This window comes from Rhinoderma darwinii, chromosome 2 (genome assembly GCF_050947455.1).
Source record: "Rhinoderma darwinii isolate aRhiDar2 chromosome 2, aRhiDar2.hap1, whole genome shotgun sequence".
Taxonomy (NCBI): Eukaryota; Metazoa; Chordata; class Amphibia; order Anura; family Rhinodermatidae; genus Rhinoderma; species Rhinoderma darwinii.
In genome coordinates, this window is record NC_134688.1 from 123,117,354 (window position 1) to 123,189,442 (window position 72,089).

Consider the following 72,089-nt stretch of genomic DNA (forward strand, 5'->3'; position numbering starts at 1 on the left):
TGCCCATCACTTGTAATAAATGCCGTCTCCCATTCGTCACACTGATGAATCCGGATTAGATTGTACGCCCCCCGCAGGTCTAGTTTGTAAAAATAATTTGTTCCCCATATTAAAGGCAATGGGTATCTGTTCTATACTGTGATCTGGTTGAGACCCCGGTAGTCAATCCAGGGTCGGAGGGATCCGTCTTTCTTTCCAACAAAGAAAAACCCGGCCCTTGCCGGGGATGGGGATTTGTGTGTGAAGCCCCTCTCTAAATTCCCATTGATATAGGCAGACATCGACTGGTTCTCAGGTTAGGAGAGAGGGTATACTCTACCGCAAGGAGGAGACGAATCAGGGACCAAGTCAATAGGACAATCATACGCTCGGTGTGGCGGCAACGTCTCTGGCTCCTTCTTGTTGAAGACATCCAAGAACTGAGAGTAGTAAGAGGGCAACCCTGCCAATGACTGATGCGGAAGAGGCTGAAGCGGATGGATATGCCCCAGACAGCAGTTGAGGCATTTGGGGTCCCACTGAAGAACCTCTCCGGAGTTCCAATCCAGGACTGGGGCATGTAGGCGGAGCCAAGGCAAACCCAGCAGCATGGGGTTGACGGCCTTGGGTAGGACAAAAAAGGAGATTAGCTCAGAATGAAAGGCTCCCACTTGAAGCCTCAGCGGTTTAGTCACAGACAATATTGGGTCAGGCAGTGGCAGTCCATCTACTGAGGCATCGATCAACGGCTTCTCCAGAAGGGTAGTGGGCAAGTGAAGAAGATCCACAAGGTCTCCGCATATAAAATTGGCTACAGAGCCTGAGTCCAGATTGGCTGAGGCCCGGTGGGACCTCTTGCCAGCGACAATAGTCACAGGGATGGACAGCTTGGAGGAGAGTTCTCTGTCAAATGCTGTGTCGCCCAGGGTTGTCTCTCCAACCAATCCTAGGCGGTTGAGTTTTTGGCTTCTGGGGACACAGACGCATGACATGGCCAGTGAGGCCGCAATATAGACAAAGTCCAGAAGTGCGCCTGTGCTGTTTCTCCTGGACAGATAGTCTAAGCCGTTCTACTTGCATTGGGACCTCGGGTGGAGCAACAGATGAGGACAAGAGGGGTTGCTGGAAGTTGGGAACCAACCTAGGAAGCCTTCTCTCTCGACTAACCTCTTGGGATTTTTCTCTGAGCCTCATGTGAACCCAGGTAGCAAATAAAATTAGGTTGTCCAAGGTAGGTGGTAGATCACGAGCAGCTAGTTTGTCCTTGATCTCGGATGACAGACCATGGCAGAAGGAAGCTACTAACGCCTCGTTGTTCCAGGACAGCTCTCCTGCCAGGTGTCCTCCAGCAGAGAGAGGCAGGTCAGAAGAGATTCTGGCCCAGAGTGCAGGTCCCGCAAGCCCCCCAGCCCCGGCTTCTGCAGTGGAGTCGGGGCCGGAAAGTGGGAAGATTGAAGCGAGGATGGGCAAAATGGCGCCGGGCGCTACTCACATGGCAGCCGGAGCGCAGCAGGGGGCGTGGTCCCAGACCCGGCTGACGGCGAGCCCCGGAGACCGGTGGGTGGTGTGAGCCGTGCATCGGAGGAGGGGACGGACCGGAAGTCGGCTGCAGCGCGGTCTCGTGGGTCGGGTGCCTCTAACGTGGCCGGTCCTGTCACACAGGGACCGGCCGGCGTGATAGGTCTGCAGGCACCCGATGCCTCGGATATGGGTGGAGTCAGAGCCTCTGCAAGGGGCAGAGCCAGCCACTCCAGAGCGGAGGAGGGGAGTGGCCTGGCAAGAATAAGTGCAGAACGGCCGCTGCAAAGCAGCCCTGCAAAAGAAAAAGCAAATGAACCGAAGGCAATAAAGTTAATAAAGAAAGTAAAAATAAAGATAAGAATAAAAATATTTCTGCAAGTAAAGAAATGTCTTTTCCTGCCCTGGCAAGCGATATGGACACCGATGATGCGGAGGGTCGCGTGGAGGTGCCACTTATGTCATCTGGCGGCCCCTCCATAGCTGCACCTGATGATGCAGAGGTGGGGGTTGGGGTCAGGGCAGGGAAAGCAACGGAAAAGCAAAAAAATAAAGAACCTGGCTTGGCCAAGAGAATGGTAGGATCGCGGGTGAATGTATCAGCCGATGATGTGGGGGGGCCTGGTGCTCCTCTTCCCAGTGCCGTAAGCAGGACTTATGCCGAGGTAGTGGGGGGGGGGACCACCGGCCCACCCATCCTCGTCCTCTGGCCCTGGGGAAGGTCACTTGCAACAGCGCCTCCTGCAGGCCTTAAGAGAGGGGAAGCAGTCCCTAATTGTAGGGGGTGTGCAGAGGGACCTATCTTTCTGGATAGATAGGTACGGGTTGGAGGCCTTCCGAGAGAAAAGAGGGGATCAGTGGTCACTCCCGACAACCGGGCAGGCTGTGGTCAGGAGGAATGTGGTCCGTCTCCGGTGGCGTGGCAATGAGATCTGTCCCCCCCAGAAAAACGGTGGTGGAGCTGCTGCTGGGGATGGGCTTCAGGGCACGTGACATCTTTGCCCTGATACACCCTCATGGCTCAGCTGAGTTTGACATCAGTTTTGTTCAACCAGGAGGCCTGGAGGTCTTCTGGGGGAATTATGAGCTGGTGAAGGACGAGTCCGGCTGGCGGGATTTTGCTGCACAAGCAATATCCCACCAGAATGGTCTCAAGAAGGTGACCGTTCTCACCCGTAACGAGTCACTTTCTTGTGTTGACATCATGACCCGGTTAAGTCGGTTTGGAGAGGTAGCGGAGATGCCCAGGAAAAATCTGGATGAGTTTGGCATCTGGTCGGGGGCCTGGACGTTTATGGTGAAACTTAAGCGTCTGGGGCAAACTGTGTCCCACATTCCATCCTCTGCTTTCCTTGGGAGGGATCGCATCCTGGTCTTCTACCAGGGACAGCCGAGGCTGTGCCACCGGTGTGGCGACCCCTCACACTTGAGTGCGGCCTGCACGGTGCAGAAATGCGCTCACTGTGGGGGGGTAGGTCATCTAGCTGCATCGTGTAACCAGATTAGGTGTCACCTGTGTGGTGACTTAGGTCACCCTTTCAGTAGGTGTCCTCGCTCCATGGTCAATACTGTCGCCAAGCCTGCAGGAGAAGAGAGTCGGGTGGCTCCTGTGGGTGAGGAGGCATGCAGAGATGGCGGGGCAAAAGGGCAAGTGAAGACATCAAGGAAAGGGCTCCAGCCTTCCTACCTTCGAAGGCTGGAGAAGAGGCAAAAGGAGAGGGAGCTGAGGGAACTGGGGGGACCTCTGGCCTGAACCCGGAGCCTGCCCTGGAGATGAATGCCCTTGGGGACGCTGAACTGGATGAGGAGGTCAGGAGGATCCAGAGGGAGCAAGTGACTGAGGACTCTCAATCCTCCCAATATGAAAGTGTTGGTGAGGAAGAGAGGGTACAGCCTAAAAAAACATCTGGGACACAGGATAAGATCTTGAGGGGGCCAAAGTCATCTGGCCAAGCCCCGGCCACGGAAGGTAAAATCTGCACCCCTCTGGTGCTCTCCCCCAACCGCTACCAAGCCCTCATGGATCTTCCAGCTCCTCAGCAAAGTGAGGAGGAGGGTGAGGTAGGGGTCTCAGGGGGTGCTGGGCCCCTTCCCCCGAGAGGTACAAAGGCCTCTGGGGCAGGGGTCAACCTGGGACAAGGGGACGAGGATGGGAGTGTGAGTGAGGGGGGGGGGAGGTCCGCCAGGAGGAGATGGACTCCACTACCTCCAAAAAAAGAACTAAAGAGAAAGGGTCTGGAGGGTCCTCTTCAGATCATGACAGGGGAGGGAAAAAGAAAGCCGTCTAATTTTATCATCCAGGATGGCGGTACCCGCACCGTTGACGCTGGCTTCCATTAATCTCGCCAGCATTAAGTCAGATATGGCTAAATTTGCAGCCTTTGATTTTCTCAGCCGAGTTGAAGCTGATGTTTTGTTTTTGCAAGAGACCAGACTGTCACTTTTGGCAGATGTCGTAAAAGCCAGGAGGGATTGGCGACGTGTACCCTCCTACTGGTCTCTTGCGGCTGAGCCATATAGCGGTGTGGCGGTTCTTTTCACTGCACCGGTAAAATGCAGACGGATGATAGAATTAGAAATGGGGAGGTGCCTGATTTTAGATGTTCTCATAAAGGGACAAGAATTAAGGCTAATTAACATCTATGGTCCCCAAACAAAGTGGGACCGAAAAAGTCTCTTTATGAGGATTATGCCTTTCCTTTTTTCTAGTCGACAGGTCATCTTTGGAGGGGATTTTAACACTGCGTTAGACCCCGTGATAGAGGAGGTTCCAAAGATAGACTGGGCTATGATAGCGTGGCCTTAAATAGCATAGCTAGCGAGGCTCGCCTGGTGGATATCCACATTAGGCATACCCCAGGTCACCCCGGGTTCACCTATCAAAGAGGTAGTTGTAGGTCTAGGATAGACAAGTTTTTTTTGAAGGAGGAAGCCATCTCTTCACCAGTGTCCGTTATTGAGGTGGAATTCTCCGACCACTGTATGATTTTGTTTTCTCTGGACATTGCAGAATCCCTCCGGATGGGACGAGGTATATGGAGGCTGAATTCCACTCTCCTGGAAGAAGCAGAGATAAGACAGGCCTTTGAGGCTTTTCTTCAGGACCAGGTACCTTTGTTGGATCTAGGTGGCACTAAGTCAGAGTGGTGGGAGTTGTTCAAATATCGGGTGGCAGGATTTTTCCGCCGGCTTTCAGGCCTCAGGTCCATGAGCAGGTACCGCCTGTATCAGGAACTGAGGAGGAAACTCGAACGTCTGGTCTCGGCCGGAGGTAGCCAGGTGGAGATCTCCGGGGTGAAAGCGTTGCTCAAAAGGTGTCAGTATGATAGGCACGCATCTTTGGTTCTTGAGAGGGATTTCGGGAGGTACCGCTCGCCTGACCCCTACAGGAACTGTAAGATGTCAGTGAGTCGTAAAATAGTGACTGGACTAATAGACAGTACAGGGTCCCTGAGGAGATCCAAGTCAGGGATTCTGGAGATCGTTAGATCCTTCTACTCTCACCTTTTGGGTAAGCAGGATCCAGACCGAGAGGAGATGTCGGCTTTCCTGGCTGAAACTGTTCCCGAGCCAGGAGAGGATTCCTCTCTTAATATTTTGATAGATCCAATCAAAGAAGAGGAAGTAATGCTGCCGATTGACGGGCTAGGTCTGAAAAAATCGCCAGGGCTGGATGGCTTAACATCCGAATTCTATAAGACCTTTAAAGGAACCCTAGTTCCCCTCTTGACATCAGTGTTTAATGAATGTCTATCCTCGGGCACTCTGCCGAGATCAATGAGGAGGTCAGCTTTGATTGTTCTATCAAAGGGTAAGGATTCGACTCGTATTGAGAATTGGCGTCCCATAGCGCTCCTCAATACGGACAGAAAGGTTCTCGCCAAGGTGCTGTTTAATCGGTTGGTGAAATTTGCACCCCGGCTCCTTACACCTGTCCAGCATTGTTCCATTCCAGGCCGCAGCACATTTAGTGCTGTTCTCAGTGTCAGAGAGGCAGTGGAGCGGGGAAATTCTGGCCAGTGGAAGGGGTACGTCCTGTCCTTGGACCAGGCCAAAGCGTTTGCCTGGGTGAATCATGAGTATCTATGGTCGGTCCTTCTGAGGTATGGCCTGCTGGGTGGGTTTGTCAATTGGCTCCAGACCTTATACGCTGGGGCAGAGACTTTTGCACTGGTTAACGGTTGAGTTGGAACCCCCTTTGAGGTTGCGTCTGGTGTCCACCAGGGCTGTCCTCTGAGACCCTTGCTATATGTGTTCGCGATTGACCCTTTTCTTAGAAGGGTTGACCGTGGACCATTGGCGGGTATCGGGATCGGCTTGGAAGGGCCAGAAGCCACTCAGAGTGTGGTTGCATACGCGGATGACGTCTCCATCTTCGTCTCCTCGCAAGGGAAGGCGGAGTCGGTGATGTCAGAAGTGGAATGTTACTTGCGGGCATCTGGGTCCAAGATTAACCGTGACAAGTGTGAGAGTCTCTGGCTGGGAGGAGGAGATCCTAGTTTCTCCTGGACACCCTTCCTGAGCCTGAGGGGTCTGCAAAGATCATAGGAGTGGAATTTGGCCCGTGTGATTATCCGAAGAAAAACTGGGATGGCAGGCTAAACTTAGTTGTCCAGAAGGTCGGCCAATGGAAGGGTTGGTCCTTAACCCTTAGAGAAAGGGTTCATTTGGCCAAAGCTTACCTGATGCCCATGTTGCTCTACCTTGGCAGTGTGTGCATCTTGCCAGAACCTCTCTGGGCTCGGGTCTATAGCCTGTTCTTCCAACTGTTGTGGGGGAGCAGGCGTAACCCAATTAAGAGAGAAGTCACGTATCTACCAAGGAGACTAGGAGGGTTAGGTATTGTTAACCCAGTGGTGTTCCTAGTGAACACTTTTATTAAGATTAATCTAGCAAACCTCGGACAAGAGAGGGCTCCTTGGTGGATTCTCTCCTGCAGGGAGTGGTTTCAGCCCTTCTTCCAGGAATGGGAGAGAGGAGGCCAAGTGAAAGACCTACGTACACCGCACGGGCATCTCCCGACTTAGGCCTCCCTGGTTTTGAAGATGGTGCGCCGGTGGGGTCTGGAGGTGTGGGAGATCGGGACCATGCCGAGAAGGGTTCTGATGACCCACTTCCAGAAGCCCCTGGCACTCAAAGACTGCCCAAGTAGTGACCTCGGGGAGGGATTAAAACTTTTAAATTCAGTGAGGATTCCCCAGAAGTTTTGGGATCTGGCTTGGCGCTGCTTCCACGGGAGACTGTACGTAAGGGGCAACCTGAAGTACAGAAACACTGATGACAGAGGATGTCCCCGGGAGGAGTGTAGCAATACACTGGAGAGTATGGAGCATTTCCTGCTTCATTGCCCCTTTAATGCAGAGGTATATAAAAGGGTGGGTACCTCCATCGGCTGGCCCGGCTTAGCCAACCTCTCCTATGCCGGGTGGGCTTATGAGATGTTCAGAGACCTAGATGGTAGGGACCGTAACACTTCCTTTTTAGTTAGCATAGTGGTTAGGCACTTTACTTGGAATGCACAGTGTTTAGTATCTACGCAGAGCAAAATCCTCTGGGTTGATGAGGTCGTAGGGAATATCATCGGAGACATGGTGAAGGTGCGTTCTTTGGAGGTCGATAGACTGGGAGCACCCAAAGCCTTTCGCTTATGGAGGGGCTTTTCATTTAGGGTGCCTTAGGGTATCGGCCTTCAGGGGGGGCTCATCCGCCTCGTCTGGGGGGGGGGTTCGCCCTCATTTCGGCACATAAAATGAAGCGATAGGGAGAATAATAGGGAAGGGAGGGTAAGTTTAGGGCTAGATTAAACATAGGGTAAGAGAAGGGACAGCAATAGGGGAAAGCGAAAGGGGAAGCGATAGGGTAAGTGTCGGCGTGGGTGGGACCTGGCCTTGGGGTGTCGGATGGGTCTCTTTTCTCCTTCTTTCTGGTGATAGGCTGGATTAGTGCACTTCAGGTTTTTGTTTTTTGATACGTAAAGGCAGTATAAAGGCTTACAGGAACCGAACTTGGTGCTTTCGGGTTGTGGTTTTGTTGTTTCGTTGCTATGAATATGTGAGGGATAGTGAAAGGGGTTTAGATAGGTTGGGTGGGGGAATTGGGGGGAGTGGGGAGAGGTGTGGTTAAAGTTTATTTTCCCGCTCAGGCCCGGACTATGCAGAACATGAGAGGACATGGGGCGAGGGTCTGAGTGGGAGGTTTAGGGTGAGGTGGTGGAGGCCAACGCCAGGACTAAGCGGACATGAGAGGACATGGGGCGGGGTGTTGGCCTGGTGTGGTGATGGGTTAGTTTAGATAGAGTTATGGTCAGTATATTAATATAAAATAAAAAATACAAATAAAAATATATATTAAAAAAAATGAAAAAAAATAAAAAAATATGTTAGGGTGTATATAATGTGTGCGGTGTATGGTGTTTCACCATGTATATAGGTATGTATGCCGAGGGTTTGACACATTTCCGGCTGATTGTTTCGAATGAGTACGGAAGGGAGTGAGTGGGGGTGAGTGGATTCTGGTGGGAGGAGGGGGGAATATGATAAAGGTTGAATGTGGATAAGTGCAAATGGATGAGGAAATTGGCCAAGACCAGGGATGGGAAAAAAATGCAGTAATGTATTTTGTGTATATATTGTATATATTGTTGTGATTTATGTTATGTATTAGTTATGTTGTTATGTTTTTCTATTTTTCTAATAAAACAAAGAGTTTCAGGCTAAGATGAGACTGCGAAAGTAGACAGACATCCGGCGTGGTGCGACACAAAAGATGCAGCGAAGGGCACAACTCGACTCCAACTCTTGAAGGCACAGAGGCACGGTAGCACGGGATACAGTGTACAGGCAGCAGGAACGGGAAACACTGGGGACTGGAAAATACTAGGAGACCATTTGCAAGGACAAACTTAACCCCTTCCCGCTCCTGGACGTACTATTAGGTCGTGGTAACTGTATCGTTTGCGCTCCATGACCTAATGGTACGTTACGGGAGGAACGGCCATTTCAGCCGTCTTCCCGACACATACAGGAGCCTTGACAGCTGCTGTCTCGTACAGCAGTTGCCGCAGCTCCTATAGCGGCGACCGATCGCTGTGACCCCGCTGATTAACCCCTAACAATGGTGTCCGGCTCTGCCATCTACGGAAGCCTAGTGGGTCCTGACAAATTCAGGAACGACTATGCTTGCTGTCAGTGATTAGCTGACAGCTCTAATGCACTGCACTATGCATGTAGTGCAGTGTATTAGAATTGCGATCAGGGCCTCCTGCCCTCAAGTCCCCTACTGGGACAAAGTAAAAAAGTAAAAAAAAGTTGTGTAAAAATAAGAAAATATAAGTTTTAAAAGTAATAAAAGTAAAAATCCCCCTTTTTTCCTTATCAGTCCTTTATTATTAATAAAAAGAAATAAACAAATAAACTATACATAATTCGTATCGCCGCGTCCGTAACGGCCTGAACTACAAAATTATTTTGTTATTTATCCCGCGCGGTGAACACCATAAAATAAATTAATAATAAACCATACCAGAATCACAATTGTTTGGTCACTTCACCTCACAAAAAATGGAATAAAAAGAGATCAAAAAGTCGCATGTACCTAAAAATGGTTCTGATCGAAACTACAGTTCGTTATGCAAAAAACAAATCCTCATATGGCTTTCTTGATGGAAAAATGAAAAAGTTATGGCTCTTAGAATAAGGCAACACAAAAAGTAAATGATTTTTTACAAAAAGTATTTTATTGTGCAAACACCATAAGACATAAAAAAAACTATAAACATATGGTATCGCCGTAATCCTATTGCCCCACAGAATAAAGTGAATGTCATTTATAGCGCACGGTGAACGCTTTAAAAAACAATACAATAAAAAACAATAGTAGAATTGCTGTTTTTCACCACGCCTCTTAAAAATAGAATAAAAACTGATCGAAAATTCGCATGCACCACATGAAAACTACAATGAATTCCTCAAGGGGTCTAGTTTCCAAAATAGGGTCACTTTTGGGGGGTTTCCACTGTTTTGGCACCACAAGACCTCTTAAAACCGGACATGGTGCATAATAAAAAGGAGGCCTCAAAATCCACTAGGTGCTCCTTTGCTTCGGAGGCCGGTGCTTCAGTCCTTTACCACACTAGGGCCACACATGGGATATTTCTCAAAACTGAAGAATCTGGGCAACAAGTATGGAGTTGTATTTCTCTTGTAAAAACTTCTGTTTTACAGAAAAAATGAGAAAAAAAGGATTTTCTGAAAAAAAAAAGAAATATGTAAATTTCGCCTCTACTTTGCTCTAAATTCCTGTGAAACACCTAAAAGGTTAATAAACTTTCTAAAAGCTGTTGTGAATACTTTGAGGGGTCTAGTTTCTAAAATGGGGTGTTTGATAGGGGTGTCTAATATATAGGCCCCTCAAAGCAACTTCAGAACTGAACTGGAACCTAAAAAAAACAAAATGAGGCAATACTTCGCTTCTTACATTATGCTGATAATGAGCAGTGCCCACCCCGAGATGACTCCAGTTTTGACCGTTTGTATAAATTGAGACCCCTATTAGACCATTTCAGTGCCCGGTTTTCCCAAGCATACCCCCCCGAGAAGTGTATTTCTATTGAAGAGTCCCTGGTACATTTTGAAGGGAGGCTTCAATTCTGCCAGTAACTGCCGAGTAAGAGGGCTCGGTATGGCGTGAAGATGTATAAGCTGTGCGAGAGTGCATCAGGGTATACCTAAAAATTTAGGATGTATGAAGGGAAGGATACCAGTATTCAGTCCCCAGATTGCCCTCCCTTACTGGGAGTTAATGCAAAAATTGTGCGGGATTTGGTGCACCCACTGCTGGACCAGGGTTACCACCTCTACCTGGATAATTTTTATACCAGTGTCCCACTCTTCAAGTGCCTCGCTTCCAGAAGTAGTGCGGCATGCGGCACTGCTAGAAGAAATCTGAGAGGCCTCACTAAGACACTGCTTGGGCAAACACTTAGAAGGGGTGAGAGGAGGGCACATTCTAGCAGCAACATATTGTGTGTCAAGTACAAGGACGTGAGAGATGTCCTTGTATTGACAACAATACATGGCCACACCAGTACCAATGTACCAGGTCATGGTACCAGTACAGAGACCCCCAAACCAGACTGCATCCTGGACTACAATAGGTACATGGGAGGGGTGGACTTGTCAGATTAAGTCCTGAAGCCCTACAGCACCATGCGAAAATCGAGGGTGTGGTATAAGAAGCTGGCCGTGCACATCATACAGATGGCATTGTACAATGCGTACGCGCCACGTCGATGTGCAGGCCAGAGGGGAACTTTCCTGGAATTTCAAGAGGTGGTTATCAAGAAATTAATCTTTAGGGACCAAGAAGGAGGGGCACCCAGTACTTCTGGAAGCAAGGCCACACGCATCGTACCAGGGCAACACTTTCCAGGAGAATTTCCCCAAACTGGCTAGAAGGGAAAAAGTCAAAAGAGGTGCAAAGTCTGCTATAAGAGGGGGATAAGGAAGGACACAATATTTCAATGTGACACGTGTCCCGAAAAACCAGGGCTCTGTATGAATTTTTTTTTAAATTTATCATACATCCCTTGATTTTTAATCTACCCAAGTTTTACTTACCCTGATGCACTCCGCACAGCTTATCCCCCTCATCTTTCCCTTCTGAGCCCTGCTGTGTGCCCAGGCAGCTGTTAACAGCCACATTGACGGTATTGCCATACCCGTGAGAAGCCACATTACAGTTTATGGGGGGTATGTCTCTGGTCAAAATGATCACTACACCTCTAGATGAATGCCTTAAGGGGTGTAGTTGTTAAAATGGGGTTTCAACTGTACTGGTACTCAGGGGCTTCTGCATTCCCAACTTAGCACCAGAAAAGCTCCAGTAGGCCAAATGGTGGTCCTTCCCTTCTAAGCCCTGCCGTGTGCCCAAGCAGCAGATAACAGCCACATGTAGGGTATTGCCGCACCCAGGAGAACCCACATTACAATTTATAGGTTGTATATCTCTGGTGGCGCATGCTGAACACAATATATTGGACATTGAAATGGCATACATATATAGAAAATTCCAAATCTCACACTGCACCATCTGCTGCGCATTACCTTTTAGACAATACCTCTGGGGTCAAAATGCTGACTACACCTCTAGATGAATGCCTTAAGGGGTGTCGATTTTTAAATGGGGTCGCTTCTTGGGGGTTTCCATTGCTTTGATACCTCTGGGGCTCCGCAAATGCGACATGGCACCCAAAAACCAATCCAGCAAAATCTGGACTCCAAATTTTGAGCCAAAACGACATATTATTGGAAAAAATTATTCTTTTTTTTTTAATTCACAGCCCAATTCAAATAAGTTCTGTGAAAAAACTGTGGGGTCAAAATGGTAACAACAACCATAAATGAATTCCTTGACGGGTGTAGTTTCCAAAATCTCACTTTTGGGGGATACCTACTGTTTTGGCACCTCTCCAAACCTGGCATGCTGCCTAAAATATATTCTAATAAAAAAAGAGGCCCCAAAATACACTAGGTGCTTCTTTGCTTCTGAGGCCTGTGTTTAGTCTACTTGCACACTAGGTCCACATGTGGGACAATTCTAAAAACTGCAGAATCTGGACAATACATATTTAGTAGAGTTTCTCTGGTAAAACCTTCTGTGTTACAGAATTTTTTTTTTAATAAAATTGAAATTCAGCAAGAAAAATGAAATTTACAAATTTCACCTCCACTTTGCTTCAATTCCTGTGAAATGCCTAAAGGGTTAAAATAAAACTTGCTAAATGCTGTTTTCAATACTTTGAGGGGTCTAGTTTTTATAATGGGGTGTTTTATGGGGGTTTGTAATACATAGGCCCCTCAAAGCCACTTTAGAACGGAACAGGTACCTTAAAAAAAAAAGGCTTTTGAAATTTTCTTAAAAATATGAGAAATTGCTGTTTATGTTCTAAGCCTTGTAATGTCCAAGAAAAATAAAAGAATGTTCAAAAAACGATGCCAATCTAAAGTAGATATATGAGAAATGTGATCTAATAACTATTTTGGGTGGTATAACCATCTGTTTTACAAACAGATGCATTTAAATTCAGGAAAATGCTATTTTCTCTACATTTTCTCTAAATTTTGCAATTTTTTACAAATAAACACTGAATATATCGACCAAATTTTACCACCAACATAAAGCCCAATGTGTCACGAGAAAAAAATCTCAGAATCGCTTGGATAAGTTTAAGCATTCCCAAGTTATTACCACATAAATTGAAATATGTCAGATTTGAAAAATGGGCTCTGAGCCTTAAGGTCCAAACTAGGCTGCGTCCTTAAGGGGTTAAGGTAACACAACAACACTCAGGCAATGCTCGAGAGTGCAGAGTCCCTTTATTAGTCCAGAAGCATTCTGGGCTAATTGCAGCTATTCTGCAAATGTGTGCATACTGGCCCTTTAAGGCCGTGCACGGGCGGGCGCGCCCACCCTCCGGGACACAGTGTCCGGACCAGGAAGTGAGATGCCTCCGGGAACTCGTTCATCCATGGCCGCAGCCATCAGAGGGTAAGTCAGGACGACGGTCCACGGCCATAGGCCTTACAGATAGTGTACATAGCGCAACAGTGTCCCCTGTAGATAGTGCCCCTATATAGTGCAACAGTGTCCATGTAGATAGTGCCACACACCCTTAAAAATAGCGCCACTTTCCTGTAGATAGCGCCATTGGGACTCCCTCTAGGAGCAAAATCCCCAGCCAGTCAGAGCATAGGCCGGGGACTCCACTCCTAGAGGGAAGCCCTGATGTCACTGTCTATATATGATTTTTCCAGGCAGAATTTTCTGCCTGCAAAAAACTTGGTGTGAACAGGGCCTTAGGCCTTATTCTTATTGTTTAATTTGCATCCACATTTACGTTTTTGTTCCATATGAATGTCTGTGTCTGCAAGCACTTCCTGGTTTCACTTTTCAATTTTTTCAGCATTTCTTTAGCAACTGTATGCTGTTCGGTTTTTCACGCAACCATAGACTTTAATGGACGAGTCTGGTCCACAAAAAAAGGACCAGAAAAGGGGATGCTTTGAGTATCTCGTAATGGACACACGCTTCGTTAAAAAAAATGGAAGTGTGAATAGCCCCATTGACTTATACGAGTCAGTGTGCTAGTGGTGTAAATTAGCTATGTGTCAAAGATGCTTTAGCAATATTTCCAGGCCATTGCTAAATTCCACATAGAGGATTTTTTGCAGGTTTTCCATCCACACTTGAGGGCAAAAAATTTGCAGCAGAAAACTGTTGCAGGCAAGAGAATGAAATGTAAAAAATCTTATACGCATGCTGCTTAATATTACAATGGTAGCACGGGATACAGGATACTGGTAGCAGGTACGGGCACACTGGGAACAGGATAACACTAAGGGACCATTTGCAAGACCAACACGGGTAAACACAACAATGCTCAGGCAAGGAGTGTGTAACGTCTGTAGTTGCTGACCACGAACTCCTACCATCCGGTCGACGCCCTTCTCTCCAGAGATGTCTGCACATGCGGCCATCCTGTTCCACATTGACTACCATGGTGCGCTCACGAGCTCAGTCAGTCTTGGAGCGCACACTGGTGTGAGATTGAGCTGATTGCTTCCAGAGCACCCTGGACTATAAGAAGGGCTCTGCCCCTTCCTATCTTGCCTGAGCCTTGTTGTCATTATCCTAGTATGTCTATGCAAATCGTCTCTTAAGTGTTTTCCAGTTCCCAGTGTTTCACGTTCCTGCTACCTGTAACCTGTGTTCCGCGCTATCCTGGTCAAGTGCCGTGTAGAGCTGAAGTCGTGCTGTGCTGTGTTTCACGCCTGGCGACTGTCTGCTGCCTAGTCCCGGCCGAGCCTGTCTTGCTGCTGTCTGAGCTACCACAGTTACACTATACGAACTATAGACTGTGACCTGTGTCCTGTTGACCAGCTGCCATACCGTCAAGGCGGTACGGCCCAGTGGGTCCACATACCCACCGTGACAGAAGGCTCAGGCCATGGACCCCACTGGTCAATCCAAGACCATGACGACGTCACAGGAGATGCGGGCGGATATGCTAGACCGCTGGTCTCGACAGGACCATCTCCTCCAGGCATTAAACATTATTTTCCGTTTCTCCTACTACACCTCCTGGCAGTACTGATCCTCCAACTACAGCTCCTGGCAGTGCTGATCCCCGATTTTCTTTGCCGCTTCCTTACCGCTATGATGGAGAAGCGAGGACCTGCCGTGGATTTTTGAACCAGTGCCAGATCCACTTTAGCCTGTATGCAAGGGCATTCTCGTCTGATGGCGCAAGGGTCGCTTTCATCGTCTCTCTCCTCACTGACAGGGCCCTTGATTGGGCGAACTCTATCTGGGAGAGACAAGGACTTAGAGACCCGTGACTTCCAGGGTTTCCTACGGACATTTCGCACAGTGTTTGAGAAGCCTGGACGAGTCTCGTCTGCAGCCGCCTCCTTGCTGAACCTACCCCAGGGAGACACCTCCGTGGGTGTGTACGCCATCCACTTCCGCACACTGGCGGGAGAACTGTTGTGGAACAATGAGGCCCTGGTGGCTACATTCTGGCAGGGACAGTCTCCTAGTATTAAGGACGAGCTTGCCGCCCGAGATCTACCGTCTACCCTGGACGACCTCATCCTTCTGGCCGCACGGATCGATATAAGGATCCGAGAACGGTTCCAAGAAGCTCGTCGGGAGGGAGCTCTCCCTAGTCCGGTTCCTACTTTGCAACAACCCCTGCTGTCCTCAGATGCTGATCTTCCTAAGGAGTCTGTGATGGCGGACCAGTTTAAGCTGTCTACCCAGGAGATACAACGCAGACGCACCTCGGGACTCTGTCTATATTGTGGCCTCGGAGGCCATCTTGTGCGTCTGTGTCCCCAAAAGCCCCAGAGCCTAGGGTCGGTGGGAGAAACAACCCTGGGTAAAGAAGGACTTTCGTCTAATTTGTCCATTCCCGTGACAATAGTGTCCGTCGAGAAAACGCATTGGGTCTCTGCGTATCATGACTATGGATACGCTGATAATTTCATTTGTAGAGACCTGGTGGATCTTCTCCAATTGCCCACAACCCCTCTGGAGAGGCCGTTACTGGTTGCATCTGTGAATGGACTACCTCTGCGAGACCGAATTGTAGCTGTGACCAAGCCGCTGAGGCTCCAAGTAGGAGCCCTCCATTATGAGCTCCTCTCGTTCTTTGTCCTGGTTAAAGCTGTCAATCCTGTGCTGCTGGGTCTGCCCTGGCTCCGACTACATGCCCCAGTCCTGGACCGGAATTCTGGAGAGGTTATCCAGTGGGGTCCCGGGTGTCTCAACCGTTGCTTGGTACAGATTAGTTCGGCTCAGCCTCCTCTGCCTCAGTCCTTGGCAGGATTGCCTGGTCATTATTCTGCATTTTCGGATGTCTTCAGCAAGAAAGAGGCAGAGTCGCTGCCCCCACACTGGGTGTATGCCTGTCCTATCTACCTAGTTCCTGGTGCATCCCTTCCCTGTGGTAGGGTATATCCTCTCTACTTGCCAGAGACTCTGTCCATGTCTGCCTATGTTAAGGAGAACTTGGAGAGGGGCTTCATACGGAAGTCTTCCTCCCCGGCAGGAGCCTGGTTCTTCTTCGCCAAGAAAAAGGATGGTTCTCTGCATCCTTGCATCGACTATCTGGGTCTCAATCAGATCATGGTAAAAAATAGGTATCCGTTGCCTTTGATTTCTGAACTGTTTGATCGCATATGCGGAGCCAAGATTTTTTTAAAGCTAGATCTGCGTGGGGCTTACAACCTAATCCGGATTCGCCTGGGTGATGAATGGAAGACGGCATTTAACACCCGTGACGGACACAATGAATACCTAGTAATGCCCTTCGGCCTGTGTAATGCTTCTGCGGTCTTCCAAGAGTTCGTTAAGGACATCTTCCATGACCTCCTCTATGTATGTGCTGAGGTCTATCTTGATGACATCTTGATTTTTTCTCCAGATCCAATGACTCATCAGAGACATGTCCATCAAGTGTTGCTACGGTTAAGGGAGAATCGTCTGTACGCCAAGTTGGAGAAGTGCGTATTTGAGAAAGATGCTCTACCCTTCCTGGGCTACATCATCTCGAATCAAGGTCTCAAGATGGATCCCGAAAAGGTAAAGGCCGTTCTGGAATGGCCACGCCCTCAAGGCTTGAGGTCCATACAGCGCTTCCTGGGATTCGCCAATTTTTTTATTTATTTTTTTATTTACATTTTTTATTGAATTTTTCAACAAACAAAAAGACACATGTCTTAACAAGTAAGTATACATAATAATTCATCACATATCATGTTATACAATCAGAAAGGGAAAATAAAAGAAGGGTAACAGAGAGGGGTAACGACGTTGGCACATTATAATCATGAATCACTGTAGTCATATCAAACAAATTTGCGGTAAACCCTCCAAGGGTGCCACACCTTAAGAAATTTGTCCCTAGATTGAGAGTCCCAATGAGACAGCTCCTTGAATCTATAAATCTGATCCACCTGCGCAATCCAGTGATCAATAGAGGGAACTGAATCTGAGAGCCAGTGGAGGGGAATTAACAGTCGGGCCGCAACTATAAGTAACTTAAATAAGGCAGAAGGGACAACTAGGACCGAAGGGGCCGCTATAGAGGGTACACCAGTATTGAACAGTTGCATATGGAGTTACATAATGAGAAGATCTTTTCCCACCATGCTAACACCAAGCCACATTCCCACCAAACATGATAAAAAGTGCCTCTGTCCGTCTTGCAGCGGCAGCAGGTGTCTGGATGAGATGAGACAAACAAACTAGTCTTATCTGGCGTCCTATACCAACGGGATATTATTTTATAACTATTTTCCTGTATTTTAATGCATCTAGACATTTTGTGGGGGGCAATCAAAATCCTAGAGATTTCAGCATCACTGAATTTCCTCCCCAGATCCCTTTCCCATAACCCAATAAAATATGGAGGCCTAGCTGGAAGAGGTATAGAGATTTTCTTATAAATCCGAGAAATAATCTTAAGCGGTGTACGGCTTTGAGAGAACAGAGTTTCGAACCAATTAACCTCCCTATGAAACGAAGTAGACCTGCAACACGACAAAGTAACAGATTTCACATACGCAAGGAACAAAAAGTGACTATCAATCAGTAACAGATAGTGCCGACATAAGATCAGAGTGGGAGACCAAACTACCATCACCGTCCAGTAATTGCGTCAAAGGAGTCTGAGAGCAACTGACATTCAATGGGGCACTGTCCCGCACAGCCTTAGGGTCCGCGCCAATCAAGGGAGAAGGCACAGCATGCGCTCCCAAGCTAGCCTGAAAACCACTTCCAAACTGAAACAGTTGCCAGCGTGGGTTAGAGGGAGCACTACCAGAGATAAGGGAGGGGTCCAATAAAATGAGTGTACGAAGCGGTGTCGGGGACAGGCCATTCTCTAAAGCCACCCACAACTTATGTCCAGGGGCACGCATCCAATCAATCAACCTAGCTAAATGGGTCAGGTAAGCCAATACCTCCTGAGATTTTCTGCCGAGTCAAAATAGATCTCGCAATACGAGCCCTCTTCCCCCTCCAAATAAACTATTCATGCGTAAAAAGTATGACCTTGGAATATCTACAGGTAAGGTCTGCATCAAATAAGTAAGCTTAGGTAGAACATAAGAAATAACAATGTTTTTCCGACCAAACCACGACAAATAAGGCAGATCCAGACGATGCAACAAATCAGGAAACGAAGACAAAAGTGGGGAGAAGTTTAAAGAGAACAACTCATTGCAGTCTACACATATTTTAATCCCCAAGTATGTTATATGCGATGACGACCAATAAAAGGCCGAATTAGCCATTAACCGTGTTCTACCATCTGATGGTAGTGCTATTCCAAGGGCCTTAGATTTACTCGCATTAATCAAAAAATTAGAAATATAGCCAAAGGAGTCCAATACTTCCTTCACTTTTGAGAGTGCCGTGGCAGGGTTTGTGACAATTAAAAGAAGATCGTCTGCATAGGTCGCTAATTTCTGTTCTACCCCCCCCAAACAAAAACCTGCGATATCTGGATTTAATCGTATAGATTGCATAAGTGTCTCCATAACCATTACAAACAGCAGGGGGGGAAGAGGACACCCCTGTCGTGTACCGTTACTAATTGCAATGGGGGAGGACAAGACACCATTCACGGCAGCCGAAGGAGACGCATAGATCTAAAAAAAACAGCGTTAATGAAGGGGGCAGGAAGATGAAAGGATAACATAATTTGCTTTATAAAATTCCAACTCACCCTATCAAAGGCCTTCTCAGCGTCAGTGCTAAGAAGGACCGTCGGAATCCCATATTTTGGGGAATGATGTAGTATGTGCAATACCCTAGTAGAGTTATCCCTGCCCTCTCTTTGCATCACAAACCCAACCTGGTCAGGTGAGATAACATCTGGGAGAATACATTTTAAACGAGACGCCAACATCTTTGCTATCAGCTTCAGATCCAAGTTCAGAAGCGAAATGGGTCTGAAGTTGGCACAAATCGTGTGGTCTTTCCCTTCTTCGGTATTAAGGGAAATGTAGGCCCTTGACATATCCTCAGATAAAGGCAAACCTTCAGTAGTGAGATTCGCAATATGTAATAAAAGGGGGAAGGGAACATCTCCAAAAGTACCATAGTAATCTATCGATAGGCCATCTGGACCGGGACATTTGCATGATGGAGACTGTTTAACCGCTAACTCCAGTTCCGAAATGGTAAAGGATTTAGCCAAGTCTTCACCTTGCTCCTCGGAAATGACTGGGAGAGAGACAGAGTCTAAAAAGGAAGATATGAGCCCAGGTCTCTCCCCCAGACATTCCATGAAAGCGAGGTTTCCAGGTTATAAAGAATGTGGTAGAAGTCCCTAAACAAATTAGCGATGCAAGGAGACGAATAGGTAAAGCTGCCATCTGGTGCTTTCAACATTTGGACATAATTGTTAACCTGCCGTTGCTTGACCCTCATCGACAAAAATTTAGAAGCCTTATTGCCATGGGCATAAAAATTATGTTGGGACCGTAAAAAATATTTAGCAGAATATTCATTAAGTAAGTTTTTAAGCTGAGTTCTGAGGTCATTAAGTTCCTTCAAGTGTCGACTAGCCAGAGATTTTTTTATGAAGTCTTTCCAATTTCTGAATCTGAGACAAAAGAGTATAAGCAAATGCTCATCAGCTGCCCTCTCACAAAGGCTTTATGTGCATCCCAAACTACTTGGGCAGAAGTCTCCGGTATAGAATTGAGCACAAAATATTCCTCCAGCTTCTCACGAATAGTGTCTCTGACGTCCCGTAATCCCAGAATAGAGTCATTAAGTCTCCATCTAGGCGATCTACCCAGTGGATTAGCAAACTGCAAAGTTAGAAAAATGGGTGCATGATCTGAATGTAATCGGGTACCTATAACCGTATTCACACAAAATTGGAGGCTTGTTTTATGCAGAAAAAAGTAGTCTAAACGTTGGTAAGAGTCATGCATAGAAGAATAAAAGGTGTAGTCCACCTCCGTCGGGTGAAAACACATCCATACATCAACCAGGCCCTGATCCTTCATATATGTCTTAACTTTCCTCAAAGCTCTATAAGATAAAGCCGATTTTTTAGCAGACGAGTCCACTAAAGGATCCATAACCAGGTTGATGTCACCACCCATAATAATCAGACCCTCCGCCACTGAATCCACCAAGTCCATAACATTGCACAACCATAGAACCTGACCAACATTGGGAGCATACAAGTTGACAAGGGTAAGAATTTGAGTGCCTATCTTACCCTTCAGAATAATATACCTGCCCTCCGGATCTTGAGTAATAGAGAGACATACAAACGGTACAGACTTTTTAAAACCCACACTTACCCCCCTAGATGCAGAGATGTTGCACCCACAATGGTACCATACTGGGAAATGGGAGAAAGAGAGATTGGGATAATGATCTTTTTTAAAATGCGTCTCTTGTAGCATCACTACATCACATTGTGACTTTTTCAGAAAGGAGAAAATTTGACATCGCTTTGAAGGAGAATGAAGGCCCTTCACATTATATGACACAACTTTCAAGGCAGCCATAATATAGTACAAAAGAAAGAAACATCATCATATAGCTGAAACCTGCCGGCAAAAGAATGACAGTAGGTCAAGCCAGACACCCAATTTAACCCCCAGCGAACTATGACGTTATAGCGCTCTCCTGTAATATTTGAAATTGGATTATGAGACAGAATATCGTTAATCCACAGTGCAAAAAAGAAAAAGACAGAGGACATGGACAGAACATATAGTACCAACAACACGAAGGAGAGGGGGAGAACAAACATAAGTAACAGAGATAGGGAGCAATACCCCAAAATAGAAAACATAAACAATAGCGGTTCATACAGAACCTTCCAAAAGGGGGAATCTGGTAAATTAACCATATTATATCACAATAAGCCCATTAGGCCATAGCAATCCACTCAATGGCAAAAAAGGATATTTAGCAGTATCTACAACTAAGCAATTTAAGGCAAGTCATCACTCTCTCCCACTAATCTGCGTGGGGTCAAGCGTCCGGATTTTTTCCTACTGCGTTGTCGTTTTGGTGCTGGAACATTTTCCCAGGGTGTCAGATGAGCCGTAGCAGGAAGGGAGGTCAAATCCAGAACTGGGTGCCGGTCTTCTATATCCGAAGGTTCAATATCCAGGGCAGCGTATACGGAATCCAAGTCTGTAACTGAAGAGACGAACATGCGACGACCATCATGAAAGAAGGATAATCCAAAGGGGAATGTCCAGCGATACAGGATGTTTTTATTCCTCAAGTAAGCAGCGGTTTCAGATTACGTCGTTTTTGAAGGGTACTAGACGACAGATCCTGATAAATTGAAATAGCAGAGCCTTGTAAAGTGAGAGCAGCAGAATTTCTTGCCTTTGTCAGCACAGCGTCCTTATCCGTGTAGTTAAAAAAACGGCAAATTACATCCCTCGGTGGTTCAGAGGCTTTAGGTTTAGGGCGCAAAGCCCTATGAGCCCTCTCAAGAACAAGGTCTCCAGGCGTATTAGGACCGATAAGAGAGCGACAGAGGCCCTTAATCGTGTCCATCAGAGCTTCGGCAGGGACGGATTCAGGCACACCTCTAAAACGCAGCCCGAATAAGCCCGAAAAACAGAGTTAAAGTGAGTCTGGCATGAGGAGAAACACTGCGTGACAGCAGTATTAAAATCTAACATGGTGGCCTGGGTCGATTCAAGCGTCTACACACGCTGACCAACATGCCTCACATCCTGTTTAATGTCCGACAGGTCTTTAACTATAGGATCCAGAGCCTTATTTAGTACCTTAGTGAAGAAATCCCTGGTGAGCGGTAAGTCAGTCGAGGTGCTTCCTGCATCGCTCCCTCCGTCTAATGCCTCAGATCTCCCGTCTTCACGAGAGCGAGATGAAGTCGACGCCATCTTGGCCTCATGTCCTCCTGCACCCACCGGCTTCCTCTTCACAAATTTCTCTATGTCTCCCTGTGCCACAGCAGCCCTTGAGGGATCCTGGTCGTCTCTGGGCTTAATGCCTCCGATCTTAACCATGGTGAGTGGATACAAGCTGTCTTAAGCTGCTAATGAGCTATCGGTGGTCATGGAGCAGTTCATTCCAAACATTTCCTCACTGACATCTCCTATCTCTAACCTCACAAAGAAAGGCATGAATGCCAAGGTGTGGACTCCAGAAGCGGAAGCCGCATTTAATAGCCTGAAGAGTGCCTTCACGCCAGCATCTATCCTCCATCATCCAGATGTTTCTCGACAGTTCTCGTTGGAGGTGGACGCCTCCTCTGTCGGTGCTGGTGCACTCCTGTTACAGAGAGGTTCCAAGAGCAAGTCAATGGTATGTGGCTATTACTCCAAGCTCTTCTCTTCCACAGAACGCAACTACTCCATTGGGGATCGAGAGTTACTGCCCATCAAATTGGCTCTGGAAGAGTGGAGACATCTTTTAGAGGGTGCAGTTCATCCCATCTTGATATTCATGGACCACAAGAACCTCACTTATCTTCAGACGGCCCAACGGCTGAATCCCCGTCAGGCCCGGTGGTCGCTGTTCTTTGCCCGGTTCCAGTTTGAGCTCCACTACTGTCCGGCCGACAAGAATGTGAGGAACGATGCCTTGTCCAGGTAGTTCGAGAGAGAGGACACTATGGAGTCTCAACAGAATATTATTAATCTGTCCTGTATCATCCCTGTCGACCCTCTGCAAGTTAGAGATATTCCCCCGGGGAGGACTTTTGTGCGTCTGGTAGACAGAAGAAGAATCCTCCACTGGGAACACAGTTCCAAACTGGCAGGTCACGCGGGTGTCCGTAAGACCTGAGACTTGATCGCTCGTCAGTTCTGGTGGCCCACACTGCCCAAAGACATCACGGACTTTGTCTCCCCCTGCACGGTGTGCGCAGCAAATAAAGTTGCCCACTCCAAACCGGCGGGCCTGCTCTAGCCACTGCCTGTGCCCAATGCCCCCTAGCAACATATTGCTATGGGGATGCAGTATGGTTTCGAAGATGGCTCACTTCGTTCCGCTGACCGGTCTACCTTCTGCATCTCGACTGGCTACCTTATTCATATTCATCCAACACATCTTCCGCCTGCATGGCTTGCCTAGGCATATTGTGTGTGATCGGGGGGTTCAGTTCACCTCGAAATTCTGGAGAGCCCTCTGCAGACTCCTCGGTGTGAAGTGTGAAGTTGGACTTTTCCTCAGCCTACCATCCTCAGTCCAATGGTCAAGTCGAGAGGATCAACCAAATCATGGAGGACTACCTACGACACTTCATCTCCAAGCAGCATGATGACTGGGTGCAGCTTCTTCCTTGGGCCGAGTTCTCGTATAATAATCCTACTAGCGAGTCTACAAGTAATACACCATTCTTCATAGTTTATGGCCAACACCCACCACTCCCTCTTCCAGTGTCCGTTATGTCCGAAGTGCCCACAGCTGATTCTGCTTTTAGGGACTTCCTGCGGATCTGGCAGCAGACCTGATCCTCCATTCTGCTGGCGGTGGACCGCATGAAATCTAAGGCAGACACAAGGAGAAGAGAACCTCCCCAGTTTTCTCCACGTACCAAGGTCTGGCTGTCCTCCAGAAATATCCATCTGAGGGTGCCATCTTACAAGTTTGCTCCCAGGTTCCTCAGACCCTTCGAGATCTTGCAATGTATTAACCCGGTCTCCTACAAGCTTTGGCTGTCTCCTACCCTCCGGATCCCCAACTCCTTTCACATTTATCTCCTGAAACCTGTGGTCCTGAACTGCTACTCTAAGACTCTTAGCCCTGCAGTTGCCCCCAGAGGTTCTTCCGAGATATTTGAGGTTAAGGAGATCCTGGACGCCAAAAAAGTAAGAGGAAGAACCTTTTATTTAGTAGATTGGAGAGAGTTTGGTCCAGAAGAGAGGTCCTGGGAGCCAGAAGAGAATCTCAATGCACCTACCCTCATTAAGAAGTTTCTCTCTCATTCTGGTCCCAAGAGGTCCTTCCATCCGGTCGACGCCCTTCTCTCCAGAGATGTCTGCACATGCGGCCGTCCTGTTCCACAGTGACCACCAGGGTGCGCTCGCGAGCTCAGTCAGCCTTGGAGCGCACACTGATGTGAGTTTGAGCTGATTGCTTCCAGAGCACCCTGAACTATAAGAAGGGCTCTGCCCCTTCCTATCTTGCCTGAGCCTTGCTGTCGTTATCCTAGTATGTCTATGAAAATGGTCTCCTAAGTGTTTTCCAGTTCCCATTGTTTTCCATTCCTGCTACCTGTAACCTGTATCCCACGCTAACCTAGTCAAGTGCCGTGTTGAGCTGAAGTCGTGCTGTGTTCCACGCCTGTCGCCTGCCTGCTGCATAGTCCCAGCCGAGCCTGTCTTGCTGCTGTCTGAGCTACCACAGGTACACTATACGAACTATAGACTGTGACCTGTGTCCTGTTGGCCGGCTGCCATTCCATTCAGGAGGTATGGCCCAGTGGGTCTACATAACAGAGTGAAAGGGCAGAGCCCATTTTATAGTCCAGGGTGATCATGGGTTAATTGATGATTATTTTCGTGTGCGCTTGGCCGGGAACGAGCGTAAGCCCGCACCCTACGGGACAGCAGAACTGAGTGGAAGTGAGCTGGCGTCTCCTGGGGAGGAGATGCGGGCCAGCACTCACAGATCCATGGCTGCAGCCATCGGGGGATGAGTAATCGCAATGGTCCGCGGCCGTGGACGCTACAGAGAATAGTGAAAGACGGAGCCAGATAGCCATAAGGGGGGCCAACTAGACCTGAAGCAAAGCAGCCAACAGCCACCATATTGAGGCCTACTAGGCCTGAAGCAGACAGTCCCTTGCATCAAGAGGCTTCTGATCTGCCAGAATTTATAGCAACAAGCCAGGCATCTTAGCTGCCTAAGCCGCACTTAAACAGTGTATCTCCCACATTGGGAAGAGTGTAAATATTAAGTTACCATAATCACTGGCCTGAAGTAAAGTTTCAGGTTTTGTAACTCTATTCTTCTGTCTTCATTCCATCTATATTACGACACAACCTGCACCAGGCCCTATACTACTCTTCGCCAGGGTCCCGCAAATCTTACAGCCCAGCAGGCGCTGAATGCAGAAATTGTTAAAGGGGTACAATCCCTTTAATATTGCATTACAGTGCTACTCCAGGAGGGCCCTTTATGTTTCAGCTATAGATGCAGCATTGCTTACCAATAATAATCATGATTTGATTCAAAAATATTGTTCTAGGGTAGGCTTAGATGCAGCAGAAACTTTCTGTCGTAGAATTTTTAGTAAATCTGTATCAACCCATTTGACTAGCTTATAAAACCATATAACATTGCAAAAATAAAATTTCTTTGTTGCCCCATCCCACTTCAACATTCTTTGTCCAGCCACACTAGCAGTATTTGTATGCTGTATCAGTAGTCCCAAACCACCGGGCCGCTGACCAATATAAGGCAGTGGATCATTTGGTACCAGGCCGTGGATCATTTGGTACCAGGCCATGGTATCCAGTATCTGCCCCGGTGACCGCAGGGAATTCTGGGTGAAAAACTGCACCAATCTTGTGGTGCAGTTTTTCACCCCGGAATGTCTGCTACGGAAAACTGCATCATTTAGCCGGCCTGCTAGCATGTTTCATCCCAGGAGAGTGCTGCAGACTGTGATTGGCTGCAGCAGTCACATGAGATGGGATGAAACATCATTAAATGAGGCCGGCCTGGAGGAAGAAACACAGACTTCTGGGTAAGTATAAGAATTATTTTTTTCTGAGGTGCGGTTTTTGTGATGGAATCGCTGCGATTCTGCTGTAATAAATGCAACAACTGCTATTTGTTTTTGGTTTTAGCTCCCCATTGAATCCAATGGGGAGAACCCGCAACAAATAAGCAACGTTTACGCAAATACAATTGACATGCTGCTGAATAAAACTGCACTGCAGGTCAATTTCTGAGCATTTTTTCCACTAACAATTTATGCAGCGTGTGGATGAGTTTTGTTCTCTCTCATCCACTTTGCTGCTATTGTATTATGCTGCAGATTTTATGCAATGTGTGAACTGACCCTAAAAACTTTTCATTTTTATATTATTTTATTTCCTCCCCCCGCTAGTCCGTGGAAAAATTGTCTTGAATGAAAGTGGTCCTTGGTGCAAAAAAGGTTGGGAACTGCTGTGCTACACAACAACATGATCATTGCCAAAGACTTATTATACTGTATATATGACTCTGGTTCCAGGAGTGACCCATATTCTTGTAAATAATAAGGAATTATCTAAGTTTATGGTTAATTTGATTCCGAATTATGGGAACTTCATTTAGCAATATACTCTCTGCAGACCACAAAACAAACTAATGACTGTAAATTTTCACAAGTACAGTATGCTTGCTTAATCTGATTACAATATGCCATATACTTTCACAAAGGCTTATCTGCCTTCAACATGACTCAGTAGTATTCTAAAAGTTTTGCTAAGAAACTGCCTGTCCTATATATTACCCGGTTTTGAAAGTCAGAAATATTACGTAAATCAGGCAGAATTCTTGTCTGTTTTAGGAACGGCATGATACGGCTGGATACATACCTCCAAACTTTCAATGATCGCAAAGTGGGACGACGCTAATTTTTTTAACATTAAGCAAGGCCTCAAACCCCACCCAATCCCTGTCCATACAAACCCAGTTTCCTTTGTGCCCCCACACAGTAACAGTGCCCTCCTTTGGGTAACGAATAGTAATAGCTCTCCTTTCATCATGCCTATATGCGCCAAGCTGCTAACGACAGGTGTTACAGTGTGAATGGTGGAACAGGGAGCCGTGTGCTGTGTACGCAGATACAGTCGAAACCGGGACATGCCGCAGGTCTCCCACGACAGCGGGACATCACCCAGAATCTGGGACTGTCCTTCTGAATCCTGGACAGTTGGAATGCATGCTACATGAACTGGACAGGAAAGATGGTAACTAATGACATGGTACAGAAATGAAAATACTATGAATTAGGCAACTATTGTTTGTAAACCAACTTTATTAAAGTATATCTGGACCCAAGTTTGGGTGTCTTCAGTTTTAGTTTACGATATATCCTCTTGTGGACATTCAAATAAATTATATATTTTACTTTTTTGTCGCTCTGTGCCATTTTACAGTAACCTACACCTTAGTATCTCCTGTAGTAACAGATGGTTATCCAACCCTTGGGGTTCAGTTTGAGACCCTAGATTGGTATCTGAGATATCCGCAATAGTAGTCGAGACCACTTCTTATAGGTGTAGTACCTTTATCGCCTTGCTTGGGTGTTAAAGCAGGTAAAGTTTTACATGTTTTTATGCCAGATGACAAAGGGAACATAAGAAATGTATCAAAATTTTGGAAGTTTTTCCCTTTCTGGATTCTGGTAGACAGTTCCCGATCTGCTTTGAGAATTGCACTTTTCGGGCTGTTTTAAGCCGGCATATTCAGGGCATTTATCTATCGTATATAAAGGATCTGCAACTCCGGAGCAACTTAGCAGCAATGAAGGAACTCAGCAGCAGTGGAAAACTTCAGCAGAAGTGGGAGAACTCAGCAGCAGTGGAAAACTTCAGCAGAAGTGGGAGAACTCAGCAGCAGTGGAAAACTTCAGCAGAAGTGGGAGAACTCAGCAACAATGAAGAGATTCGGCAGGAAAGGAGTAACTCAGCAGCAACGGAGTAACTCAGCAGCAACGGAAGAGCTAAGCAGCAACGGAAGAGCTCAGCAGCAACGGAAGAGCTCAGCAGCAATGGAAGAGCTCAGCAGCAAAGGAAGAACTCAGCAGCAACGGAAGAACTCAGCAGCAACGGAAGAACTCAGCAGCAACGGAAGAACTCAGCAGCAACGGAAGAACTCAGCAGCAACGGAAGAACTCAGCAGCAACGGAAGAACTCAGCAGCAACGGAAGAACTCAGCAGCAACGGAGGAACTCAGCAGCAACGGAGGAACTCAGCAGCAACGGAGGAACTCAGCAGCAACGGAGGAACTCAGCAGCAACGGAGGAACTCAGCAGCAATAAAGGAACCTAGCAACAATGGAAAAAAAACAGCAAACATGGAGAAACTCAATAACAATAAAGGATCTCAGCAAATAGAGGCTTCCAGCGGAGATGGAAAAAAAACAACCTGCAGTAATGGAGGTGCTCAGCAGCCGTGGAGGACCTCAACAACAATAGAGTATCTCAACAGTAATGGAGGAGATTAACAGCAATAGAGGAACTCAACATCAACTCAGCAACAATAGAGGACCTCAGCAGGAATGGAGGACCTAAGCGGTAATGGAGGAACATAGCTGCAATGGAGGAACATAGCAGCAACGGAGGAACATAGCAGCAACGGAGGAGCTCAGCAGCAAAGTTTCTGTGGGACTTACTCACACAGCACAGCGTGATCTCGCAAGATCACGCTGTGCTGTCATTCACAGAAACTTTACCAAAGTGTCGGGAGTGTGAATAGACATCACATCCTGGCTGAAAGCGATGTCTATTCCCTCTCAAGACACTTCGGTAAAGTTAATGTGGGAGTATATGACAGCACAGCGTTGTCTCGCGAGATCATGCTATGCTGTGATTACAGCTAAAAATGAATGGAGAGAAGTGTATGATGCTGATTGGTCAGCGTCATACACTTCTCCTTACAACGCCCAGTTGGTAAAAAGGTAAAAAACGCCCAGTTGTCTATAAAGAAACTAATTAGAATAAATCTAAAATTGCTCATAACTTGCTCAAAATGGATAGTTTTTCAAAATAAAAAGCTTCTGTATGTTGGAAATAGGGCATTTATAATCTGGTGACAGAGTCTTTTTAATTAGGAAGCAGGTAGATCTCAGTAGTGTCCCACTTGGCATACACTTCCAGCATACTCCTCCAGCCCCCGGACTCCCACAGAAGACTTTTCCCAGCGATGTCAGGTGGGTCCAGCTTCCCCGAATCAAGAGTGACGGCGAGAGCCCAGTTCCCCCCTCAATGACTCCAGTGGAGCATCTGGCACCCCAGAGACCTGACCAACAGCTGACCGCCTGTCACGTTGGGTATGTGGACCCACTGGGGCGTACCGCCTTGATAGTATGGCAGCTGGCCAACAGGACACAAGTCACCGTCTATAGTTCGTATAGTGTACCTGCGGTAGCTCAGACAGTAGCAAGACAGGCTCGGCTGGGACTAGGCAGCAGGCAGGCGCCAGGCGTGGTGTAGCAGGACAGGCGTGGAACACAGCACAGCACGACTTCAGCTCAACACGGCACTTGACCAGGATAGCATGGGACACAGGTTTCAGGTAGCAGGAACTGGAAAACACTTAGGAGACCATTTGCATAGACATACTAGGATAACGACAACAAGGCTCAGGCAAGCCAGGAAGGGGCAGAGCCCTTCTTATAGTCCAGGGTGCTCTCAGGGCAATCAACGCTAAATCTCACACCTGTGTGCGCTCTGGCTCCAAGGCTGGACTGAGCACGCAAGCGCACCCTGCTGGTCACTGTGGAACCGCACGGCCGCATGTGCAGACATCTCTGGAGAGAAGGGCGTCGACCAGATGGAAGGAGTTCGTGGACAACGACCACAGACGTTACACCGCCTCACCGATTCTCCCAATATCTGCCTGTGTTTACTCATGCTCTGAACAGGTGAGGAGGGGAGAGACGAGAGAGAGAGCTCACAGATCACGCCTGCTCACATGATCACCCAGCCCAGTGAACTTTCTAGAAAGTTGACATGTGTCTAAATGAGTTTAAAGGGAACTGGTCACCAGAATTTCACCTATTGAACTCTACTCACCTCTCGCTGGCCGCTGCTGTCAGAAGTTCATTGCAATTATCCCCTCTCCTAAACTCCTCCTCCAACCGTAATTAACGGTCTGCAAATATTTTGCGCCTTTTATGGTAATAATCCGTCAGTCTCGTTCGCTCCTCTTCTTATGCCTGCCTACCACCAAAGACTGGCCCGCCCTGAATGTCGAAATCTCATCTGAGGTAGCACGCATGCGCCCATCAAGTATGGTCAGACACCCTTCCCTGTTTGGTCCGGGCCTCAAATCTACTGCGCATGCACCGCTATGGTGTCCCGTTGTGTGCACATACCAGAACAGGACATCGATGCACAAACGTGGGATTTTGTGTGTGTTGGGGGGAAGAAAGGAGCCGTCAAGGAGGCAGGGTTAACTCGGAAAGGCTTAAAGGCAATGTGTTGCCAGAAAAACATGTTGTTTTTTTTTAAATTAAACATTTAGTGTGTGGGTGATTAAACATTGTTCAAATTTTTTTTATTTTTTTCACGAGTCAGGAAATATTATAAATTAATTCTAATTTATAATACTACCCATTTTTGGTCACTAGATGGAGCTATTCCCAAAATTGCAGCTTTGCAAAATTGGGTAAAAAGCCCTCGCTCTAGTGAGCTCTCAGCATCCCCCCCTCCTTTATCCTGGCTAGTGCCGGGATAAACGAGGGGTTTGAACGGTGTAACCTCCTACACTGTGTGTCGCCATTTTTTGAGCTAACACACAGTGTAGTAGGTTTACATACAGTAGTAAACACACACAAACACGAACATACATTGAAATCTCTTACCTGCTCCTGCCGCCGCGGCTCCCTCCGGCCCGTCCGCTCCGTTTGCTGCCGCTGGTCCAAGTGCACAAATCCGGAAGCCGCGACCGGAAGTAGTAATATTACTGTCCGGCCGCGACTTCCGGTCCACAGGAAAATGGCGCCGGATGGCGCCAATTTCGAATTGGACTGTGTGGGAGCGGCGCATGCGCAGTTCCCACACAGACGCCGTACACTGAAGTCAATGGGACGGGAGCCGTTCGCAGTCCCTATGGGACTGTGGCTGCCGTATTCCATGTCTGTATGTGTCGTTAATCGACACATACAGAAATGGAACAAAAAATGGCAGCCCCCATAGGGAAGAAAAAGTGTAAAAATAAGAAAAAGTAAAACACAAACACACAAATGAATATAAACGTTTTTAATAAAGCACTAACATCTTTAACATATAAAAAAATAATTTGTGATGACACTGTTCCTTTAAGGAATGAAGATATGACTCTTTTCAAATGAAGATATGACTCTTTTATGCTCATTAGCATATGGCACAGGCACACAAAAAAAGGAATACTAAAGATACAGAGCCTTCTAAGAAGATTATACGTTACACAAAACTGATTTTTTTACCAAGTATTTATGGTTTAATAGGTGAAATGCTGGTGACAGGTTCCCTTTAAAGGTTGGAGCTGCAGTGAGGGCTCTGACCAAAAAGATTTAGTATAGTATAATGGGTAAACAGGATTGACCAATCAGCTACTTCAAGTCCCCTAGTGGGACTAAAAATTAAAATTAAGATGAATAAAGTTTAATTTAAACCCCCACCTCAAAACAAATGAAAACTGTGGCAGCTTTATAGTGCCCCCATCCTAAGCGATTAATAATTAGAAGTTAATCAATAAATGATATGTACCCCAAAATGGTGCCATTGAAATACACAACTTGTCTCGCGAAAAAAAAAAAAGCCCTCATACAGCTCGATGGGAAAATACAAACGTTATGGCTCTAGGAATGGGATGATTAAAAAACAAAAAAAAATTGCTAGGTCCATTAGGCATAAAATAGGCCAGTCACTAAATGGGTTGTCCAAGATTAGAAAATATGGCTACTTTCCTCCAGAAAAAGCGCCACACCTGTCCATGGGTTGTCTCTATTATTACAGCTCAGATCTATTGAAGTGAATGGTGCTGAGCCTTAAAGGGAATGTGTTGCTAGAAATTTTTTTTATTTTTTTTTAGTTAAACAATTATTATTTAAGTGATTACACATTGTTTTCATTTTTATTAATTTTTTCACAAGTCAGGAAATATTATAAATTAGATTCTAATTTATAACATTTTCATGTGCTGGCCAGTAGAGGGAGCAGTTACCAAAATTGCAGCATGGTCAATGTGGTAAAGCAACCTAATTGCTTTATGCTGCAAATTTGGGGTAGACACACTCTCTAGTGTCCTCACACAAACCCCCTCCCTTATTCTGGCTAGTGCCAGTAGAAGGAGGGGTTTGAATCTTCAAACCTCCGATACTGTGTGCCGCCATTTTCTAAGCGACTGCACAGTGTAGGAGGATTAGATACAGTGCTCAGCAGACAGTATAACACGAACATACATGAACATAATACATCACATACACAAACATAAATTACCTGCTCCTGCCGCCGCTGCCGCCTCCACTCCTATTCCTTGCTCCTTCTCTTCCTTAAACATATGGCCGGAAGCCGCGGCCGGAAGTCGTCATCTTACTGTCCGGCAGCGGCTTCCGGTCCACATGAAAATGGGGCTGGATTTTGCTCTGCGAACGAGCTTAGTGTTGGTCTGTGTGGGAGCGGCGCATGCGCTGTTCCCACACAGACGGCGCACGCTGCAGTGAATGGTACGGCTGCCGTTCGCATTCTCTATGGGGTTGTATGTGCCGTATTCCATCTCTGTATGTGTCGTTAATCGACACATACAGAGATGAAAAAAAATGGCAGCCCCCATAAGAAGTAGGACAAAGTAAAAAGTAGAACACGAGAATACAAATAAATAAAATGTATGTTATTATCATATTAAAAGCAATATGATAAAAAAATAAAAATTCATGACACCTTCCCTTTAATACCACGCACAACAGGTGGATTGGCGTGGCACTGTTTTTGGAAGAAAGCCGTCATGTTTTTCTAATTTTTGAAAACCCTTATAAGGGGTTAAGGGTGTATCCACACTTTCTATTTTTGTAAAACCTTCACATGTGGCTACACTCTACGTTTGTCAAATCAGTAACAATTTTTAAGTTTTATCAACAACTGAGTGTTCCAAGAATAAAGCTAGTTTTCATGTTTATAAGAATGATTGCGAACAGGGTCAGACTGGTCCGCCAATGTACTAGAGGATCCTCCAGTAGGCCCATGCTCAGACAAAATAATGGATCTCCAATATAACAGGGCGCCAAAAGTCCAACAGAAGACAACCCCATTTGGGGCTGACTTTGAAGCCAATCATTTGCCAATAGGGTCTATTACTTATGGTTTGATTTACAAATAACCCAATAGATGATGATATGTCCTGTTTGTTATGATTACAAAGATTATGATGAAATTAAAAGTGGACATGCACAGGTTCTGTATAGTTGGAGGGTGGGTCTCCAGAATAATTCCCTTTGGTGGGCCCAAGGAACCCCTGTCCTATTCTGATTGTGAACATTCTTGGTTATTGAGCCAACAATCAGTATATTCAGTATGTACCACAGTGAAATATGGTCAACTCACCCAAAGACTAGGGATAGTCAGGGCTGATTCTATCTTTTATGCTGCCTGAGGCGAAAATTGAAATGGAGCCCCTCAGAACTTGATTGACATCCCCATGGCTGTGCTACATCACTAGCAGCCTCACAAAAAAAATCATACCACCCATTATCTCACTGCAGATCATACAGTGACTACAGTACTGATTAGAGGCAGAATAAACATTTACATCAAGTGACTCACAGGTCACGTCTCCATCCGGTCCAGACATCTATGATGTCTTCTCCCGGCCATGGCCCATTTCTGCAGTTTTCCACTCAGATGTCTTCAGCTTCTCACTTTTCAAACATTTCTGCACATATAAACGAAGATAAAATGCTCATGGTGCCACACACAACGCCCCTACATATAATAGTACCATACACTGCACCTCTAATTATAATAGAACTATACACTGTGTCCCTGATTATAATAGCACCATACACTGTGTCCCAGATTATAATAGCACCATACACTGTGTCCACCCCCCCCCCACACACACACACACACACACACACACACACAGTGCCCCTGTATATAGTGCCCCCATAGAGCCCCCTGTATATAGTGCTCCCCATAGAGCCCCCTGTAGACAGTGCCCACATACATAGTGCCCCCTATAGAGCCTCCTGTAGATTGTGCTCCCATAGATAGTGCCCTACATAGATCCCGCCCCACATACAGCCCCCCTCAGATAGTGTCCCACTTGTAGCCCCCGTGTTGATATTGCCACACATATAGCCCCCTGTAGATAGTGCCCCACATATATAGCACCCCCTGTAGATAGTGCTCCACATATGGCCCCCCTGTAGATAGTGCTACACATAGAGCTTCCCCTTTAGATAGTGCTCAAACATATAGCCCCCACCCCCTGTAGATAGTGCTTCACATATAGCCCCCACATACAGCCCCCTGTAGATAGTGCGCCACATATAGCCCCTCAAACTTTTAACAGAAAAAAACAACTTTACATACTCACCTAAACCCGTTCCTGTGCCGTCCTCTTGCAATGTAAGCCTGCTCTCTTATGAGCGGGTCGTCTGGGGCTGAACGACACAAGCGACGCAATGACATCATCGTGCCGCTTGCTTCGTTAAAAGGCGCTGAGTGGCAGGGCAAGTCATTCTGCCTAGCCAATCAGCGCCTTACAACGTGAAAGGCACTGATTGGCAGGCTACCTTGCCCTGTCATTCAACTACACAATCGGCGCAATGACGACATCACCCCGCTTACGTCATAGAAAGGCGCTGAATAGCGGGGCACGTCTCTTTCCCGGGCCATTCAGCACTTATGCATGCAATTGTATCTCGCCTCATGAACGGTGCGTCCTAGGGGATAGTACAAAAATTATCAATGCAAATTCGAAAACTAAAGCGATAATACTCGAATTGGAAATTGATTGATCATTAATGATTGTTTTAGGGTATATTCTCATGTGCTGGTAGTTACATGTAAAACACGTGTTTTTAACATGTTTTACCGGTAATTACTATGCAGACAGAAACTACTTTGAAAAACCTTAGTGAGGCCACTTTCACACAGCAGTATTTTGCTCAGTATTGTGCTTCAGTATTTGGAAGCCAAAATCAGGAGTTAATCATGAACAGGGAAAAGTATAATGGAAAGATTTGCACCTCTTTCCGTATTTTTAAACCACTCCTGGTTTTGGCTAACAAATATTGACGCAAAATACTGCCGTGTGAGAGGTCTTATTCCCACAAGCATGTCTGATTTGCTTCCTCAAAAAAAAAGGACAGTTATTTATTCATATGAATGTCCGCGTGGTTTTCGTGAGTCATCCGTTTTTCTCCTCTGCAAGCACTTCCTGGTTTCACTTTTTTTTCTGCCTTTTTTAGCAACTGATCTCTAAAAAAACTGACAGCGCACAGATGTCGCCTGTGTGCTGCCCGTTTTTGGTTTTTTTTGCACCCATAAACTTCAATGAGGGAGTCTATTCCACAAAAACTGACCAAAATAGGGCTTAATACAGCTTGAAAATGACTCTAGATAATAACTTGGATTATTTGGATTGAGCCTACATTTGGAGTGCCGCTCTCTGCTATATTCTTTTACGATCCAGGCTTGGAGGTCAACCTGGTGAGCTGAGCACACTACTTTGATATAAAATCCCTTGCACAGTGCCGCCCCCTGCATTCTTCTCTGTATGTATGTATGTATGTATGTATGTATGTATGTATGTATGTATGTATATATATATATATATATATATATATATATATATATATATATATATATATATAGTAGGAATGAAGAGCGAGTAACGGCACCAGGACTTCAGTGTTGGGGAGATGTTGGTTTATTCACCACCAGGTGGAAAGAATGAGCGACGTTTCGGTTCACACCTGAACCTTTCTCAAGCTCAGGTGTGAACCGAAACGTCGCTCATTCTTTCCACCTGGTGGTGAATAAACCAACATCTCCCCAACACTGAAGTCCTGGTGCCGTTACTCGCTCTTCATTCCTACTATTTTATTCCAAGGAGTTGATTCATCCTTACTATGGTAACGTGCACATGGCCTGATTTCCAGCCTGCATTGAGTGCTGTGTTTTTTGCATCTATTTGAACTATATATATATATATATATATATATATATATATATACACACACACACTAGTATATAGGCTTTTTCTAGCCAACACAAAAGTAGTTAGTTCCAGCATGTTTTACAGTGTGAACAGATTAGTCGAAGTAAGCAATTGCAATTTAAAATAGCTGTGTACTTTTAGCAAGTTAGAAAAAAAAGAAGCTAAAAGTATATAATGAGCTTGATTTACCAATTGGGTCTCTCAGCTGAGATCTCAGGGTCCATTGCTATATGGATCAGTGGCAGATCCTCATTAGGGCAATTTGGGCGGTCGCCTGGGGCCCAAGGCTCCCAGGGGGCCCATGGCCACCCAAAATGCACATGGCCCCCTCATGCCCAGTTGTATCGCTAACAGCCAGAGGGGGCCTTGGTGCTAGCAACAGCTACATCCACTTGCATCTGCGTCCTCACGATACAAATGAATACTATAGGCTGCAGGCCACGTTAGGCCTGCAGCCTATAAGGCGCTGTAAAAGCTCCCTTCGCAGGTCAGCGTAATAATGTCACTGCATCACGCTGGTCTTCGCATTCATCCTAACCGGAGCCTGTGAAGTGCTCCGTCTGTCGTGGGAACGGGGCAAGGTAAGTACAATATATTTTTTGGGGGTCTGTGTAGCACAATATACAAGGGGGGATGCGCTGTGTGACACTATAAACAAGGGGGAATTGCTGTGTAGCACTATATACAAGTGGGGGGAGCGCTGTGTAGCACTATATACAAGTGCGGGAGTGCTGTGTAGCACTATATACAAGTGGGGGGAGCACTGTGTAGCACTATATACAAGTGGGGGGAGCACTGTGTAGCTGTAATGACCGGGGGGTAGGGAAACGGACAAGTGAGCCCTAATCTACCCGCCACTCTGTCCCTGCCTACTTGCAACGACCCGCCCTAGGCGACGGGGTACAACAGGGCGGCGGTCCCTGCACTCAGTAAGTGCACGACAAACACGACAAACATACAAGGGAATACAAGCAAGGGAAAGGGGCAGTTGCCCACGGCCACACCGTGAGCAACCAGAGTGGTGAACGAGCCGAGTCAAGCCAGGAGTGTGCGAGGTACCAAACGAAGAGCAGAAGAGTAGTCAGTAAGCCAGGGTCTGTATGGAGCAGGAACAAAATAGAAGGAGCTGTAGCTGGGCCAGGAAACCACACGAAAAAGAATAACAAGCAAGGAGGAACAGGAAATGCAGGTATAAATAGACAGAGGGCGGGAGCTAGCTGAGTCTGGCCAGGCTACGATAGGCTCTCCCACTCCTAAGCCTGCCAGCCTGAGTGGTGGAAGCTGGAGTCAGTCTCAGGGATGTAGATTCAGGTGCTGACTGATTAATTAAGGGAGTTAACCCCGAAGCTGTGTCTGGCAGATCCTTTACAGTACCCCCCCCTTTTATGAGGGGCCACCGGACCCTTTCTAAGTGGACCTGGCTTACTGGGGAAACGCAGGTGGAACCTCCTGACCAATACCCCAGCGTGAACATCCCGGGCGGGTACCCAAGTCCTCTCCTCGGGCCCGTAACCTCTCCAATGGACCAGGTACTGGAGGGAGCCTTGGACCATCTTGCTGTCCACAATCCTGGCCACCTCGAATTCCACCCCCTCAGGGGTGAGGACGGGAACAGGAGGTCTCCTCGAGGGAGCCAAGGACGGGGAGCAGCGTTTAAGGAGGGAGGCATGAAACACGTCGTGTATACGAAAAGACGGGGGTAACTCCAGCCGGAAGGAGACAGGATTGAGGACCTCAATGACCTTATACGGCCCAATAAACCGGGGAGCAAACTTCTTGGACGGAACCTTGAGACGCAAGTTCCTAGACGACAACCACACCAGATCCCCGACCATAAACAGGGGGTTAGCAGAACGTTTTCTATCAGCCTGAGTTTTTTGTACGCTCTGGGACGCCTCTAGGTTCTTCTGAACCTGGGCCCAGACTGTGCACAGTTCCCGATGAACGACCTCTACCTCGGGATTGTTTGAACTACCAGGTGAAACGGAGGAGAACCGTGGATTAAACCCAAAATTACAGAAAAAGGGGGAGACCCCTAACGAGTTACTGACCCGGTTATTAAGGGAAAATTCGGCGAGGGGAATGAATGAGACCCAATCATATTGACAGTCAGAGACAAAACACCTTAAGTATTGTTCTAGAGATTGATTAGTCCTCTCCGTTTGACCATTGGTTTCAGGATGGAAGGCAGAGGAGAAGGACAGATCAATCCCCAACTTCATACAGAAGGCTCTCCAAAACAATGAAACAAATTGTACCCCTCTGTCAGAAACAATATTGACAGGGACCCCATGGAGACGCAGGATGTGTTTGACAAACAAGGTAGCCAACGTCTTGGCGTTGGGTAGTTTCTTGAGGGGCACAAAGTGGCACATCTTACTGAAGCGGTCTACCACCACCCACACCACCGACTTGCCTTGAGATGGAGGCAAATCGGTGATAAAATCCATGGAGTAATGTGTCCAAGGTCTCTGGGGAATAGGCAACGAACGCAGTAAGCCCGCTGGTCGGGACCTGGGAGTCTTGGACCTAGCACAAACCTCACAAGCGGCGACGTAGGCCTTAACGTCTTTAGGCAACCCAGGCCACCAATAATTTCTGGTAATGAGGTGTTTGGTACCCAGGATGCCTGGATGACCAGATAGTGCGGAGTCATGATTTTCCCTAAGTACCCTTAGCCGGAATTGCAGGGGAACAAACAGCTTGTTCTCAGGAAGGTTCCCGGGAGCTGAACCTTGATCAGCAGCAATTTCAGAGACTAAATCAGAATTGATCGAGGAAATGATTATACCTGGAGGCAAAATACAAGCAGGATCTTCCTCCGAAGGAGGGCTGGCCATGAAGCTACGCGACAGTGCATCAGCCTTAATATTTTTAGACCCAGCCCTATAGGTAACCAAAAAATTGAATCTGGTAAAAAATAACGCCCATCGAGCTTGTCTCGGGTTTAGCCTCCGGGCAGATTCTAGGAAAACCAGATTCTTGTGGTCGGTAAGGACCGTTACCTGGTGTCTAGCCCCCTCCAGGAAGTGGCGCCACTCTTCAAATGCCCATTTAATGGCTAAGAGTTCGCGGTTGCCAATATCATAGTTACTCTCAGTTGGCGAAAACTTCCTGGAGAAGTAGGCACAGGGGCGGAGATGGGTGAGGGACCTGGTACCCTGGGACAAGACAGCCCCCACTCCCACCTCAGATGCGTCAACTTCCACGATAAATGGCTCCTTTTGGTTGGGCTGAACCAGCACCGGGGCCGAGATAAAGCACTTCTTAAGGACCTCAAAAGCCTGGACAGCCTCAGGAGGCCAGTGAGGTCCGTAAGAGGCTTAGCGATGACCGAGAAGTTAGCAATAAATCTCCTGTAATAATTAGCGAACCCCAAAAAACACTGTAACGCCTTCAGGGAGGCAGGTTGGACCCATTCCGCCACAGCCTGAACCTTGGCGGGGTCCATGCGGAATTCATGAGGAGTGAGGATTTGACCCAAAAATGGTATCTCCTGTACCCCAAACACACATTTTTCGGTTTTGGCAAACAGTTTGTTTTCCCGAAGGACCTGGAGCACCTTCCTGACATGCTCAATGTGGGAGGACCAGTCCTTGGAAAACACCAGTATGTCATCAAGGTACACTACAAGAAATATCCCCAGGTAATTTCTCAAAATCTCATTTATGAAATTCTGGAAGACCGCAGGGGCATTACACAACCCAAAGGGCATGACGAGGTATTCGAAATGGCCTTCGGGCGTGTTAAACGCAGTCTTCCACTCATCCCCCTCTTTGATGCGAATAAGGTTATACGCCCCCCGTAGATCCAATTTAGAGAACCATTGGGCCCCCTGAACCTGATTAAAGAGATCAGGAATCAAAGGAAGGGGATACTGGTTCCTTACCGTGACCTTATTCAGGCTACGGTAGTCAATGCATGGCCTAAGACCACCATCCTTCTTCCCCACGAAGAAGAAGCCAGCACCTACCGGAGAAGAAGATGGACGAATGTAACCCTTGGCCAGGGATTCCTGGATATACTCTCTCATGGCTTCACGTTCGGGACAAGAAAGATTAAATATCCTACCCTTAGGAAGCTTAGCTCCTGGTACCAATTCGATAGCGCAATCGTATTCTCTATGAGGAGGTAACACTTCGGAGGCCTCCCTAGAGAAAACATCAGCGAAGTCCTGAACAAACTCGGGTAGCGTATTCGCCTCCTCAGGGGGAGAAATAGAATTAACAGAAAAACATGACGTACAACATTCATTACCCCATTTGGTTAGCTCCCCAGTATTCCAGTCAAACGTGGGATTATGCAACTGCAACCAGGGAAGGCCTAGAACCAAATCGTACGATAATCCCTGCATCAACAGTACAGAGCATTGTTCCAAATGCATGGAGCCAACAAGGAGTTCAAAAACAGGGGTATGCTGTGTAAAATAACCATTAGCAAGAGGAGTGGAGTCGATACCCACTACCGGGACAAGTTTAGGCAAATCAATCAGAGGCATAGCAAGAGACATAGCAAATTCCACAGACATAATATTAGTAGAGGACCCTGAATCCACGAAGGCACTGCCGGTAGCAGACCTACCACCAAAAGAGACCTGAAAGGGAAGCAAGATCTTAGTACGTTTCCTATTTACTGGAAATACCTGTGCGCCCAAGTGACCTCCCCGATGATCACTTAGGCGCGGAAGTTCTCTGGCTGCATTCTTACGCTTAGGACAGTTGTTCACTTGATGCTTGTCATCCCCACAGTAGAAGCAGAGACCATTCTTCCTGCGGAATTCTCTACGTTGTTGGGGGGACACGGAGGCCCCGAGTTGCATAGGTATCTCTGAGTCTTTCCTGGAGGAACGAAGCAACGGAACTTCGGGAGGCATCATGGGGGAGTCAGAGGAGAAAACACATAAACGTTCATGTTGTCGTTCCCTGAGACGTCGGTCAAGTCGTACCGCTAAAGCCATAGCCTGGTCTAGGGAGTCAGAAGAGGGATAGCTAACTAGCAGGTCTTTCAGGGCATTCGACAGACCCAACCTAAACTGGCACCTTAAGGCAGGGTCATTCCACCGAGAAGCTACGCACCACTTCCTAAAGTCAGAGCAATACTCCTCAACAGGTCTCTTACCCTGACGTAAGGTCACCAGCTGACTCTCGGCAAAGGCAGTCCTGTCAGTCTCGTCATAAATAAGTCAGAGAGCGGAAAAGAAACAATCAACGGAGGAAAGTTCAGGGGCGTCAGGAGCCAAGGAGAAGGCCCACTCTTGGGGCCCTTCCTGGAGCCGGGACATAATTATACCCACCCGCTGGCTCTCAGAACCTGAGGAATGAGGCTTTAAACGAAAGTAAAGCCTACAACTCTCCCGAAAGGAGAGAAAAGCCCTCCGGTCCCCTGAGAACCGGTCGGGCAACTTGAGGTGGGGTTCAAGAGGTGCGGTGAGGGGAACTACCAAGGTAGCATCAGGCTGGTTGACCCTCTGAGCCAGGGCCTGGACCTGTAGGGAGAGACCCTGCATTTGCTGAGCCAGGGTCTCACGGGGGTCCATAGTGGTGTCAGGGACCAGGGTAGACTAGGTATGGGCTTGTTATTATGTAATGACCGGGGGGTAGGGAAACGGACAAGTGAGCCCTAATCTACCCGCCACTCTGTCCCTGCCTACTTGCAACGACCCGCCCTAGACGACGGGGTACAACTGGGCGGCGGTCCCTGCACTCAGTAAGTGCACGACAAACACGACAAACATACAAGGGAATACAAGCAAGGGAAAGGGGCAGTTGCCCACGGCCACACCGTGAGCAACCAGAGTGGTGAACGAGCCGAGTCAAGCCAGGAGTGTGCGAGGTACCAAACGAAGAGCAGAAGAGTAGTCAGTAAGCCAGGGTCTGTATGGAGCAGGAACAAAATAGAAGGAGCTGTAGCTGGGCCAGGAAACCACACGAAAAAGAATAACAAGCAAGGAGGAACAGGAAATGCAGGTATAAATAGACAGAGGGCGGGAGCTAGCTGAGTCTGGCCAGGCTACGATAGGCTCTCCCACTCCTAAGCCTGCCAGCCTGAGTGGTGGAAGCTGGAGTCAGTCTCAGGGATGTAGATTCAGGTGCTGACTGATTAATTAAGGGAGTTAACCCCGAAGCTGTGTCTGGCAGATCCTTTACAGTAGCACTATATACAAGGGGGATGCCATGTGTTGCACTGTATACAACGGGGGGAAGGGGGGGGGGAGTGTTGTTTGGCAATATATACAAGGGAGGCAGGGCTGTGTGGCACTATATTTAAAGAGGCTCTGTCACCAGTTTATAAGTGCGCTATCTCCTACATAATCTGATGGGCGCTATAATGTAGATAACAGTGGTTTTTATTTGGAAAAACGATAACTTTTTAGCAAGTTATGAGCAATTTTAGATTTATGCTAATTCATTTCTTAATGACCAACTGGGCGTGTTTTTACTTTTTACCAACTGGGCATTGTACAGAGGAGTGTATGAGGCTGACCAATCAGTGTCATACACTTCTCATTGTTCCAGCCCAGCTTATTTCACTGCACAATCACACTGCGCTGTGGATCATGCTGGGCTGGAACAATGAGTAGTGTATGAGGCTCATTGGTCACTGATTGGTCAGCCTCATACACTCCTCTGTACAACGCCCACTTGGTCAAAAGTAAAAGCATGCCCAGTTGTTCATTAAGAAACGAATTAGCATAAATCTAAAATTGCTCATAACTTGCTCAAAAATGATCATTTTTCAAAATAAAAACCACTGCTGTAATCTACATTACAGCACCAATCAGATTATGTAGGAGATAGGGAATTTATAAACTGGTGACAGAGCCTCATTATGGGAGGGAGGGTTGTGTGGCACTATATACAAGGGAGGGAGGGCTGTGTGGCACTATATACAAGGGGGAGCTGTGTAGCTCTATATACAAGTTGGGGAGCGCTGTGTAGCACTATATACAAGTGGGGGAGCGCAGTGTAGCATTATATAAAAGAGGGGATCGCTGTGTAGCACTATATACAAGGGGGGCTTTGTGGTGCTTTATACAAGGGGGGGCTGTGTGGCACTATATACAAGGGAAGGAGGGATGTGTGGCACTTTATACAAGGGGGCTGTGTGGCACTTTATACAAGGGGGGCTGTGTGGCACTATATACAAGGGGGTTGCGTGGCACTCTACTAAGGAGGGACTGTGTGGCACTATCTTCTAGGGTGGGCTGTATGGCACTATTTACAAGGGGGAAGGGCTGTGTGCCGCTACCTACAGGGGTCTGTGTGGGGCGCTATCTACAGGGGTCTAAGTGTGGTGCTATCTACTAAGGGCTAGGCTGTGTGGCACTATATACAATGGGGGCTGTGTGGCACTATATACAAGGGGGGCTGTGTGGCGCTATATACAAGAGTGGGGCTGTGTTTGCAGTATCGACATGGGGCTGTGTGTGACACTATCTACAGGAGGCACAAAGGGGGAACTAATACTGTGTGGGCACAAAAGGGGCATGGTTAATGATGAGGCACTTTTATTGTGTTCAGCACTAAGATCATTATTACCATCAGGGGCTCTGTTGATTACGAGTTTGTTTAGAGCAGGGGTCTCAAACTCGGCCGGGTAAGTGGGCCGCATATAGAAAAAATGGGAAGTTGACGGGCCGCATTACTTTCAAATTTGATACAATACAAAATTATTGTTAATCAATTAGTTATTTGAACTACTATAACACTATATTACTAGAATAATAATACTACATTACTATAATAGCGCTAGGTTTAAAATTTGAGATATTTCTCCACGTGCTTATTTCAACAATCCAGCTTTCCAGTTTAAGGGTATGTTCACACGGCCTATTTACGGACGTAATTCGGGCGTTTTTGCCCCGAATTACGTCTGAAAATAGCGCCTCAATAGCGCTGACAAACATCTGCCCATTGAAAGCAATGGGCAGACGTTTGTCTGTTCACACGAGGCGTATATTTACGCGCCGCTGTCAAATGACGGCGCGTAAATAGACGCCCGCGTCAAAGAAGTGACCTGTCACTTCTTTGGCCGTAATTGGAGCCGCTATTCATTGACTCCAATGAATAGCAGCGCTAATTACGGCCGTAATTGACGCGGCGTTCAAGCGCCTGCACATGCCGGTACGGCTGAAATTACGGGGATGTTTTCAGGCTGAAACATCCCCGTAATTTCAGCCGTAACGGACGCCCTCGTGTGAACATACCCTAAGTGTCGCTAAATGCAGTCCGGCGGCTCAGTTAGCACACATGTCAAGATTGAGCAGCCCCTTTTTAGATAGTGCCGCAGTGCCCTCTGTGGATGCTGCCGCAGTGCCCTCTGTGGATGCTGCTGCAGTGCCCTCTATGGATGCTGCCGCAGTGCCCTCTGTGGATGCTGCCGCAGTGCTCTCTGTAGATAATGCAACATACCCCTAGATAAGGCCACAGTGCCCTCTGTAGCTAAGGCCCCATTGCCCTCTGTAGATAAGGCCACAGTGCCCTCTGTAGATAATGCAACACACCCCTAGATAAGGCCACAGTGCCCTCTGTAGATAAGGCCACAGTGCCCTCTGTAGATAAGGCCACAGTGCCCTCTGTAGATAATGCAACACACCCCTAGATAATGCCAGTGTCCTCTTCAGATACTGCCACACACCCACTTGTAGATAATGCCACAGTGCCCTCTGTAGAGGCTGCCACAGTGCCCTCTGTAGAGGCTGCCACAGTGCCCTCTGTAGAGGCTGCCACAGTGCCCTCTGTAGAGGCTGCCACAGTGCCCTCTGTACATTCTCCCACAGTGCCCTCTGTAGATGCTGCCACAGTGCCCTCTGCAGATGCTGCCACAGTGATGTCAGGGGCTTGCCCAGAGCTGGAGTCCCGGAGCAGAGCCGCTTCTGGCACTCTGCCTGGGATTCCAGCTCTGCTCCTGACATTACTGTCCATATATGGACAGAGATGTCAGGGGCAACCCCAGAGCTGGAGTCCCAGGCAGATCGCTAGTAGGCTCTTCCTGGGACTCCAGCTGTGCTCCTGACATCACTGGGACTCCTGCTCTGGGGAAGCCCCTGACATCATTGTCGATGTATGGACAGCGATGTCAGAGGCTCCCCAGAGTCCCGGAGCAGAGCCGATAATAGCGCTCTGCCCGGGACTCCGCTCTGGGGAAGACCCTGACACACTGTCCATATATGGGCAGATATGTCAGGGAATTCCACAGAGTCCCGGAGCAGAGCCGACACCAGCGCTCTGCTCGGGACTCCGTCTCTGTGGAAGCCCCAGACATCGCTGTTCATATGTGGACAGCGATGTCAGGGAATTCCACAGAGTCCAGGAGCAGAGCCGACACCAGCGCTCTGCTCCGCTCTGGGCAAGACCCTGACACACTGTCCATATACGGGCAGCGATGTCAGGGAAATTCCACAGAGTCCCGAAGCAGAGCCTGTACTAGCGCTCTGCCCGGGACTCCAGCTCTGGGGAAGCCCCAGACATCGCTGTTCATATGTGGACAGCGATGTCAGGGAATTCCACAGAGTCCAGGAGCAGAGCCGACACCAGCGCTCTGCTACGCTCTGGGCAAGACCCTGACACACTGTCCATATATGGGCAGCGATGTCAGGGAATTCCACAGAGTCCCGGAGCAGAGCCGACACTAGCGCTCTGCCCGGGACTCCAGCTCTGGGGAAGCCCCAGACATCGCTGTTGATATGTGGACAGCGATGTCAGGGAATTCCAGAGTCTCGGAGCAGAGCCGATACTAGCTGCTCTGTGTCCCGAGGGCCGCAGATGACAGCCCCAGGGGCCGCATGCGGCCCTCGGGCTGCGTGCTTGAGACCCCTGGTTTAGAGGATGGTGTATAGTTGTGGAGGGTGCTGGAAAAGCTAGAAACCAGCATGTCTGTGTCTCAAATTCTGCAGAGACAAGTTGTGGCTGGAATAAGTCATCAGAGTGGTTTGGGCCGGATGGAGAAAAAAAGGGAAAGTAAACGATTCTAATCAGAGAAGACATCACCTGTGAGTCACTAGATATAAATGTGCTGTAATCACTTATATCGTCTGCAGAGCTCCAGTGTATAACTGGCATCTTCCACTATATGGTCACTACATGGTGGTAATATTGGCCTTTGTATAGTGGTTTTTACTCAGTAACAGTTTGGCAGTTTTATTTAGTCACTATGTAGTTATGGTGTGGCGGTATTATTCAGTAACAGTATGGGGTATTATTCAAAAACTATGTGGTTATAGCATGGCAGTATTATTCAGTAACAGTATGGGGATAATATTCAGTCACTAAGTGGTCATGGTGTGGAGGTATTATTCAGTAACAGTATGGGGGTATGTTTCAGTAACTGTGGTTATGGTGTGGGGGTATTATTCAGTAACTATGTGGTTTTGGTGTGGGGGTAATATTCAGTCACTATGTGGTCATGGTGTGGAGGTATTATTCAGTAACAGTATGGGGGCATATTTCAGTAACTATGTGGTTATGGTGTGGAGGTATTATTCAGTCACTATGTGGTTATGGTGTGGGAGTAATATTCAGTCACTATGTGGGCATGGTGTGTAGGTATTTTTCAGTAACAGTATGGGGGTATTTTTCAGTCATGGTGTGGAGGTATTATTCAGTAACAGTATTGGGGTATTATTCATTCACTATGTGGTTATGGTGTGGAGGTATTATTCAGTAACAGTATGGGGGTATTATTCAGTCACTATGCGGTTATGGTGTGGCCGTATTATTCAGTAACAGTATGGGGGTATTATTCAGTCACTATGTGGTTATGGTGTGGCGGTATTATTCAGTAAGAGTATGGGGGTATCATTCAGTCACTATGGGATTATAATGTGGAGGTATTATTCAGCAACAGTATTGGGGTATTATTCAGTCACTATGTGGTTATGGTGAGGCAGAATTATTTGGACCTTATATTGTTTTATTATTGGTGATATTGGTCTTATAATAGTGAGTTGTGTTCAGTAACAGAATGCAGGTAATATTTTATCTGGTATAGTTGTATGATTTAATAACTGTATATGTGTATAGATAACTTTTTTGTGTGAGGGGGGGACATATGCCTTGGGGCTTGTAACACTCCTGGACGCGCTAAAAAAAAAATCAGTGATTCAGTTCTCTGCACATCGACTCCTGAATTGACTGCATTATTGATACAGTAAGGGTGTGTTTACATCTGTGTCGGGGTTCTGTTGATGGGTTCCGTCAGACCATTCCGTTGGAGGAATCCATTAACAGAAAGGCAAACGGACCCATAGCTACCGTTTGCATTATCATTTATTTCAATGGTAATGTTTTCATTGCAAATGGTTTCCAATTGTCTCCGTTCCGTAAGGTTTCCATGTTTTTTAGCGGAATCAATAGCACTGTCAACTCATAGACTTTCTATTGAGACCGTACACAAAGACAGGTATTAACATTTTTTATTTGATGTGTTAAAGCCTAATAAACTTTTTAAGAACTACTTTTTGAGGTACAGCCGCTTTGTATCCTGTATACAGAGCAGCTGTATCTAGCACTAAAACCTGTATCCGTCAGGTCCGCGGGACTGACGGCTTCAGTGACAGCTGTTATTGATCACATCTAAGTCCATATACTAAGGTTTTACATTTGAAAAATATTAATAGGATTGTTTGTTTTAAAGTTTAATAAAAGTTCAAAGAAGAAAAGCGTTGTTTAGGCATCTCGCAAGGGAAAAGGGGGTTGGGGGAGTTGCATTGCGTGTAAGGGAGAAGGAGGGGGCCCATGTTGTGTCAACAGACTGATATTGATACTGTGTGTTATGTATTTTTTTTGTACAAATGTATGTCCGTGTAGAGAATCACATTGAAGTTCATAAACACCTTTTCTTCCAGGGGCTTGCTGAATGGGCATGTGTAATCTCAAACCATTCTAAATGATCTTCCAGGATCCTCCTTTTGTTGTCTAGTAAACTGATTCACACCCAAAACAATGGTCAGATTGCTGTACTGTCTAGTGAGCCACTAATAAGTTTTGCACTTTCATTGTTTATTTATATTCTCCTTCCTTATTCTTATCTGTTACTTTTCTCTCTTTGGCTCACCCTCCCGTTGGCATAATTGCATTTGACTTCGCCTTTTGATTTATGTTGGCCTTCAATCTGTTTCACACCTCTAATTTAAAACTATTTTAACAAGAAGGGCTTATGAATGATTTGAATAAACATAATAGTTTAATTGGCTGCTAGTTATATGCAGATTACAGAATGATCAGACTGTTTGCATGCCTCCCAACCTTCCCAGATACAGTGGGACAGTCACGGATATGGGGCAATGTCCCGCTGTCCCAGGAGGCATGTCCTGGTTTCAACTGTACCTGCATCCACAGGAAGCAGGGACAGTTGAATACAATAGTGGAGCAGGGAGCCATAAAAAGGCTCTGTCACCACATTATAAGTGCCATATCTTCTACATAATGTGATCAGCGCTGTAATGTAGATTACAGCAGTGTTTTTTATTTAGAAAAACGATAATTTTTTACGGAGTTATGAAAAATGTTATCTTTATGCTAATGACTTTCTTAATGGACAACTGGGCGTGTGTTACTTTTTGACCAAGTGGGCGTTGTGGAGAGAAGTGTATGATGCTGACCAATCAGCGTCATACACTTCTCTCCATTCATTTACACAGCACATAGTGATCTTGCTAGATCACTATGTGCAGTCACTTACTCACATATTAACGTTACTGAAGTGTCCTGACAGTGAATAGAGATCACTACCAGCCAGGACGTGATGTCTATTCAGAATCCTGACACTTTGGTAACGTTTGTGTGAAACACAGCAAGCGTAATCTCGCTGTAAACTGTCATTTAAAACGAGATTATGCTTGCTGTGCTGTAAATTTCCCACAAACGTTACCGAAGTGTCAGGATTCTGAATAGACATCACGTCCTGGCTGGCAGTAATCTCTATTCAATGTCAGGACACTTCAGTAACATTAGCTGCACATAGTGGCTGCAAATAGTGATCTAGCAAAATCACTATGGCCAGACAAGACTGTTGCTATTATACAACTGTGGGAATCAGACTAGCTGCTTAGGTTATATAATTATTTGTATTCCTTCCCCTATCTATCACTGGTACGGGACACAGCAGGGTGAAGCGGAAGTGAGCTCTGGCGTCTCCTGAGGAGGAGATGTGGGCCAGCGCTCACTAATCCATGGCCGCGGCTGTCGGGGGGTGAGTAATCCCGGCCATGGGTGTCACACATCTCCAGTAGATGGCGGTAGGTGAGGACAGTAGGATACATTTATCAGTGTATCTCAGCTGTAAACACTTGTTAGGCCCCATGCACACGACCGTAAATTCGGCCGTAATTACGGCCCCATTCAGTTCCATTGACCGCGGACACCTTTCGTATCGCTACGGATGGGTGTCCGTGCCGTAGAACTGAGCCGGGAATTATGGAGCATGTCCGTTTTTCGGATTTTACGGGCCGTGCTCCCATACTTTACGGGCCGTGATTACAGGCACAGCCATGTGCATGGGGTCTAAAGATGTTTTACAAAACTGTCTCAGTTGTTTTACTCTATATTTAGTAAAGTCAATTTAGTGCATCTGAGACACTTTCAAGACAAACATGACAAACCATATAGTTTCAGACAATGGCAAACACATTGCGAATGGTTAAAACATGTTCATACTAAGAACCTCCAAAATTTACCAAGTTGGCGACAGGTGATGACCTCAGATAGCACATTTAATTTGGTATGGCGATCTTGATTCAAGAGATAGTAATTAATTTTTCAAATTTCACAAATTCCAATCCACCTTTGAATAGTTCCCAAAACAAGCCATGTGTTAAGTCTAATGGCAGGTGAGAAAGTAAACATCTGAAAAATGTCCATGATTTACATAACACATGAATGGTTGAATTTCTAATTTTTTTAAGTTAATTTAAATGAAGAAAACATTTATCAAACAAACCTATGCAGTCGCATAGGAAGATAGCACACATTAACCAAAAAGTTTGTACCAAGGGTGCTTGGCATTATCGCATTGACTTTGTTTTAAATACTGGGAAATGATAAGGAGATGTTGATAAGCCTGTATGCAAAACTGCAAATCAGCAGGAGGTGGAAGCAACAGAATGTGAAGTAAAGGCCGGAGTGTATACAAAGTAATGGAACAAAGGTGCCATTTGCTACGTCAAACACTATACAGTACATTTGAGATAAGTTTTACATCTGTGTGATCCTTGCTGTGGGATAAGGTTAAAGAGGCTCTGTCACCAGATTTTGCAACCCCTATCTGCTATTGCAGCAGATCGGCGCTGCAATGTAGATAAGAGTGACGTTTTTATTTTTTTTAAAACGAGCATTTTTGGCCAAGTTATGACCATTTTTGTATTTATGCAAATGAGGCTTGCAAAAGTACAACTGGGCGTGTTTACAGTAAAAGTACAACTGGGCGTGTATTATGTGTGTACATCGGGGCGTTTTTACTTCTTTTACTAGCTGGGCGTTGGGAATGGGAGTGTATGATGCTGACGAATCAGCATCATCCACTTATGTTCGTTAACGCCCAGCTTCTGGCAGTGCAGAGACACAGCGTGTTCTCGAGAGATCATGCTGTGTCGTCACTCACTTCCTGCCCCAGGTCCTGCATCGTGTCGGACGAGCGAGGACACATCGGCACCAGAGGCTACAGTTGATTCTGCAGCAGCATCGGCGTTTGCAGGTAAGTCGATGTAGCTACTTACCTGCAAACGCTGATGCTGCTGCAGAATCAACTGTAGCCTCTGGTGCCGATGTGTCCTCGCTCGTCCGACACGATGCAGGACCTGGGGCAGGAAGTGAGTGACGACACAGCGTGATCTCTCGAGAACACGCTGTGTCTGTGCACTGCCAGAGGCTGGGCGTTCTGAAGAGAAGTGGATGATACTTCTCGTCAGAACGCCCAGCTAGTAAAAGAAGTAAACACGCCCAGATGTAACACACATAATACACGCCCAGTTGTACTTTTACTGTAAACACGCCCAGTTGTACTTTAGAAAGCCTCATTTACATAAATATAAAAATGGCCATAACTTGGCCAAAAATGCTTGTTTTTTAAAAAAAAACACATTACTCTTATCTCCAATGCAGCGCCTATCTGCTGCAATAGGAGATAGGGGTTGCAAAATCTGGTGACAGAGCCTCTTTAAAATAAACGGAGGCAGCAACATTTCAGCAGTAACATTTGTAATTTTAATTATTTATTTATCTAATTTTTTTAAGCGATAATTGTCCTCACTCGCTCACTAGGGCCATTTCACACTGCGTTTTATAGTGTCCGTTTTTTGTATACGCCAGGAAAAGCTCCTGATGTATCTGTTAAATGGAGGCTGTGATGGATGCCTAACAGTGGTATGGGTATACCCATAGACTATAATGGTATCCGTTTAATGGATGCATCATGAACTCTCATGACCCTTTACATGACAAATCCATTAATTGGATACCATTATAGCCTATGGGTTACAAATGCCACTGTTGGGAATCCATCACAGACTCCGTTTAACGGATATGTTGGGAAGTTCCAGTGATGTAACTGTACATATATATATATAGACAGTCATCACTGGAGCTTCCCCGTCAAACAACAGAGGGAACCTCTGGGATCCTGAGCCAGAGGTGAATCCCCTCTCTTGTTTCCCCCTGCCTTTGTGCTCTCCCCCTAGTTCCTCGTTCCATATGGGGAGTTACGTGCCTGTAGCCTCCCTGGGTGGAGGTTAAAACCAGCCGGGGACCGACTGTTTTGAAAGAATTGGCGGGACATAGAGGAAGGATAGTTGGCTGGCACAATTTGGCTCATGTTTGAGGGGCAGCACAGGGGACAGGACAGGGAAAGGTGCTGGGAAACTGCCTTTCGACACTGCTGCCCAGTATCCTGTTACCCGACACAGCTCCCAGAGATCACAGCTCTTCAGAACGCCCAGCTTCTGGCAGTGCAGATCTGTGACGTCACTCACAGGTCCTGCATCGTGTCGGCCACATCGGCACCAGAGGCTACAGTTGATTCTGCAGCAGCATCAGCGTTTGCAGGTAAGTAGCTACATCGATTTAGCTGCAAACGCCGATGCTGCTGCAGAATCATCTGTAGCCTCTGGTGCCGATGTGTCCTCGCTCGTCTGACACGATGCAGGACCTGAGGAAGTGACGTCACAGCGTGATCTCTCGAGAACACGGCTGTGTCTGCACTGCCAGAAGCTGGGCGTTCTGAAGAGAAGTAGATGATACTTCTCATCAGAACGCCCAGCTAGTAAAAGTAGTAAAAACGCCCCGATGTACGCACATAATACACGCCCAGTTGTACTTTTACTTTTCAACACGCCCAGTTGTACTTTTGCAAGCCTCATTTGCATAACTACAAAAATGCTCATAACTTGGCCAAAAATGCTCGTTTTTTAAAAATAAAAACGTTACTGTAATCTACATTGCAGCGCCTATCTGCTGCAATAGCAGATAGGGGTTGCAAAATCTGGTGACAGAGCCTCTTTAAGCCCCTTTTACATGGGCCAATTATCGGTCAATCAAACGTTCACAGTACGCTCGTTCCCAATCATTGCCCTGCACAGCAGCCCCAGTTACAGGGGAAATCAGCCCTATTATAGTGACTATTGTCACTAATAGGGCAGTGCTGGGTCTAGTAATATATAAAAATGTGTATCAGTGTGTGCGGTGTAACTTACTAATTACTTTTTAAAATACAGATACTTTGTATCCTGTATACAGAGCAGCTGTAATTTAGTGCTGAAACCTGTATCTGTCAGATCAGCGGGACTGAGGGTTTCAGTGTCAGCGGGTCCTTGTTATGATCTTAGATATGATCGGTAACAGCTCGATGCTGCGTGGCCTGTTGATACTGAACCCCTTAGTCCCGCTGACCAGAAAGATACAGGTTTCAGAGCTAGATACAGCTGCTCTGTATACAGGACACAAAGTAGCTGTATCTCAAAAAGTAACAATTATTTTTAATTTGCAAAATGCGTTTTTTATAAATTTATTTTGGTTGCGTTTTTCATTTAGGCCCCATGCACACGACCGTAATTATGGGCCCACAATTCATTTCTATGGCCGACGGACACCTTCCCGTATGTCTACAGGAGGGTGTCCGTGCCGTAGAAACCAGCCGAAAACAATAGAACATGTTCTATTTTTTATTTTACTGACCGTGCTCCTATACTTTATAATGGGAGCACAGCCCATAAAAATGGCCGGCTGTCCGCGGCCGGCCGTGCCTGTTATTACGGGTCGTAATTACGGGCATGGTCGTGTGCATGAAGCCTTAGGGGGGATTCACACGAACGTGTATTCGGTCCGTGCGGGCCGCGTGGTTTTCACGCGGCACGCATGCACCAATACAAGTCTATGGGGCAGTACAGACAGTCCATGCTTTTTGCGCAGCGTTTGTCGGCTGCGCAAAAAACGCGACATGTTCAATATCTCTGCGTATTTCGCGCATCACGCACCCATTGAAGTCAATGGGTGCGTGAAAACCACGCAGGTCGCACGGAAGCACTTCCGTGCGAACTGACTGAAACAGCGCACCTGCTGTCAAGAGGATGAATGTAAACAGAAAAGCACCACGTGCTTTTCTGTTTCCGTACATCCAAACGGAGTGTCTTTGCGATGAGCGAAGCCGGACAAGCGAACCGAACTTCACCGGGTTCGGCCGAACTCGTTTTGGCCGAACCCGGCAAAAAAATTATCGGTACACGACGTCAGGAGATAGTCACTGTCCATGGTGCTGAAAGAGTTAAACTGTTTCAGCACCATGGACAGTGACTACCGATCCCAATAAACATGAACCTGTAAAAAAAAACGAAGTTCTGACTTACCGATAACTCCCGATGTCTTCCTCCAGTCTGACCTCCCGGGATGACAATTCAGTCCAAGTGACAGCTCCAGCCAATCACAGGCCAAGCACAGGCTGCAGCGGTCACATGGACTGGTGCGTCATCCAGGGAGGTGGGGCCCGATGTCGAGAGGCGCGTCACCAAGGACGCGTCACCAAGGACGCGTCACCAAGGCAACGGCCGGGAAGTTCTCGGTAAGTACAAACTTTTTCTTTTTTTTCAACAGGTTTTTCGATATTGTGTTCGGCATTCACTGTCGAGGGTGCTGAAAGAGTTAGCTCTTTCAGCACCTTGGACAGTGACGGGCGTCGACTAGCCTCATCTCTATGATGGCGGCTGCGCGAAAATCACGCAGCCGCGCATCATACACGGATGACACACGCAGCTGTCAAATGGTTTTTGCGCGCGCAAAACGCCGCGTTGTTTGCGCGTGCAAAAACGCAACGTTCGTCTGTATCTGCATTAAGGGTATGTTCACACGCAGTGTTTTCAGGCTTTTCAGGCTTTTGACAGCGACGTGTAAAATGACACCTCATCTGAACAGAACATCGTTTTCATAGGTACCATTTTTGGATACATGCGACTTTTTTATGTTTGCAGGCGTAATGGAGCCATCTTTTCAGGCGTAATTGGAGGCGTAAAATGCCCGAATTACGTCTGAAAATAGGCCGTGTGAACATACCCAAAGAAGCTTCATTTTCAGCTTCAAAAACGCCTGAAAATCAGAGGCTGTTTTCTCTTGAAAACAGCTACGTATTTTCAGACGTTTTTTGAGTTTGCGTGGGAACATACCCTAATAAGTATTCAAACCTAACAGATTGATAACAAGATTAAGGCTGGGTTCACACGAGAATGTTACGTCCGTAATGGACGGAACGTATTTCGGCCGCAAGTCCCGGACCGAACACAGTGCAGGGAGCCGGGCTCCTAGCATCATAGTTATGTACGACGCTAGGAGTCCCTGCCTCGCTGCAGGACAACTGTCCCGTACTGTAATCATGTTTTCAGTACGGGACAGTAGTTCCACTCACGCTGCGCAAAAATCACGGACAGTCTGCACGGCCCCATAGACTAACATAGGTCCGTACGACACGCGTGAAAATCACGCGCGTTGCACGGACGTATAACAAGCTCGTGTAAATGAGCCCTTATGCATATTTTAACCCCTTCCCTCTTTAGCCACTTTTGACCTTCCTGACAGAGCCTCATTTTTTTAAATCTGACATGTTTCACTTTATGTGGTAATAACTTCGGAATGCTTCAACCTATCCAAGCGATTCTGAGAATGTTTTCTCGTGACACATTGGACTTTATGTTACTGGCAAAATTTGCTAGGTACATTTAGTATTTAATTGTGAAAAACAGCAAAATTTAGTGAAAAATTTGCATTTTTCTAAAAATTAAATATATCTGCTTGTAAGTTAGGTAGTTATACCACACAAAATTGTTGCTAATTAACATCCCCCATATGTCTACGTTAGATTGGAATAGTTTTTTGAACATCCTTTTATTTTTCTAGGACGTTACAAGGCTTAGAACTTTAGCAGAAATTTCTCACATTTTCAAGAAAATTTCAAAAGGTTATTTTTACAGGGACCAGTTCAGTTGTGAAGTGGCTTTTAGGACCTTATATATTAGAAACCTCCAATATGTCACCCAATTTTAAAAACGTCACCCCTAAAAATATTCAAAACAGCATTTAGAAAGTTTCATAACCCTTTAGATGTTTCACAGGAATTAAGCTAAAATTGTTTTGTTTTTTTGCAGAAATTCATTTTTAATCCATTTTTTTTGTAACACAAAGTTTTACCAGAGAAACGCAACTCAATATTTATTGCCCAGGTTCAGCAGTTTCAGGAAATATCCCACATGTGGCCCTAGTGTAGTGATGTACTGAAGCACAGGCCTCAAAAGCAAAGGAGCACCTAGTGGATTTTAGGCCTCTGTTTTATTAGAATATATTTTAGGCACCATGTCAGGTTTGAAGGCCTCTTGCCGTGCCAAACCATTTTGGGAAACTACACCCGTCAAGGAAATTATCTAGGGGTATAGTGACCATTTTGACCCTACAGGTTGGCTTTTGGAGCTCAAATTTAGCAGGAATTGTTTGCGGAGGCCATGTCGCATTTACAAAGCCCCTGAGGGGACAAAACAATGAAAACGCCCCAAAAGTGACTCCATTTAGGAAACTAAACCCCTTGAGGAATTCATCTAGGGGTGTGGTGAGCATTTTGACCCCACAGGTGTGTCATAGATTTTATTAGAATTGGGCAGTGAAAATAAAAACACCCCAACATTTGTAAAGCAATTTCTCCCGAGTATGGCAATACCCCATATGTGGTCATAAACTGCTTTTGGGCACACGGCAGGGCTCAGCAGGGAAGGAGCGCCATTTCGCTTTTGGATTGCAGATTTGCAGGATTGGTTTCTGGTCGCTATGTCACATTTGCAAAGCCCCTTAATACCAAAACAGTGAAACCACCCCCCCCCCCCGAAGTGACCCCATATTGAAAACAGGATAGGATGAATCAGAAAAAGGACCACCGGCGCTGCTATAAAGGTTGTCGAGGCAGGGAGGATAATTAATTAATATTTATTTATGAAGGAAGGGCTACGCGTTTGGACGCCGGACCGGCGTCTTCATCAGGCCATATTGAAAACGACACCCCTCAAGGTATTCACCTAGGGGTGTAGTGAGCATGTTAACCCCGCAGGTGTTTTGCAGAAATTAGTGTGCACTCGATGTTGCAGAGAGAAAATGGGATTTTGTTCCCTAGATATGCTAATATGTGGTGCCCAGCTTGTGCCACCATAACAAGACAACTCCATAATTATTATGCTGTGTTTCCCGGTTTTAGAATCACCCTACATGGGGCACTTATCTTTTGCCTGGACATTCGACAGGGCTCAGGAGTGAAAGAGTACCATGCGAAATTGAGGCCTAATTTGGTGATTTACAAAGTATTGATTCACAATTGCAGAGGCTCTGATGTGAAATAATAAAAAAAAACCCTGAGAAGTGACCCCATTTTGGAAAATATACCCCTCAAGGCATTTATTAAGGGGTGTAGTGAGCATTTTCACCCCAGAGGTCTTTTCCATAAATGAATGCGCTGCAGGTGGAGCAAAGTAAAAATTAACATTTTTCCCCAGATATGCCAACTCAGTGGCAAATATGTCGTGCCCAGCTTATGCCACTGGAGAAACACACCCCAAAATTATTAAAAGGGTTCTCCCGGGTAAGGCAGTGCCATATATGTGGAAGTAAATTGCTGTTTGGGCACGCTGTAGGGCTCAGAAGGGAGGGAGCGCCATTTGGCCTTTGAAGCGTAGATTTTGCTTGGTAGTAGTTTTGTTTGGTGTGTTACTGGTATTTCAGTTTATAATGTGGGGGTACATGTAAGTTGGGCAGAGTACATCAGGGGCATTGTCAGGTGGTATAATAATGGGGTAAAAAAAATAATAAAAATAATCCATAGATGTGTGTTACGCTGTGAAGCAATCCTTTCTGCACAGGCCGGTGTCACACTGATATATGGTGTCTTTATTTATCCCCTTTTGGTCCACACTCCGCACCTTTGCAGTTTGAGGAATTTTGCTGGAAAGTGTTGTCCTGGTATAATACGGGCACCCTTGCTTCCAACAGAAATGTTTGGGCCCTCCCCCTCCTAGTTCTCTAATTTTAGTGCCCCGATAAATCGCCTCTTGAAACAGAAGAAATGTTCCCCCTCGGGCTTGCACAACTGCATATTTTTCTTTCCTGACTTATTGGGGCCTTAACTAATTTTATTTTTTCATAGACGTAATGGTATGAGAGCTGTTTTTTTGCGGGCTGAGCTGTAGTTATTATTGCCACCATTTTGGGGTACATGCAACATTTTGATAACTTTTTATCCTATTTTTTGCGAGGCAAAAAAAATTCTGGCATCGTTTTTTTAGTTTTTTTTTATACAGCTTTCACCATGCGTATTCTGCGGGTCAGTACGATTCCGTCGATACCAAATTTATAGCACTTTTTTATGTTTTACAACTTTTTGCACAATAAAATTACATTTGTAAAAATAATGTATTTTTTCTGTCGCCATGTTGTGAGAACCATAATGTTGACGGAGCTGTATGAGAGATTTTTTTTTGCGAGACGAGCCATAGTTTTCATAGGTACCATTTTTGGATACATGCGACTTTTTGATCACTTTTTATTTACATTTTTGTAGGGAAAAGTGAGCAAAAAAATTCTGGTATTGTTTTTTACAGTTTTTTTTATGCCGTTCACCGTGTGGAATAAATAACATAATATTTTTATAGTTTAGGCCATTACGGGTGCGGTGATACCAAATATGTATGGTTTATTTATTTTTTTCAATAGGAAAAAGGGCGATTGTGTTTTATTTTACTTGAAACTTTTATTATATTTTTTACAACTTTTTTTTCACTTTTTTTTTAACTTTTCTTTAGTCTCACTAGGGGACCTGAAGGTCAAACTGTCAGATTTTTTTTCTAATACAATTGCACTACCTATGTAGTGCAATGTATTAGATCTGTCAGTCATTCACTGACAGTAAGCCGATTAGGCTACGCATCCGGACGGGGTCTAATCGGCTTCCGTAATGGTCTCCTGTTGCCATAGTAGCAGTCGGCGGCCTTGCGATTGCAGGGCAGAGCTGCCGACCTGCTGACAACCACAAAGATGCAGCGATCGCTGCATCTAAGGGGTTAATGGCAGCCAGCTCCGATTCATGAAGGCTCACAGGTGTATAACCGATGAGCTAGGGACTGTTGCTGGGAAGGGGTTAATGTTAGGGCGAGTCTCCCTCCCCCTCCCCTTTTCTGTGGGGGATGAGTCAGTAGGTAGGAGTGTTAGGGCAGCAAAGGGGGTGTGGTTAGGGTAATGGGTTAGAGATATAGGTCCTCGTACCTCGTGGTGTAGCCTCTTTGCAGGAAATTCCCTCCCTCCCTCCCTCATGTAATGTTGGTGATTTTTGTATAAGTTGATCGGCTGTGTACTGTGTTCTTCTATAAAAAAAAAAAATGTATATATGTATATGTTTATATATCTCTTTTACGTTTAGATAAAAAAAATTAAAAAAAATAAAAGTACTAAAAAAAATAAATATGCAAAAACAAAACAAAAACAAAAGCAAAAAATGGAATACAAAGGAATGCAAAGGAGAGGAGGCGTTTGGTTACTGTGTATGGCACGTTGGTGTCTTGGTGATGTATTTGGTGTTATGGTTGTTTTATGTCACAGCGGGCGGTATTAGCAGGGGAGTTACCTACATGTCCTTGGGATAGGCAGGCATACAGGTTGGTTATTGACCTTTGTTAAGGTCATTTAGAGTTATAATTGTTGAAAAATGTTATTTCATTTTATATTGTATTAATAAAGCTGTGGCCGACCCCCGGGTCAAACCCACTTTCAAAGAAATGTATGCGTCGGTAGTTAATTGATTCCGGGATAATGGGGAGGTGACTAGTAGGGGTACATAGGTTGCTATATGCATACAGTCCTGCCGTTACAGATGGATGTGAGCTGTAATATACAGCTGACATCCACCGCTGATGACACCGGCTCATCTCCTGAGCCGACACCAGCTTGTCGGCGGCTACGGAAGCCTTTTAGGCCCCGCCTCCGGGTGGGGGCTGGAAATTTTCCATACTAGGCAGACCGGAAGACCACTATTAGGCCTCCAGTTGCCATTGCAGCCATCAACACCAGGGCGACTTCATTGCTGGGGTGCCGATGAACTGCAAACACCTTAAATGCAGCGATCGCTTTCGACCGCTGCATCTAAGGGGTTAATGGCGGGGACCGAAGCTAACATTACAGCAGGGTGTAAGCTGTAAGATACAGCTGAAATACGGGGATGATGGCACCGACTCAGCTTCTGAGCCGGTGCCTTCCATTTGTCGCAAGTATTGCGGGAAGCATTTTGCGGGAAGCACTGGCTTTCAATGATGTATACTTATGACCAGGGCCGCCATCAGGAATTTCAGGGCCCCATACAGCTACATTTTCTGGGCCCCCCTACCGTGGCACCGCCTGTTAACGGTACTCCGTCCAGCACTATATCATGCTACCCAGGGCCGCCATCAGGGGAGTATTAGGGGTACTGATGTGAGGGGCCCGGCCAAACCTAATTGAAAGGGGGGCCTGGCAACTGCCGCGACTTGCCTTTGGTAGAAAAAAAACAGGCCCCTGCAATGGGGCTCGTTTTTTCCACCAAAAGAATGTCGTGAGCTGCGGGGCCCCCCCTCTCGTCATGGGGGCCGTCAAACACCGCCCACGTGACCAATCGCGCGCACCCGCAAACTCCCGCTCGTGCGCACTCGCGAGCGTCTGCGAGCGCGCACCAACGACCGCACGTACCCGCGACCGCACGCCCGCGCGTCCACGACCGCCTGGAACCGCGCACCGAATTTTGAGGCAGATTTTGACCTGCCCGCACTATCTTGCCGCGTTTTTTTGCTGCGTTTTTTGCCCGCGGCGATTGAGGACAGTAGACAAAAAATGCAGCGAGAAATGCATTTTTTGCCTCCCATTGACTTCGATGGGAGGTCAGAGGCGGAACCGAAAGAAAGAACGTGCTGCTTTTCCTTTTTTCCGCGACTGGCTCCCATTGATTTCAGATTAAATCAATGGGAGGCGGTTTTGGAAGTTGTTTGGTGCTGATTCTGACACAGTGTCCGAGTCAATATCAAGGCCCAAAAACTCTGTGAACTGGGTCTTATTGTTAGGGCTTATTCAGACGAACGTGTAATACATCCGTGCAACGCGCGTGATTTTCACGCGCCTCGCACGGACCTATGTTACTCTATTGGGCTGTTCAGACTTTCAGTGATTTTCATGTAGCGTGTGTCCGTGTGTCCGCAGCGTAAAACTCACGACATGTCCTATATTTGTGCATTGTTCGCGCATCACGCACCCATTGAAGTCAATGGGTGCGTAAAAATCACGCCCGGCACTTCCGCACCAGTATAAACTATGAATGAAAACAGAAAAGCACCACGCGCTACAAGCATACAAACAGAGTGTCATAATGATGGCGGCTGCGTGAAACTCACGCAGCCACGCATCATACGCTGCTGCCACACGGAGCTGTTATGGACCTTTTGCATGCGCAAAATGCCACATTTTTTGCGCGCGCAAAAAGCACACGCTTGTGTAAATCCGGCCTTAGGGTAGGAACACACTAGGCATGAACACTGCAGATTTTATGCAACACATTTTATTGTGGAAAAATCCGCAGCGGCCCCCATGACGAGAGGGGGGGGGGCCCGCATCTCACGACATTCTTTTGGTGAAAAAAACGGGCCCCATTGCAGGGGCCCGTTTTTTTCCTACCAAAGGCAATTTGCGGCAGTTGCCGGGCCCCCCTTTCAATTAGGTTTGGCCGGGCCCCTCACACCAGTACCCCTAATACCCCCCTGATGGCGGCCCTGCTTACGACAAATGTCGGGAAGCGGTTAATGAACTGGGCGACCAGGAATGCGGACATTACAATGTGCGTTATGCTATCATTCAAATTACTTATATACTGATGCTGACATTTCGTTAAGGCCCTTTTAGGCCTTATTCAGACAAGCGTGTCCCATTTGCATCTGCAAAAAACTGACCGTATTTTGTTCATTTTAGTTCCGTTTTGATCCAGAGTGCTTTCCGTGAGGCATCAGTTTTTCATTCTCCTCTGCTAGTACTTCCTGTTTTGTTTTTCCAGTGTTTCTTTAGGAACTGATGCGAGAAACACGGACAACACACGAATGTCGTCCGTGTGCTGTCCGTGTTTTTCACCCACCTATAGACTTCAATGTGCGATGTGGTCTGCAAAAATGGACCACAATAGGACATGCAGTAAGTTTCGCGCAACGGACACATGCTGGCTGAAAACACACGCATGTGTGAATAGCCCCATTGATTTGCATGGGTCAGTGTGCTGTAAAATACGCTCGTCTGAATAAAGTCTTAAACGTGCCAATTATCAGGTAAACGAGGGTTCATATTTGGCCGTGTAAGGGTATGTTCACACGACCTCTTTTCAGACGTAATGGAGGCGTTTTACGCCTCGAATTACGCCTGAAAAGACGGCTCCAATACGTCGGCAAACATCTGCCCATTGCTTGCAATGGGTCTTACGATGTTCTGTGCAGACGAGCTGTCATTTTACGCGTTGCTGTCAAAATACGGCGCGTAAAATGACGGCTCGTCAAAAGATGTGCAGAACACTTCTATGGGACGTTCTCATAGACTCTATTTAAAACTGCTCCAAAAACGGCCGTAAAAAACGCCACGAAAAACGCAAGTTGCTCAAAAAACGTCTGAAAATCAGGGGCTGTTTTCCTTTGAAAACAGCTCCGTATTTTGAGATGTTTTTGACTCTGTGTGTGAACATACCCTTAGGGTATGTGCACACGATAACTGTATTTACGTCTGAAATTCAGACGTAAATCCATGTACTGGCGTTTTTCGCCGCGTCTTTTACGGACGTAATTTGGAGCTATTCTTCATTGAAGTTAATGAAAAACGGCTCCAATTACGTCTCAAGGAGTGTCCTGCACTTCTTTGACGAGGCTGTTATTTTACGCGCCGTCTTTTGACAGCGACGCATAAAATGAAAGGTCGTCGGCACAGTACATCGGCAAACCCATTGAAAGTAATGGGCAGATATTGAAACAGAAAGTAATGGGCAGATATTTGCCGACGTATTGGAGGCGTTTTTTCAGACGTAATTCGAGGCGTAAAACGACTCCAATAGGTCTGAAAATAGGTCGTGTGAACCCAGCCTAAGAGGACACATACCCCAATCTTCCCCTGAAGTTTAGGTTTACACGCAGCATAAAAATGATGCTGGGGAACCAGCCTAATTAAAAGTCTGCATCAAAAGCCACAATTAAATTTCACTGATTTTATGTGCAGAAATAGCTGCAGATTTTACCCGGCGTAGCAATGAATGGAATCCGTGACATTTCCGCAACAGATTGGACATGCTGAGGATTTGAAAAGTATAAGGCTGGGTTCCAACGTAGCGGAATTTCCTCAATGGAATTGTGTGTAGAAATTCCACAGCATTTAAGGCAGGAACCCACACAACGTATTTAGTGCGGATTACACTGCGTTAAGCTGCGCAGCGTATCTGCCCTGAACACCGCAGGGAATGCCGTCCGGAAAATGGCACCACATTGTGATGCGTTTTTCCGGCGGAATTTCCGCTGCGAAGCGGCGCCAGAAAAATAAAATAAAAAACTTTCCATCTTACCCCCTCCCTCTTCTCGGTGCGTAGTCCGGCCTCCTGGGATGACGTTGCCGGCCATGTGACGTTGCAGCCTGTTATTGCATAACGTTATTATAAAGTTTTCTTACTTTCGATTTTTGCCGCAAATATCGCAACACACACTGCTTTGTTGCGGGTTTAAGCACCCCATTGAATGCAATAGGTAAACCCACAACAGAAGAGTTGCGTATCCGCAGAATTAATTGACATGCTGCGGTTGAAGTATCAAGCAATTTCTGTGCATTTTTTTGGGCAGATATTTACCGCAGTGTGGGGACGAGATTTGTTGAAATCTCACCCACACTGCTGCTACTGTAATACGCTGCGGATTTTCCGCAATTAATTTATTGCAGAAAATCCACAGTGTTTACGCTGTGTGTTCCTACCCTTAGGGTATGTTGACACAGCTTATTTTCAGCATTTCTTTGGCCCATAAATGGCCGAAAAACGGCCAAAAAAACTGAAGCAGAACGCCTTCAAACATCTTTGAAAAACGGCCACATAAAAAAACGCCCGCGAAAAAGAAGTGCATGTCACGTCTTGAGCCGTTTTTGGATCCGTTTTTCATTGACTATGTAGAAAAACAGCTCCAAAAAACGGGCGTAAAAAACACAGCGAAAAACGCTAGTTTGTTTAAAAAACGGCTGAATATCAGGAGCTATTTTCCCTTGAAAATAGCTCCCTGTTTTCAGACGTTTTTTGCTAATCGTGTGAACTAATAGCCAAGTGTTTCGACTTTTGGAAATGATGTGATTCCGCCGCAAAAATCTCAATAAAAAAAAAAAAAGACCACGGAGGGACGCCTTGCCATGACTATGGCCCAGGGTAAGTATGAACATCTGCCTGAAAAATTGCAGCACAATGTGGCGCGGTTTTCGGACAGAATGTGCTGCGCGTTCTAGGTCTGATAAGCTGCGTAGTTTTACATAGCGGATCCGACCTGTGGAAATCCGACCAATGGTGATATACTCCAGTCGGATATGGAAGCCTGACCTATTCTGCTGGGTTTATATTTACGTCATACATATCAGTGAGAGAAAGTATGGAATCTGTTACTTCAGACTTTAGTCTTGAAGGTCAGGAAAGAACAGGTGCTAAGAAAAAATGCAAACATTTATTGTTCAAACAAAGATATGAAGTCGTTGAAAAAAACACACACAATGGAGATTAAATTCCTACCTATTTTTAAACAGTCATATCATAGGTCATATCTTATCATAGACATTTAAATATGCCATAGATGTCTGATAGGTGTGGGACCCACACCTATCTCAAGACTGGGGTCTATGAACCTAGTATTGCAGTGTATTGTACCAGCAGTCCACGAGACTGTAAATTATGATTTTAGATGCGGTAGATTACAGGTGGGACCTGTTCTCACTGAACCAGTCAGTTCTGTGGACCTGACAGGTACAGAACGGAGTGAACAATACAGCAGCTCTGTATATAGGATACAAAGCAGCTGTATCTAAAAAGTAAAAATAATTTTGAATAAAAACTATTTGAAAGTTGCACCTAACTTTCATTTGATTTATTAAATTCATTTGATTTATTTGATTTAATAAAAAAAACAAAAAACACTTTTAGGGTGGGAACACAACAGCGTATCCGACCTGAATACCGCAGGGTACGCCGTCCAAAATCCCGCACCACAATGTGGTGCGTTTTTTTGGATGCAAATTCCGCTGTGTAAATTATCGCACATACTTACGATCGATCGTAGTAATGATCACTCATCCCCATACATAACCGATCATTGCTCCTTGTGAAAGGAACAAACAGGCGCCGATCAGCGAGCTGTCTCGTTGAACGGCGTTTGTTTTCACAGTCCATGTACAAGGAGTAACTGCTAGTCTACTGTAGTAATATGTAAGGCTGGGTTCACACACCCTATTTACAGACGTAATTCGGGCGTTTTAACCTCGAATTACATCCAAAAATACGGAACCAAAGCGTTGGCAAACATCTTCCCATTCATTAGAATGGGGTTACGATGTTCTGTGCCGACGGTCATGTTTGCCGACGCTTTGGTGCCGTATTTTCGGATATAATTAGAGGTTAAAACGCCCGAATTACGTCCGTAAATAGGGTGTGTGAACCCAGCCTAACAGTGCAGCCAGTCCTGTGATATCAGCTCAAACAATCCAAACAATATGCAGAAATGTGGTACTAGTGGTAGATGTCATGACCAGTCAGAGGGAGAAAGAGGAAAAGAAATGTCCTGCTAGTGGCGAAGGAAAGTGGAGAACGACGCATAAGAAGGAGGAGGAGGGAGAGGGGTGAAGACAGAGGGGACATATGTAAAAAAAGAATAGAGGGAAATGTGAAAAGTGCCATGTCTCTTACATGGTTGCCTACTGACTTCAATGGGCGTTGTGCTATTCTGCAGACACTGCAGGGGTACATAGTTCTACATGCAGAAAATAATGACATAATAAGCACTGGCTCTTCGTGACCTGATGCTCCTCTCCTGCCAGGTGCTTCATTGTGGAGGGGGCAGGTGGAGGCTGGTCAATGACGTTACCAGCCTCTGCTCGCCCTCTCTATTTAGGAGATGCTGCTGACGTTTGACATTAGATGTCCACACAGTCTCTGGAGGCAGTGTCAGAATACCGCTTACCCCTATGTGCCAATGGGGCAGGGAGCGCTAGTTTGAAGTTATGTCAATATCTGTCACTCCCTATGACTCCCGCTATGATTTTAACAGAATTAAAACAGCTTCCGTGCGAACAGCGTGATTCACGCAACAGCTGTCAAAAGGATGAATGAAAACAGAAAAGCACCACGTGCTTTTCTTTTTACAAACATCCAAATGGAGTGTCATAATGATGCGGCTGCGCGAAAACCACGCAGCCGCGCATCATATGATGCTGCCATACGGAGCTGTCAAGTGCCTTTTGCGCAGGCAAAACGCCGCGTTTTTTGCATGCACAAAAGGCTCGTGTGAATCCAGCCGAAGATTGTGCAGTACTACAATGAATAATCCATATCTACACAGAATCTGTACAGCAGGGTCTGCAAATTACACATAGAAAGAGCAAAGTAACGTTCTCACATGTGGGAAAAAATTAAATAAAAATGGCGATGTATAATCTTATATAAACTCTAAGTTACGACTACACTACGACTATGTTACTACACAAAATTATTCATTTATGCAATCATCTGTGCATGTTCTGTGAATGCTGGTCAATGAAGTACTACAGGACACCTTCTGGGCATATTATACATATTCTGTACTATATTTAGGCTCAGTTCACACTACCGTTGTCTCGGGTTTAGGGCTCTTCCGTCAGAGGAAAAGATGACCGAAAATCCAAACGCAAAGCATCGCTTCCATTTCAATTACCATTGATTTTAATAATTAATTTGTTTCAGTTGGATTCTATTTGCCTCTGTTTGCTAGATTTCCATTTTTTCACTGAAGCAAAAGGGCAGTCTGCATAACTGAATTATTATTGAAATCAATGGTAATTCAAATGGAAGCGAATCTTTCCGTCTGGATGTTCGGTCATCTCTTCCTCTGACGGAAGATACCTAAACCCGAGACAACGGTAGTGTGAACTGAGCCTTACACATATAAAACATTTCTGCAAACACTGAGCATACATATTAGGGTATATTCACATAACATGCCCCAAAAAACAGCTAAAAGTACGGAGGTTGAATGCATCCTAACATCGGCCCAGTCTGAAGATGTGTACAATTTATCACAGTGGTGCACACTGTATGATAAATTTGGCGTATCTTGCTAGTGAGGGGAAGACACTTTTCTCTTCCTCAAACCAACTCTTGGTTGGCTTAGCCTTCATTTTGCGCACCTTGGCATATTTTATGTTACGCCCTCTTCCAGCTAAGCGACTCCTCTTTTTTTAGACACGTTTAATCCCTTATCCCTTAAGCAGGAGCTAGTCCCCGCATCGAGATGGATATATCAGTCACTCTCATCTCGTGGGTACTGCCATTGTACCCACGAGATCAGCAGCAGGAGCACGTCTGGTATACACAGCCAGGATCCTGCCGCAACTGTCAGAATTGGAGAGTACTACGATTGCGGCAGTTTAATCCCTTAGATTCCGCGGTCAATAGCGATCGCGGTATCTAATGTGTTTGACAGAGGGAGGGAGCTCCCTCCTTCACCACATCGGCACCCCCGCGACACGATAGAGGGGCGTCGATGGGTTTCTATAGCAGCCGGGGGCCTTCAGCAACTGCCGATTAGGCCATGGCAGAGTCAGTTTTACACTGACAGGCAATAATCCTTTGTTATACTAAGGCCTTATTTACACGAGCGTGTTAAACGTCCGTTGAAACAATGGCCGTCCCACGGACCTTTGTAATTCAATGTGGTCATTCACGCAGCCCTTGTTTCAACGGACCTTGTGAAGGGTCCGTGGGAAAATAGGACATGCCCTATTTTTCCACGCTTCACGTATCCCTCCATAGACTCTCATCTATGGAGAATGCAAGACATCGCGTCCCGCAGCGCCAAGCACGGATGCACCTCGGACACCCCCATAGCTGCCTCCATATAGTATATTGCCCCCGTAGCTGTCACCATACAGTATGCCTCCTTAGCTGCCACCATACAGTATAATGCCCTATAGCTGCCCCATACAGTATAATGCCCCCTTAGCTTCTCCTAGTGCCAGTGCCCACATATAAAGTGCCAGTGCTCATGTAGATAGTGCCACATTGCCAAAGTAGATAGTGCCACACACAGTGCCCATGTACATTCCACTCCAGGAGGAGCCCCTAATGTCACTGTCCCTTGACGTCACTGTCCTGAGGACGCAGATACAGTTGACACCGGGACATACTACCAGCCGCCCGGGACAGCGGGATGCCGCCCGGAATCCGGGACTGTCCCGCTGAACCCGGGAAGGTTGGGAGGTATGCATTGTAGAGGTAGACACAGTAGTAAATCTGCCCCAGTATTTTATGAATTTTAATTACAGCACTCTAATATTAAATAGTTTAGATATTGTTGGTTGAATTATTTACAGGGTATTTGTATGTTTTTGTTATATGCCATTGTAATTTTGAGAATAAGGGTATGTTCACACGAGGGCGTCCATAACGGCTGAAATTACGGGGATGTTTCAGCCTGAAAACATCCCCGTAATTTCAGCCGTAACGGCATGTGCAGGCGCTTGAACGCCGCGTCCATTACGGACGTAATTGGCGCTGCTATTCATAGAAGTCAATGAATAACGGCTCCAATTACGGCCAAAGAAGTGACAGGTCACTTCTTTGACGCGGGCGTCTATTTACGCGCCGTCATTTGACAACGGCGCGTAAATTACGCCTCGTGTGAACAGACAAACGTCTGCCCATTGCTTTCAATGGGCAGATGTTTGTCAGCGCTATTGAGGCGCTATTTTCGGACGTAATTTGGGGCAAAAACGCCCGAATTACGTCCGTAAATAGGCAGTGTGAACATACCCTCACTTATATTTTATTGTTTGTTGTTTTTGCTTACCATTTTGAAACTTATAGATTTAGGGTAAGGGGCATTGGTTTGTTTTACTGCAAGTAAAACCCTTTTTTGTTTGGTGAGCATACAACTTATTTACTCTCTATAGTATTACAGTGACCTGAATGGCAATTTTTTAAATTTACATGAATGGGGTTGAGCTGCAATACCACACATACAGTAGCCCATTGCCCAGAGTGCCATTGTTTCTGGAATAAAGCGGCACCTTATTTCTTATTCTAGACAACCCCTTTAGGCCAGGATCACACACAGCCTTGATGCAGTTTTTGGCTCTATTTTTTTGAGGAGTAGATTCACAAGAAAGGAGATTTATCAGTATTTTCTTTATACATTTCCTTGCTTTTGGATTCACTCCTTGCTCTGGCTAAAAAAACTGAGCCAAAAACTGCACCAAAACTGTGTGCGTGAATTTGAGTGACAATCTTTCTGTGGGTTTAGTAGAAATTGTAACAACTTGACAAAAAAGGAAGAAGCTATATTTACTGATGGGCATACCTAATGTCAGAATGTAACCTTTAGGGCATGTTCAGACGTGGCGGAATTCTGCAGACACTGTCCGCATCAATGCCGCACATAATCCTTGTTGCGGATTCCGTTGCGGATTTGGCTAAAATGTTAGGTAAATTGCTGCGGATTTGTCGTTGCGGATTCAGGTTCGGATCACACCCTGCTCTCTTTCAAACATTCCATCCCAGTCTGGGTATAGACCTCGACACACATAGGTCCAGCCTTGATCCCGTGTGTTGCGCTCACTGGAATTGTCCCACAATTCGTGACGGTTATGTACCTGAAAAACAAATAGACAGTGCATATTGAAGTTTGATTTGTACTTGTGAATAATGTTATATATGTTTATCTTTGTTATAATGTTTACATACGGCAGATGCTGCAAGTCAGAAATCATACATACAAGTAAACTAGTGAAAACATGACATAAACATGTAAAGTTACTTACAAGGTTAATAAGAGTGGACACTTCCATATCCATTCACCTATATCTGCCCGTGATGACAGCTCTGTGTTCATGTAATAAGCCTGGAAGGCGAAAATGGAGGTTTTCTCTTCCTCATCAGAATGATGAAATATCCTGTTCCTCAAAGAAATCCGCAACGCAACATACAGCAAATCCGCAACACACATTACATCTGCGGATTTCATTGCGTAATTTTGAAACTCCATTAATGTCAATGGGGAAATTCCGCAACAAGTCCGCAACAGACAGTGCATGCTGCAGTCTGAAAATTCCGCACTGCAGCCTATGTTCCGCAGCGGAGTTATCCGCAACGTTTGCACAAAGTTAACTAAAAAGGTGTTGAAACCAATGGACAAACTGTCTGCTGCGGATTTCCACGTGCCCTAACATGGTTTCATTATGTATTTACTTTACATGTTGAGTTCCAATTACAGGAACCTACAACACATATAAGGGCTTCTTCAGACGAGACTCTTCCCAGAGCAAGGCCTGATTCTCAATAGGATGAGAGTGCTGTATACTGTACCAGTGATTAACTGTGCTCATTCTGCATGTAACACCTGGACCCCCACAGTTGGACTTGAAAACCATACAGCACTATAGATCCCTATTATGCTATAAACTCTGTTCAATAGTAGTGCTGGGGCTCCAAGTGTAAGATCTGGAATACAGACAGTTAAAGCTTGGATACAGTACACCCATCTGAATGCCTGTGTGATGGAAAATAGAAACAATCTGCAAATACAATAAAATGAATGCACACAATGACAATATAATGTAATGTAACACAGCCAACACGGGGTAAAGTTCTGTTATGTGCAATCCCTTAATGGTATTGCTGTATGACGCTTTTTATTTTGCAACCCCCTTTCATCACTACGCAATACCTCAACAGGCGTCAGACCTATCCGTAAAGTATTTACCCCATTTCCTTCCTGTTTTTAGCAATCAGGAATACCGTATTCATGAGCATTAGCATGTATTCATTGTTAGCTGGTCATAGATATAAGATAATTGTTGTTCAGCCAACAGCTATCTTCCCAGGCTTTTTAAAGGCGTTTTCCATCCAGTAAAAATTGATGGCCTATCCTCAGGATAGGCCATCAATAGCTGATGGGTCGGGGTCTGACTCCCAGGACCCCGCCAATCAGCTGTTTTGAAGGGGGTGCGGCGCTTGTACGAGCCCTGCTTCCCCTTCATTTCTACTTGCTCACTGTGAATCGTCAACACACATGTAGCGGCGATTCACAGGTATTGCAGCCTTTTCTATTATTGAGAAGGCTGCAATACCTGTGAATTGCCACTACATCCGTGGCGTCGATTCACAGTGAGAAAGTAGAAATTAAAGGGAATGTGTTGCCAGCAAAACATGTTTTTTTTTTTTTTAGTTAAACAATTAGTGTGTAGGTGATTAAACATTGTTCTAATTTTTTTTATTTTTTTCACGAGTCAGGAAATATTATAAATTGGATTCAATTTATAATATTTCCCAGCACTGGTCACTAGATGGAGCACTTCCCAAAATTGCAGCATTGCATGTGGTAAAGCAACCACATTGCTTTATGCTGCAAAATTGGGAAAAAATCCCTCGCTCTAGTGAGCTCTCAGAACCCCCCCCCCCTCCTTTATCCTGGCTAGTGCCGGGAGAAACGAGGGGTTTGAACGGTCTAACTTCCTACACTGTGTGTCGCCATTTTTTGAGCTAACACACAGTGTAGTAGGTTTACATACACTTGTAAAACACACTGAAACACGAACATACATAGAAATCACTTACCTGCTCCAGTCGCCGCGCTCCCTCCGGTCCGTCCGCTCCGTCTGCTGCCGCTGCTCCATGTGCACAAGTCCGGAAGCCGCGACCGGAAGTAGTAATCTTACTGCCCGGCCGCGACTTCCGGTCCACAGGAAAATGGCGCCGGACGGCGCGCATTTCAAATCGGACTGTGTGGGAGCGGCGCATGCGCCGTTCCCACACACACGGCGTACACCAAAGTGGATGGAACGGGCCCCGTTCGCAGTCCCTATGGGACTGGAGCTGCCGTATTCCATGTCTGTATGTGTCGTTAATCGACACATACAGAAATGGAAAAAAAAATGGCAGCCCCCATAGGGAAGAAAAAGTGTAAAAATAGAAAAAAGTAACACACAAACACACAAATAAATATAAACGTTTTTAATAAAACCCTAACATAAAACTGATATAAAAAAAAAAATGTTTGTGATACTGTTCCTTTAAGGGGAAGCAGGGCTCGTACGATCGCTGCACCACTTCAAAACAGTTGATCGGCGGGGATCCCAGGAGTTGGACCCCGACTGATTAGCTATTGATGGCCTATCCTAAGGATAGGCCATTAATTTTTACTGGCTTGAAAACCCCTTTAACATACCCATTCACGCATTTTAGTTCTATGGAGGATGGGAGATGAGAGGTTGCCAGACAACTCTGGTGCCAGTTGTCTCAGGGAAAACAGTAGGAATTTATGAGTTGTTGCCTGAGGGAAAGGTGGGCTATCTCCATAAACATGAGATTGTAAAATATGGCCAGCTCTAG